Raw genomic sequence first — 72,089 nt, 5'->3', positions numbered from 1 at the left:
GGAAATAGCGTGCTCCGTTTACTTTGGTCCGCAGCGGTACGTACGTACGTACGTACGGGCAACATATGTATGTATGTATGTATGTATGTATGTATGTATGTATGTATGTATGTATGTATGTATGTATGTATGTATGTATGTATGTATGTATGTATGTATGTATGTATGTATGTATGTATGTATGTATGTATGTATGTATGTATGTATGTATGTATGTATGTATGTATGTATGTATGTATGTATGTATGTATGTGTGTGTATGTATGTATGTATGTATGTATGTATGTGTGTGTGTGTATGTATGTATGTGTGTATGTGTATGTGTGTATGTATGTATGTATGTATGTATGTATGTATGTATGTATGTATGTATGTATGTATGTATGTATGTATGTATGTATGTATGTATGTATGTATGTATGTATGTATGTATGTATGTATGTATGTATGTATGTATGTATGTATGTATGTATGTATGTATGTATTGTGGAACCCGAGACCGGGTAACCACGGTTTCGGAAAAGAACACTGCTACAAACGGGAAGAGAGGAAACCATACCTTTTAATAGTGAGTCAACACGAATGAACTAAGAATTGGACAGGACATAAAACGCCGACCCCTCCAACATAACACACGGGCCATTCGCCTGGCCAGCCGAGCGCACGGCCGGCAACAAAACCGATTGCCCAACAAACTTTTTGCTGCTGGCCATGCGATATTTCTCGAAAGAGAACCAGCCTGCCAATTAAAATTAGAGAGACGTATAAACTGCCTAACAAGAGAAACATCATAGAATATGAGCGTGCGCATTAGGAACGTTACACATGCTCAGTTAACTCTACTGCGCTTTCATTAAAGTCATTAGTCACATCTATTTTTGTAGAAAGATCTACGTAACACACATATCACTGCTACAACACATGAAGAATCAATCCACACATTATTACACTCAGTAACTACTCATGAAGTGTTGCAGTGTTGCACCCTTACTGCAGGCTTCACATCCCAGGAGTTTCATCTAGGTGGTTTATTATTGTCTTTCCCATCTTTAATCGAATCCCTGCCTCGGCGGCCACTTTTCGGTGGAGGCGAAAAGCAAGGCGCCCGTGTGCTGTGCGATGTCAGCGCACGTTAAAGAACCCCAGGTGGTCGAAATTTCCGGAGCCCTGCACTACGGCGTCTCTCAAATCCTGAGTTGCTTTGCGACGTTAAACCCCACAAATCAAACCACCTTTCCCATCTGTAAGTTTCTGAAAGTGTCACTTCTCTTTCTGACAGTTAACAGTATCCAGTTTCCTCCCCAAAGTTCCACTCACTTCTCATTCCACAAAAAATGGCTGAGGCTTAGCTTGGTTAAGCCTGGTCAGATGCGAAGCATATTGATTGCTAAACTCGGCTTTCCATGGTTACACTTGGCTAAACTTTTCTTTCCTTGGCTATACCACGTGGTCCGCACAGCGTGCAACCGCAGCCGACGGCGCGAGCCGGTCCCCGTCTCTCCTCTGTCGTGACGTAAGCGTATCGTGGTGTGACGTCACCATACCACGTGGTCCGCACGGCGTGCAACCGCAGCCGACGGCGCGAGCTGGTCCCCCGTCTCTTCTCTGTCGTGACGTCAGCGTATCACGTGGTGTGACCTAGCATTCCACATTCTTTGCACGGCGTGTAACCGTCACGAAGGGCTGTGGTTTACCTCTAGCAATATGCTTCGCATAAAATGTATTACTGCGAAAGCATAGTACTTGTTACGGTAAATGCAGTTACATTGGCCGCCTCGTACCTGTGGAATTCAATAACTTTTAATTTAAAGCAAGGACCTAGCATTCATGCTTTCAATCGTAGTTTTGGTTTTTCCTTCAGTCACGACCGATAACATGTTCATTGAAAGAGCATGCGGAGCACTCATTTGAATTGTTTGCCTTTGTTTATGCATTTATGTAACACTTACGACCGTTTCTTTAGTTTGCCCCACCTTGGATTACTTCATGAAACAGTTCCAGTTTTTTTCCGCTGTTGATTGTATTTTATCATGTGTTTTTTCACGCTTGTAACAGGTGATCCCCAGTGCAGGCGTTGGCTTTAGCACACCCTCCTCTTTTTATCATATCTGTGTATGAAGGGTTTGATTATCTATAAGAAATTTTTGTGATTGTACTATAACATTTATTCCGGCTTCTGCCCGGTCGAAACAAAAATACAATACCACGTCAAAAATACGACGAAATATTCTGTGGTTCTGACGTTTGCCACAAAATTGCTGTTGCAAACGTCAGAATTTCCTCTAGTTCTGTAATACCTGCCAATGGTACTCTTTTTCTGTAATCCTGTGGTACTTTTTTGTTGCAACTTCAGAAAATTCTGATGATACTACAGAAATTTCTGTTTTCACAACAGGTTAACTGAAAAAGCGCACAGAAATTCTGTCGTGATAACAGAAAAGTTTTGTAGCTTTTTCCGATTGTGTGGGGAAGGCTGATGATGATGAAGCAGCAATTATACTGCAGTTATCGTATGGCTCACATGATGTAAAGATTCAATACGCGCGTCATCACATATCCACCCGTAGGCTGCTGAAACCAAAACGCTGCAAAACACGTCAAGTTATACTTCATTGTTTCGGCGCAGGCAAATTACACTGGCGATTTCTGTTTAATGATATCTTCCGCAACATTCCTACAATATATTGCATGTCGAAAATAAAATTACCGCACGCTTTTAACACTCCACGTTATCCGTGGAGCTCCATATCGTGCCAAATTAAGCGCTAGCAGACTGACTGTTCGGCTCGGGAGGTGACGTTCGCCCTGATTTAACCACTAAATTTCACTAGGTGCGTCTATTACAGTGCCGATGAGGCACCATATCCAGAAATTACAGACACTCACAGATTTGTTTTTATAAGGAAGTTGTTTGTGAAAGCAACGTTTTTTCACATAATAAATTGCACAATAAGAATCTATATACCAGCAAATATTATTTAGAGACTCGTTTTCTTTCATTCATTATTAAAAATCACCCTATTGGTTTTAATGGCAGTATTAAAAAATTGCTGCGAGCTCATAAGAAAGCTTTAAAAGTAAGACGCTATGCTTCGAAGGCTAAGGCGTTCCCACCAGTAGGCTCATTATAGCATCTTACAATGCTTCCTCATTAAAAGTCATCTACAGACTGGACTTGAATTTCTGCCGTTGTAGTGGAGACAAATCTTGGATGATAGGTGCGAGATCGTGGAACAAACGGAAGTTGTTCGGATATAGTTACCAATGCTGATAAGATCTCTAAATAGGGTTTCTAAATAGGGTTTTCATATCATTTTACGCATGATGGATTTCACAATTTTAGGTGTCACAAAAAAATCATACTTTGCAATCATACTTTGCAAGACAAGCGCGTTTTTCGACTTGATTTTGTTTACGAATATAATTTTTTTTAATGTCACAAAATTTCAACATAGAAGGTTATACCTACAAGAATCCTGTCGAAAGGCTCGTAGTTCTTTGCTATTAACATTTGTTACCGTCAGAAACACTCGATTGGTTTTACATGGCAGTCTTTACTCGGAGCTAGCATTGGACAGCCTTTAGAATTCTTTTCGATACATTTGTAACAGTATTTCACATTTGCCTCTCAGTCAAAACACATATCCAGAAAACGTTTGCTTGGCTAATTTTAGAAGGCATCCTTTACAGTGTTTTGTTATCTTTGAGCACGCATCGTGTGAAGGTATATCCAAGTAATAACACATGGCATATACCCTTTTACAAGCCAGTTATGATATTCCTTTCTTTATAATTTACACCGTGCTCCAAAGAAGCTAAACACATAACGACATACACCACAAGTGGCACGCGAGGAGTTTCATTTAAATGTGGTTTTATGTGTCCACTTAAGGAGGAGGAGGAGGAAACAACTTTATTCAACGTATTACTAAGCGTCAAGAATGTCCTGGGCCATATAGATCAACATTTACGTGATTTTTATTAAAATTTTCATGGCACATATGCATGACTGTCTCAGTGTGTTTGTCTATAGTCTTTGCTTTGTAAAATTATTGTTTCAGTCAGTATGCATATATGTACAATCTTTTTGTCAAATCCAAGTAAAAAAAAACATCTACAGAATCTTGTCAAAAATACAAAAAATATCCCGCTGTTCTGTCGTAACGTTAGACTTTCAGTAGTTCTGTGGCAGTCTTTTTGCAGTTCTGTAGTTTTGTGTAGTACTTTTATGTAGTACGTAGTTTTGTTGTTCTTTTATGTTGTAACTACAGACAATTCTGGCGTTAATAAAACATTTCTATTGTCGCAATAAATTGCGATCAAAACCAGCACAGAAATTTTGTTGTCACAGCAGAAAATTTTCTGTAGTTCTATAATCTGCGATTCCACTGCTGTATATGTGCCATGGTTTGCAAATTTAATGTACCGTTCGTGTGCGACAGCATGTAGGCGTTCTTGGGGCACATTCCAGCCGCACAGACAGCATTTAACACACAGACATTCTGCAGCTCAACCTGGAAAATAAATTTACGGTCTAATGACTATTAATGAATGTTGAACATCAGCCTGATTGTCAAATAAATATACTTTAGTTGTGTCACCAAATGGTTGTCATAACAACAAGCATATCTTTGATCGCTATTCCGCCACATAAATCGGGCGACGGGCCTGAGTTGCTGATATCCGGTGCTCTCATTAAGTGCGGCTGGAAGCAGCAGCATTCATTTCACGAACTGCGGTCACAAATTTCCTGAATACTTTTCTTCCTTGCACCTTGATTACCCCGAGCGTAAGCACTCATCTATACACATTTTCACCATGCGCATAGCTGCCAAGACAATCCCCCTCCGGACTTTTGCGATCCGATTCAAAGAGACCTGGCTGCCTATCTTCCATCGCGCTCGTGAGAGATGGACACAACAGCCCAGCCTGCAATATTGCGGCGCCTAAGGCGCACTTATTGGATAGGTACGTCTTCACTATTTTATCTGCTTAACTTTGGTCCCGCACGCACGAGCACTTCAACAAGAGGGCGCTAAGATCAAAGATGAACACAGCAGAGTAGCAAAGAGCACACGATAGTGACGCGATGCATCCCATAATAATCAAAGCCATCACTCGAGGGCAGATTAAACCCACAGGTAATATGGACTGTGTGCATCTCCATCATTGGGAGCGGCATTAATCTCGGACAGTAGCCAAACGCGTGCTCGAAATTTTCGTCTGTAATAAGAAAGTAAAGCTGGAAATGCCCATGCGAGTCACTAAGCTTGGCCCCAACGAAGCCAAACTCTCAAAAAGCATGTTTGTCTAGCGTTAGTGCTCCAGCCGCTGGAGATCCTCATGCAGGAGTAAATATATTTGCAAATGTCCAATGTAAACTGTTCCGTTCGTCGTATTCTTGGAATTTGCTACCAAATGCGTTCCGGAAGCTTTAAGACACGTTTTGGAATTAGGAGGGCGTTTGAAGTCCCGTAGAAAGCAGTTTCGTGGTGCAAACAGTAGAAACGTCTACTCTGAACGCCAGTCACAGGCAAATACATTATATATGAACTGAAACGGTGTCAGGAGTATATAGAGTGCAAAAAAATCTTTTGAAATTAAAGGTAATGGAGAAATTCGCGGCAGTGCATGCGGTCTAAGCTCGGATTTATATATATAGAAAACATATCGAGTTTATAGCAGCATAACTTGAGCTCGACGCAGAGTCCGCTAAATGACTGATATAATGTGAAGGAAGGTTTTGTTCTGGCCTGCACTGCAGCTAATATAACCTGACATTATCGTACCACTAGCTGCTTCAGGGATGTAATGTGATCTCGATAATCTGAGCGATTTTGCAGTGCAGTAGCATCAAAATTTAACACTCATTAGCTTTGATCTAATGGTACTATATACGTTGTGAGGTGACAGCTATGCCGTGCTCCTTAGACCGTCATTATCCTTGCCTTCTGACGGGGAGTGGATAAAGCAATCGGTGACCCCCAAGTACGTCATAAAAAGCAGCTGTGCTTCGATTCCATTGCACTTCGTGTGTTTATGAGGTACTGCGCATTTTCAGCAGGTATATACTCTGTACTCACCCCATATCACCAATTTATTTTTCTTATTACGCTAATTCTCTCCCTTTTTCACAAGTGCAGGGTATCCATCCGGGGTAACATTCTGGTGTTGCCGTCTATGCCTCCCCTCCTACTCGTGCTCTCTTTTTCTTTGCAATGACATGTGAACATTAGGGCGGCAAATGTTGAAATTAATGAATGCATCAGCATCGCACATTGTAGAAAGAGGTGTGAGGAGCAGCAGAGACGATCATCGCATCAATACAAAGTGTATTCTAACTTAAGTGACACATGAATGCATTTCTATACTTTCGCCACCAGAATATCCAGATGTGTTGTTGGGCTTTTGCCCAGATTGAAATTATATACGTAATGGTCGTGCACCGGTTCGTCATAGTACGCCTCATGGCTGGCTGCAAAAAAGGAGCGTCTTTAGCATGGAATAGTGCGAATAGGTCAAATTTATTAGCAGTTTAAATGTGAAAAATGAAAAATGTGTAGCTTTTTTGCTCAATCGTCGTCTCGGGGCATATTGCCTGCTGAAAAAATAACCACATCATTATGTTGGTACTCTTTATGGATCCACAATTTTTATTGCGACAGTTATCCAGCCTCTTGATTGATGTACCATTTCAACAACTGGATCCCTGAACCGACGACAAGGATTCTACGCATTTGTCGAAAAATCTCAGTATGTTAATATTGCGAGAACTGGGGCTCATTGAGGTTCCTGCTAAAGGAATCGTCACCAGATTTTGGAGCAGAGTGAAATGACGCCAGAGTAATTAGATCAAAGCCCAAACGGGACGTTTGTGCATGCAGTTTGCTTCAAGAAAGGGAGAAAATATTATCACATCGTGTTAGTCATAATTCAGCGTTGAGTAAATGGCTAAGAGCCCTCAGAAAACGTAGAACAGTGCGCTATCCGACAAGCTCACGAGGAGAACTTTAAATAAACAACGATGTTTGTTAAGGGCTCTCATAAAATATATGCTCTTAGTGCAATTATTTTACAGTCCATGTTTGTTAATGTTAACTGTCACCAAGAACAAACGATAATGCAGTTACGAGAGGCAAGTAAATAAACTGAATGCGCAGTGTCGTTAGTACCAAGGCTTTTTTCATACTTTACTAGGTTCATTAACTATAGAGATCTCGTACCATATAACGGTTGTTATCTTTTGCCGCGTCAGGTTTATGATCGAGGCAATATTTTTATTGCTACCAACTATTTGTGCTTGTGCTTAACGGCATTGATAACGACAGTGTTCTGACAAAAAAGCAAGAACCAAGATCTACCACAGCACTCCCCGCGTTAGGCCAGTTAACACGCTATCGTAATTTCGTTTTTCGATAGACAAGTGTTCTTACATTTCATTAATAATTTCGTGGGATTGACATGTATAGTTCGGAAGAGGCGACTGATGTTGGGGAAACAATTGAGTTTGCGCGTAGAGTCAATGTTTTTTTGAAAGACACATTTACCTCAACAGAGCACCATACTCCTCGAAGGCAATTACGCGATTTAAAATGGCGTCACCAAGTGGAAGTCACCAAATGTTGATAATGACAAACGCAAGACAATCCTGAATGATGCGGAAAAGAATGTCCACGGTCCAGGAGTAACATCGTCGACCGAAGTGGTGCTGTGCTCCAAAACAGCCACATATTAGCGTGGCAGGCAGTCCGCAAAGCTTCTGTTCCTGCAGCACAGAACTTTCAGGGTGCTCTTATTCACATTTTAAGTATTTAATTCCGTCACTATACTATCGACATGAACTAGCGAGATACAGGTACGCAAAGGTATAGCAAAAAGGCCATTCACAGCAATTAAGTGATCGCATTTATTTGATTAATAAAATTGCTAAAGTCTTTAAGAGAAGTATTTGTCTACTTACACAGAAAAAAAAGAAGAAAAGGCCCATTTTCTCCAGTTGTATTTAACAAGCTTAACGCAACAAAATTTATCATCTTCAGTTCCTTCTGAATCGCCTTGCACACCGCCAGTCTGTAGACCATTGAAAGGATGCTTCTTCGCTGGATCAAAATTTCATTATTTTGAGCCATTTAGTAGCATATAACATGCTCCTGAGCTGACCACAGCGAAGTGAAGCTGGTATAACCGCAGCACAGGCTTTGTTAATCAACGCAAACATTTGTAAATGGAGGACAAGCTTAGAGCACATACCAGTCGTCACTATATTGGAATCCAATATTAAATATAGAAACTTTCTGGGTTAAATCCATTCAACTCTTAAAATTGACGAATAGAAAGTTGCTCAGGTCCACTCTACATTTATGCATGACGCACAATTAAGGTACGCTTTGTTTTTGCTTTTCTATATCCCATGCGGTTCTCTCTGCCTCTCCTGCTTCGTCAAAAGGAAGTGACGTAATTGTGCACATAAAAGTGAACTGTTTGCTATGTTCCGCAACATCAGCTGAGATCCTTAAAGTTTTAATTGTTGGACCTTTCTTCATGGTCACTGCGAATAGCGATGTTTCCTAATTTTTGCATCTGGACCAGAATTTTAGGAGGTGTTTCTGAGCGTCATTCATAGTCGTACAGACATGTTGGAGGAAATGTCACGTACCTGCCAAGAGCATGAATCCAAGGCGAGGAAAGACATGCCTGCCTAGGATTCTCCGCGTCGCACCGACACACTCGCAGCGGTCGTTTCTCCAAGCCGTTGCCCCGAAGACCTCTTCAGCAGGTTTGCTAGCAGAGTTGTTTTCCCCTTAGACTTTCCTGTGGTGGTCAGCGCGTCACAAACACTGAAAGACGGGACGAAACTGTCACGTCATGCCGTCCACCACGTCAGCAGTTCAGAGTCGGTGATTGTCAAGTTCCACAGTCACAGTTCGTGTCCACGAGCACGTCTCCTCGAGCCATATTTGGAGCGTACAACCAGCGAGTTCGTAAAATAACGAAACAGCACACACGAGACCACTTACAGACCTGATAGCACGATCAACATTATAGAGTGCTCTTTACCATGCCATGCTGCTAGGTATATGCAAGGGTCCATCGGGAAAAATCTCAGAGTCGCGAACGCTTAATTTCAGACCTTGCTTGATACGCAGTGTATTCTCGTGTGTGTCGAGCGAGCGCACTGACTCTTATCTTGGCGGAAGACCTGTGATTTAACGACGCAGTTAGCTCATCCGAAACAACGTGGCAAACTATGAGAGGCCAGCTGTCGAGCCGTGCAACCTTCTATTTTGGTTGTAAAATTTCAAGGAACGTAATGTCATTAATAGCATAAGCCGCTGACGCTACGCAAACTTACGAAACTCGAGTTCTGATTTCAATAATTTTTTATCGAGCATAAATGAAAGGGGGCAAAAGCTGATTTGCTAACATTTCGAGTCGTAATACATAAAATTATACGACTCAGCACTTCTATAAAATCATAAGGTCGTGATTTACACAAGATACATGTAACAGGCCCGAATACACGTTTGTGTCACTGCGTGGTTGCTTCCAGACAGTTTATCTTCCTAATCAGGTTCCTGGCGTTTTTGACCAAAATTGCCTAGTAATCGATGGTTTACTGGGAGTTCGTTACACTCACCGCAGCAACGATAACAAACTTCTGCCTCCAAGCAACATATGCACACTAGCGAAACTTAAGACATTGGACAGGTGTCGTGCAGGACCGAAGATATATGTATTTCCCTGACACTGTACTCAGAAGAGCCGTCAAACCTAGGCTCAAGCAGATGTCCGTTGTCGTGGACATGCAACACAGTAACAGTACACTAGATGGACTTCGACTCTTCCGCCAATGCACTTCAGAACATTTTCTCTGCAGCCGTGGCGGGTCACTCCCATCGTGTCGAGCGATGACTCAGCAGAGACACTGGTCGACTAGTAAGACGTCCGTGCACGTGCGCCTTCCGTAGATGTAAACAGACGCCTGGACGATGAGGACCGAAAAGTGGGGGCAGCATGTAGACGGAATGAAGGCATGATGCAGCACGATGTTGAGAGGCAAACAAGGCGACACAACTACTAGCCATGGTGCGCTTAATTGCCAACTCAAGAAGGGTCCTACACAACCGATGTGCTCGCAACTGGCTCTCACGTAAACAAGTCCAGGCCAAGGGGAAGCATGATGGCGACGTCGAACGGGACAACCAAGGGAAAACAAATTGAAACCAAGGAAAACAAGAAGAAAGAAAAAACGTGCGGCGGAGCTGGCGCGCGAAGAGAGGGCCGCCGAAAGAAATGGCGGCGGCCCCCCGAAGCAAGCCGGCTGAAACGCACTCGAGACGACGACGGGGAAGCCCAGCTCCGGGGCGCAACGACTCGGGGCGCCGGCGCCCGAAGGGGATGGTGATCACACACGGCCAAGCGTCAGACGAGCACGACTCCTCAGCCGCGGGCGGAAAGAAGGGTCGCCCCGCGCGCGCTTTTCCCCAACATGGCGCCGCCTTCGGGAAACTTCTCCTTTCCCTCCCGACGCCGACGCCGCAGGGGAGGGATCCATCTTCCCCCGGAGCTGCTCCGGTGCCGTGCCGGTCGGGATCTCTTTTTTTCTCCCCCAGGGCGCCGGAGGGCGGGGCCAGCGTCACTGGCGGGGAAGGTGTTGCCTTCAGGCGACGACGCTCCACCCGCCGCCATGTTGTTGTGTCGACTGCGCCCTCTGGCTGAGGAGGCGGCAGCGTCTGTCTCGCCGCGCCGCTCGCTGGCCCGCTTAGGCCGCTTGATCGCAGCGCTGGCGCGAACGCTTCTCTTCTTTCCTTTCGTTCCCTTCCTTTCATTGCAGGGGCCGAGCTCCCTTTGTGCTCGTCCAGCCACCAGATTCGGGCTGCTGCTAGTTCGGTATTACGCCGCATCGGAGCGCCATCGTCCCTCTTTCCTGCTAGTCTTCCAACATTTTTCGTTTATTCATTTTGCAGTGTTAATTCTTTGTAAAGGCATTTCCCCCACTCGGTTCTATTTTTTTTTTGGCATGCTTATGTGGTTTGAGAAGCATGCAGAATATTACACTTCGAAGATGACAGGGTCGTGTCACAGTAGAGAGGTACATCTGTATGGGTAGAGCATGAAGGGATCATAATCATAATTATCGACATTCATTAATGATGACAACTTTTTCGTACACAGTGACCTGGCACCAACCATCATATAAAAACCGAAAACGGCACTGCCCAAAGGGTCGCTTCCCATCAGCCACATTGCTATAGTGTCGGTCAACACATACCAAATATGTGGCGATGATTATACTTTGACGATACACTCATGAAGACACGATGTACGATGAGTAAGTACTGCTGAGGCTTAGGTTCAGCCTGCTGATAATGTACAAGTGGAACAAATATGTGGAGTTAATAATAATATCAGTTTCCTAGCAACGCTCTTTATTCATTTACGAAAAAGAATAGCCGTTAAAGTATGTTTTGTGGAAACGGTTCGTACGAGAACAGTGTAAACTGCATACTGAGGACGTACACCACCGTTTAGATTTATAATCATGCACATATAAAGGTTTCTCATTGCTCTCTCAGGATATTTGTTTACTTCGGTCGATCATCGTTGCGCTTTTGAAAAAACTTGGACAAGGAACTTCATTGAAACATTACAACAATATAGGATTTTCGTTTCAGTTCAACGTTATTTCGATGTTCTTAATGTCTTTTTTTTTTTTAATGTTCTAGCAATGTTACACCTTAGAGTATGTTTCAATAACATTTAAACCTAAATATAACATGTATAAACATTCTTGAAGATTATAAGGCAACCCTGTACGAGCAAGAAGGCCCACCAGTCGTGATGGTACATAACTTGACGCATTGAAAAGACAAACATAAGAGCGAATTTGGTTTTGGTCTATGGGGTTTAAGGTCCCAACGCAACTCAGGCTATGAGAGACTGCGTATAGTGGAGGACTTCGGAAATTTCAACTACCTGGGCTTCTTTAACGTGTACTGACATCGCACAGCACACTTGCGTCTAGCTTAAGCGGCCGCTGAGGCCGGGATCCTTGAGTACAGTAGTCGAGCGCCATAACCACTGCGCCACCGGGGTGGCGCAGTGGTTGGCGTATTGCACATGAGAGCGGTACTTGAGCTCCGCATACAGCACAACTCCTATACTCAACTCTGAACAAATAGCACAGTGGCAAGCTTTTATATTCAGAGCTCAGAGAAGTCTCATGAGTGATAGTGGCGAATGTATAATAAGCAAAGCTTTTAACAAAATAATATGGCGTTCATGCACTCTACGGCCGGTGTAGTCTCAAACATTTAGTTGCAAAGAAGTGTTATTAAAAACATGTTTAATTAAAATAAAAAGGGCAAACATGATGTGACCGACGCAGTGCTTGAAATATATTTTGCTATGTTGTTTTAAAGTCAAGATTCACCATTGTTTTAATGTGAAGAGGATTATATTATAACAACGTTCCTTTGTGGCATTAAAATAACGTTAATAATACAACATATATCAATATATAACATTTCTTTACGTTTCTTATTATAGTAACATTCAAAAGTCAACATTAGTATAATGTTTCTTTTGAATATTCTAGTAATGTTATTTTGTTGTAACTCCGACGTTAGGCAATATTAAAGCACTGTTATAAGAGTGTTATTATATAACACTCTTATAACGTTATTCTCGTGTTCAGTGCGACATTAAACACTGGTGAGAACATGTGTTTCGTGTCGTTTGCTGTTCATTGTCAAAGGTTTTTCAAAAGCGCTACGATGAATGACCATGTGAAACATCAACTAGCCCAATTTTAAATCCTTCTTATGTTCTTTTGTATGCTTTGAACGGTGTTTTAAATTAGGGGTTCGGCAAGCTATCAGACCCAAATCCCACCGCTATGGCAGCATTTCGGTGGGGGCAAACCATATGGGACGCCGGTTAGCAGCTGAATATAAACGTACTTTAAAGAACGGTAAGTGTTGTTGTAGTGGTTATTTATTGTATATACAAAAGGAAGAAAAAGTTGTTTGCCAGCCCCGGTATCTGATATCTGAAGTACCTGAACTGAGGCGGCGGAAATAAAGGGATAGCGAGGAAGAGGTAGAGGAAGTCAAATAGGTGAGCAATAGGGAGAAAGAAAAGGGTAGATAAAAATAAAAGAAATATATACACTATGATACAGTATACAGTAGTTTGCTTGAGGCCCACCCGCAAATGTCTTAGGTCACACAGCCCTCGGCACACCGGGCGGGCCTCCGCAATAGCTCTGCGTCCATGCAGCTGTTCACGACGGACGCACGTGCACACTGTACAAAACACTGACTGCCGTCGTGGGGCGACCGGCGGTTATTGTCCCGAAATAGTACACGCGGAGCGTTCGGTCACAGCGCGTACTATCTGGTGAGGTGAAATAGGCGAGTCATCAAGCCCGCCTGCTTCATATATTCACACAGGCTCACGTGTGTTCGTTCGCGGACGGTAAATGGTAAGAATTAATCTGGGGTTCTCCCCTTCAGGTGACCAGCAGCCCAGCAGGAGGCTTGGGATCTTAACCCACACATAACAAACGCCACCTTACCATACCATAGCGTGCAATACCATATTATACCGTGCTACCGTACCATAACCTGCCGTACCGTACCATACTGTATCGTGTCATATCCGGTGGTCATATCCTACTTTACAATGTCATTCATATTGTATTGCGTCTTTCATAGTCAGAATTGCTTTGGGACGTTAAAACTATCATATTGTATTGGGCGTGGTATGGTCATATCCTACCATACCATACCATACCATACCATACCATACCATACCATACCATGCCACACCATACCATACCATACCATACCATACCATACCATACCATACCATACCATACCATACCATACCATACCATACCATACCACGCCGTACCATACCGTATGTACGGCGCCATACTACATCACATGCTGACAATGGAGGTTCAGGGGCTGGGGTGCTCGACTACTCGTCTTGGTGACACGCGTTCGATATCGGCTGCCGTGTTTCGGAGGAGACGAAACGGAAAGCGCCTGCTTACTGCGGTCGAAATTCTTAAGTGCTCTTTACGGCGTCCCTCATAGCTGATGTTGGTTCCGGGTATAAAACACTACAAATCAAATCATTCGATACCAAACGATACCATATCGTACCGTCCCATACCATAGTACACCATAACGCATCATACTACTTTGTTATAATATCTAAATTTATGTGCCTTCTTTATTTCCAACTTAAGAGTAGATAACCCTGAGTATTGTGTAGTCAAATTGCTAACAATAAAAAGAATTTCAAACAGAGCTTGGTGGGACTTTCAAAATATGTGCTATCTTCTGATCATCGGGACGGAGAATGGAAGTTGGTGCTAGGTGTGGGAGGCAACCATCGAAATTAAAACTCACCTTACACACAAAGAAAGTAAGGAGTATGTCTCTAGGGAATCTTCCCTAGCAGCTTATCCCCAGAATCCCTACGTCTCGTTCCACCTCGCTTCCCTCTTCCCTGATTGGTCCAAAAGCATCGCCTCGGGGGCAGAGCGATGCCAAAAGACAGTCGAAGCGCCAAGAAAATGGGCCGCCTGGTAAGAGCAAAGAAACACGCGCCGAGCAGCAGCCGAACACCGGCAAAAGGCAACAGCAGTACGAAGGGAAACTAGCGGGAAACCAGCGGAGGAGCGCACGACACGGCGAAGAGAACAGAAGTGGTCGGCTGCGTGCATCGAGCGAGCTGCGCTGCTAACGGCAGGAGGCAGCAACGCGAGCGGAATGAAAGAGGCAGTTTCGGGAGGCACAGTAAAATAAAAGAAAAAAAGGAAAGGCAGGGAAATAATGAAGAACTGCGAGGGGCGGTGCCTCAGGGCACACCAAGGAGGAAAGGGAAGCGGTTGACGTTGAGAGAGCTCGGGAAGAGCGGGAACAGCGAGAGGAAAAAGGGGAGAAAAGAGAAAAAGCCAGCACAGGACACGACGAACAGAGCAGGCGCGCGAAAGATTGCGTCTAGGAACGAAGAGCCGGGAGACAGCAGGATGGCTAGTTTTATGTCTCTTTCGCTTCGTCTGTCGGGGCGAGGAAGAACGACAACGAGACAGAAAGAGGGAACTGCACGGAAGAAGCGCTGCAGAGAAAAAAAAGTATTCGCTGTCGATCTTTAATGCTTCCCCTTTCCCCTCTCGGTTTCTGCGGCAGCCTATTTTTGTTATCTCTTCTAACCCGCGGCCATTTTCTGGACTGTTTCACCTTTCCCGGTGCAAAAGCCCTTTCTTTTCCATCCCCCCTTCCCCCCTCCTCTTCTTTGCGCCGCTCGCTAACGGGAGCAGCATCCTCAATTTTTCGTGTATTACACGCGTCCCCAGGAGGAGAGAAAAGGCGAAAAACCGTCGCGACACAAACAGTGCCGCACAAACACGCAGCCGGTGCACGTAAACACACGGCAATAGAGGGTTGGAGACTCGTGTAAAGAAGCGAAGGAAACAAAAAGGAACGGGTGTTGGGGAAAAAGAAGAAAAGGTGAAAACGAGGAGCGCGGGCATCTCGCGGGAGATGCGTTCGTTTTCGGCAGTGAGCCTCGTTCCCTCTCGGTTGCATGGGGCCGTTCCCGGTTGGTTTGGGGAATTTGAGCTCCTCCGGAGCGCTCGTCCGCACGCCTGCCTCCCTTTTTTTCTAGCCTCGGGTGACAACGTCGCCTTGTCCATCTTAATGCCGATAACAATCGCGCCGAAAGGCACTGGCTATAGGAAGAACTGCAAGGGGGAAACGCGTGCAGCGCGGCCCGAAAGCCATATTAGCTTTGGCAACAGGAAAGGAACAAACGAGGTTAAGATACCAGGCGATGATGAGGGAACTTCGGCAAAAAGCATCGCGGTACACGCGAAGATAAAGAGGAATTTTGCCGAACTAGTTTAGTTGTCTTGTTTTGATTACGCCGTGTTCGTTTGCGTTTTGTTTGGGTGAATTGAGGGCGGATGCGGCGCAAAATGGGCCGCTCGGGCGTCGACTAATGAAGTGCGTATACAGGGCTGGAGCTGAGATTAACTTCTGACGACAAATTCATGGTGTCGTGGAATACGTTATCGCCTCGACAGCTACATAGTAGAGCCAGTGCACTATGGCATCGGACAGATATCCAACGTGTTCCATGATTCAGCTAAATTGTACTGGCAACATTATTTTCTTGGTCATGCTGCCTTGGTCAGCGACAAACGACGCTTCTAGCACGCTGAAAGCTGCGATATTTCTAAGTCGAGGACCACGTTTTTGCTAAGGCGCGTAGTCCTGTTCACATTATTTATGTTTTTGCCTTTACTTACAGCTACAAAAGAACCCCAATCTCTGCGGGAATTTCCCGTCTCTGTGCATTTGTAAATTCTTCGTGTTCGTGGCTACTGTTTCTGTTGCCGCCCTGCACTGTCACTCCAGTTGGCTCAAGCCTCTGCTGCGTGCGCCCGAATTGCTCTTTCTTATTTTAGTTTCGCGCAATCACGGCAGATGTCACTGCCGGTACAGTCGGCTTGGTATCTGAATCCTTGAAAGGCTCTCAGCCGGCGTAAGGGCAATTCCATCAACACAGAATATGAAAGTTTCAGCGCTGAATAACAGACAATGATTTGAGCCAGCCGACGCCGAGAAAAGTTCCTCAAAAAAGGAAGAGAAAGACAGACAGAAAGCATATTTTTCTGCGCAATATTTGCTTAATAGATAGTTTTAGCAGACTAGTTTTTGCGGGCCCCGAGGCTTAGCGGAGTGTGCTCTTTCTGTTGCTGGCGCTGCAGCTAAACGGAATGTATCCGACGAAACGATTACTTCAAGATCGTCATCATGATCATTATGAGCTGGACTATACCCACTGTAGGGCGGAGGCCTCTCCCATGTACTTCCATTTTAACCGGTCCTGTGCTAGCTGCATCTACTTGACCCCTGCCAAATTCTTAACCTCATCCGCTAACCTAACTTTCTGCCATCCCCGGCTACGCTTTCCTTCCCTTGGAACCCAGTTACTTCAAGCTACCTCCAAACCGACTGCGGTGTCTGAGAGCGCTATCAAGACTCGTTTCTCCCACTACAGAAATGCACGATCTACAGGAATCCGTATTTGAGTTCCGGGACAATTGCGATAGATCCTTTAAAGTATCTTTGCGCATATGTGCCCGTCTGTGCCAGGAAAAGTTGTGGTCGTGGTGTTGCACGACCTGACACTGCACATCATGATCAACCGCGTACACCTTGTTACCGGCTATATCAACGGAAAGCAAAGCAAACTTGAGAAGGTAGGTCACTGATTTCACGCCTGTGTCGATTTAATGTTTATAGTGAGCAGTTATTCGTTCAGTCATGTGCAAAGGGGCTCACCCCGACGTACTGCAGATGTTTCCAACTAACGAATCTTCGCGTTATCGCCAGCTTAGTCAGACAGATGGAACGAACTGTGCAGGTCTTTTAAAGTTCTTTTTGCACACAGCCTAGGAAGCAGGAGAAACACTGGCAACGGCTACTCACACGACCAACACAGTATGACATCTGTCATCATTAATCAGACAACGTCCAATGAAAGCCTTGACTTGTTTAATTCAGATGGATGTATTACAAGGTATCTTGTAACTAAACGAGCTCACTTAACACCAGTGAAGAGTCAGAAAAGCAATCGTAAACATATTAAATTTTAAAGAGCTACTAATTTCAAATATTGTTAAAACGGTTTAATTCTTCACCGCTTGGTTGTGCCACAAGAACATCGGCTCCATTTAGCCATATCAATTGACAGGTACGTCTCCGGTGCACCTCCGTTCCGCCTATGCTAAGCGTTTCAGAAGCACAGTGCAAAACCAAACCGGGCAACTAAGACTGTCAGTTAACTGCTGAAAGGGAGTGCTTCCGTACGCGCTCATGTCCTTTGTAAAACAAAATACCCTCCTTTATTAAAAGAACGCCGCCAACGACTTCCCTCAATGCTCATCTTTCTAGTAAAAAAACCGTGCTATTGCTCTCTTTGAGTATGTCAGTGTTCGTTCGGCAGCAATGTTATCGGAAAAATTGCATTTAAGAATTTTCCCGACGCCACACTCAAACCATCAAACAAATTTCGAATCCTCAAAGTTTCAGTCGCCATCATTTGATGACGCGAGTAAATAGATCAAGAAATAAAAGCTGGCCGGGTTTTGACATTGTTACTCTCCCGCTTCCACAAATCACACGCGACTGCACTTGTCTTTTTGCGTGCTCAGAAAAACAACAACAACAACGCATGAACAGAAACGAAGAGATTCTACCAGCATGAGTTTCCGACCGGAATTGTAAACTTGCATGCACCCGGCGATGACTAAGGAGCGTCTAATCGGTCGTGATCACGTATCGGGAGTCTTCGACGATAATGCTCGACGCTAAGATATATGAGCGCTAGATATATAAAAAAAGAACCTTTCAAAAATGACCGCTTTTAGCAGAAATATGTGTACAAGGTAACAAAATCCTGGCTGTATAAACCAAAATTTGGAAATTGATTTTGGAGCTAGATCTAATGTGAACAGCAGATTAACGACAATAAATTAGGTCAATACAGCGTGTTCCAAAGGAAGAAAAGTACAGTGTCAGAAGTGGGAGAACGGAGGAAGATTGAATTGGGAAATTGCTGAGGTAACATGGCCGCCGATTCAAAGTGCGACACAGGACTAATTTTACATCAGTGGGAGTAGCGTTTTCTTGCACTGAGTATAACCTAGATTATATATAATGATAAAAACATATTTTTCAAGCTGTCACGTGACTTGAACGTGTGCTGGCTCAAATATCCCAAAGCCGTAGAGGAGGCCGTTACTGTCTTTGGATTGCGCAGGCCGAGGTAGGTCACCCAAAAATTACATAACAGCGCCGTTACATATCTTGTTCACGACAGTTTCGAGTCATAACGTCTGACTTATTGTGAAAAGATAACCCCTATAGATAAAAAGCATTTTGTATTGAACTGATTTCAAGGGAAGGGCCCATGCACCTATGGCCACTCGCACTGTTGTCGCCATGATTGACGTTAACATTTCAGTGGAGGGCTGGCATGGTGCAATACATGCATGCAATATGTGACTGAAGCAGATCGGCGTTTGAATACAACTCGTCCATTTATGATCCCATCAAGCTTTCAAGCAGTTGCTGGAGAGTCGTACAGAGCGCATTATACTCTGTCTCAAGCATCATTCTATGGCTCTACAATTTAGTCAAAATTTATCGAAAGTGCATTTGTGAGAGCGTGTGCGCTCTACTTTTTCACCATCCAATTGTTTCCATTGTAGTGTCACCTTGCTGATGCTTGCCGCTCTGTTATCCGAACAGCAAAAGCAGTCCTCAGTGTAGCAATACTCTTTATTTGCCTCTTCTCGGACCTCACGGTGTGCCAAACATTCGTCCTAAAGCAAGCTAAGCATATAATCAAACTTCGATAGAGAACCAGTCCACACAGCCAAGCAAGGACTGTACCGTATTTTTGAATCTACAGAAGTAGCTATATCTATAGCTGTATCTAAATTACGTAAAGAACAAACAGAGAGGAAGTAAGTGAACAGGAAGCGAAGAAAGAAACAATGAATGAAATAAGGAAGGAAGTGAGGAAGGAAGGAAGGAAGCAAAGAAAGAGGAAAGAAAATACAGGCCGACAGAGACTGGAACGAAGGAAGGAAGAAAAAAATAAGAAATAAATAAAAGAGCAATGCTGATGCAACTCATAAAAGGGAAGCGAAATGTTCAGATAAACGAAAGCTGATTCACAGAGTTTCATGAGTGTGATCAGTGGCTCTGTAAGCATAGTAATAGCCTCGGGTAGAGTAGATAAACGCTCGCCTGATTAATACTACCGAGGGTTACGACTTAGCCTTTCGTTCAACTCTGCCGTTACCTCCGGCGAGTTTCACCGTTATCGGGAAAAAATTCTTTTCACGTCTAGCAAATGTCTTGAACTAGCGGTTCATAACTGTTATCTCTTTTACTTTCCTTCCACTCTTCTCCTTGGACTTTGGTTAACATTTTACAGAGGGTGTGCGAAAAATAATGCCTCATAACTTCCCCTTTCTTTATTTTTCTCACACATCCACCCAGGTGCAAAGTCGGGCCCGGCCGGAGAGGAAGTATAAAGCTCAGCGGACTTGGAGTTCACAACAAGTGCTCTGCAGTGCGATAAACTCTGGCGTGACACCAGCCGTCCCTTCTTCGACGACTTCCCGACCAGACCGGCGGCACTTGCTTTGTATTCCGGCGGTTGCCGTTTTTCGATAACCCGGAGGCAACCATCATCCTTGTGACGCTGCTGTAGCGAGCGCTGGTAGTATTGACACTAAAGACTTCAGTGTAAACTCACTGCTACGGGCGACATCTGCGGTATATTTTTGGTATGACGGTTTTCTTTTCTAATAATTTTAAGGGATATCAAACGAACCAATCTTTTGTAGTTCAGCGAACGTTCGAATGATACTAAAAACGATGCGTTGCAGCAAGCTTTATTTCCAGGGAGGGGAATGAGGCTTTGGAAGTTTCGTGGTTACAATACTCGCTTGTTGTATACACACGTACGACTCGTCAATTCTCGTTTTTGTACAGATTTTGCAAAAAAGACTACGAAGATGATAAGTTCACCAACCTTGATCTCAGTTTTCTTTACTCTATGCAACGAATGCTTTGGTCACATTTCCCTTATATGGTTGCTACGAAAATGTCGTATTTTAGAGGGGAACAAATGATACAAAAAACTTTGCGGAAAATAAAGTCACTTTGAAGTTAAGAACATATCAATCGTGACATCCGCAAAACAACTCTGAAATATTTCTCAGGCATCGCATGCAGAGAAAAAAATGAAACGAAAACCTGTGTAAAATTCAATAGTCATCAGAATTAGCTTGACTGCACCCATGACAAGGCAGGTGTCTATCCCATATTCGTCCAGTTAACGTGGTCCTATGCGAGCTGCGTCAACATAATTTCAGCAAATTTCCTCATCTCATCTACTCATCCAATTTTCTGCCGCCACCTGCTACGCTTGACTCCCTTGAAATCCATTCAGATAACCTTAGGGACCACCGGTTATCGCGCCTTTCCATATAGGCTACATGCGCTACCCATGCCCATATCTTCTTCATTTCCAATAGAATAATTAACTCCCCTCTTGTTTTTGGCCCACTGTTCTTTCTTGCTGTCATGTAACAATACAGTTGTCACTTTCGTTTCCACAGCTGCCCGCGTCGTCTTCAATTAAAATTGGATCCTCTTATTTGACATCTGAGCTTCTGCTCCATAGGAGAGTCCCGGTAACAGCTGTTAGATATGCGTTTATTCGGAGGGAGGGATGTGGTGGTGGTGAAGCGCCATTCATGATGGGAGAGTGCAGGCATGACAGTTAGGGATTAATGTCCCTAAAATGCATATGGTGCTATTAGAGTACCTAAAGGATACCTTCGCCGTAATTTAGACAATTCAGGGGTTCTCGTACAAGTACCGACACTACGCTGAGCGCGTGCGTCTTTTCGTTCGCATCCATCAAAATTCCACTACCGCTACCGTGATTCGAAACGTGGAGCTTGGGCTAAGCAGCTAAACGTGATATCCCTTAAACCGCCACGAATGCTGCGAGCGTAGAAAGGAGTTCACCGCCGGCTGTAAATGACCTGTTAAACTGATAAGATTAGCTCACCGCCGTGATAGCTCTTCATGGATAAGCCTTCGCAACAGACTTGAAGCCTGTTTATTACTATTTCCGTGTGTCATTATGATTTCCGAGTTGAAGCATAAAGTCGGAGTGAGAGAAAAATTGCGAGCATGCATGTGGCACGCGGATGTTGGCAGCTAGGTCACATGGCCGGGAAGTGATTGTTCGGTGGTTTGTGTTGCCTCTCGAAACTGCAGCCATGCTGAATTGGTGGGGGCTGCCATATCGGGTAGCTCCCGTGAGATAGTATAGGTCAAATAAGAATCGAACCCGAGCCCTTTAGATCCCGAATCGGACACGCTACACCTAGTCCATGCACGCACGTTAGTTCCGCTTAGTTCGTAAAAGCAGGGTTCTGTAACTGTCTTGGAAGGTCTATACCACATAATACAGAAAATTAGACTTTGTGATAATAATGAGTATGAGAAAAACCTCGCAAAGTGAGGTATCATTTATCAAGTGAGTAGCAAAGTGAATGGACGCGAATGAGGATCCAGAAGGAATTAAAGACCTCACGTTATGCCGTCAGAGGCCGAGCATAAGTGTCTCCCTTTTCTTTGTTATATTTTTCTTTGAAAGTAATACAGAAGGTACGCACTGTGGCACAAGGAACTCAAATTTTATAGGACGCACTTGCGTTATATAAAATACTGGATGAACGACCCTACCAGGTTAGGGCATGCCACTTCGCAGAAATACTTACAGTGAGTGATTTAGCGAATCCCTAGTTCAGACTTATTAACAACGAATCGCTGCTGAGAGAAATGTACAGCTCTCGTAACCGTGTGTTAAGCATAAAAACGATTCACTGAAGCCGCCGACAAGGCCAAAAACAATGAAATTGTGAACATGGAACCCGTATAGCTTGCGAAACTCCAATCTCACTGTCTCTGATGTAGTCGGCGACTCAAAGTTTTTTGTTTTCATTGTGACGTCTGACCAGACAATTATTCGGCGCATTCTTGGGCCAGTCTTAAACAAAGTAAAACTCTTTGAAATAAGGTGTGCACAATAACTTGTATCAATAAAAATGATTCAGTTTATGAATAATCAATTTTACATGCGAAGAAAAAGTAACTTGTTCTCATCCACAAATTCGACATAATGAATACTTACTGAGAGTCAATGACTTAACATGGGAATAAGGACTAATTCTGGCTCTGATTCATCGACTTCATATGTTGCTATTGAGTCACTGTAGAGGTTCAACATTCAACAAAGGATACAGGCGGTAAAATTCCAGTTTCTATTCAACAATTGTATGCAAGAGTAAATACTCATTCTGGTTCGTTTTGAGGCCAGTCTGCTTGAGAGCAAAATGTAGTCTAGCGCAAATGTTGACGAAATAATTTCGTTGTTGCATTTGTGCCGGCTGTTGAAATACTGATGAGTATATTATGCGAAGCATATTAACGTAGGTTTCGGGCCTTCGAGCGACGCCCGGCGGTGGCCACCATTTACCCTGAAGTGGGGTCACGTGACATGACGTCACGTGATGACGTCGCACCGACTGCAGATGAGGCCTCATATCGCGCCGTCGGTCGCCTCCCGGCGGTGGCCACCATTGACCTTGAAGTGAGATCACATGATGTGACGTCACGTGATGACGCCACACCGGCTGCAGATGGGGCCTCATATCGCGCCGTCGGACGTCGCCCGACGGAGGCCTCCACGCTTCGGTTCGCGCGTCGCGTGCGACACGGCGGCGGCGCCACCATCGCTGCATCACATGATATGTGACGTCACGCCAGAGATGAAGCGGCGCGAGCCAGCCGTCGCGTCAGTCTCTGTGCCCGCAACCGCGCCAGCGTCTTTGCGCCGGGCGTGTATGCGGTCAAGATGCCTACGACGATTAACCTAAAACCACGTCTCCGTTACTTAGCCCCATCCACACTGAGGCAGCTGCTTAACATGCTTCGCATCCACTGGGCTTAACCTTGATAAGCCTCCAATTTTTATCCTTGCAGTTATCTTTCAATGCAAAACCAGTGAGCGGCTGATATTGTTACGGCTTATCAGGAACCGTACTCCTTATGCAGAGACTGAGAACTTGTGAACTATAGGGGAGCACGCAGTGATTTAACACAACAAGATAAGGTAAGATAACAATATTGATCATAATGCATTCATCTCATAGCCTAATAATTTTTAACAGAGAGACAAGTAACGACCTATCCTATGTCACAACGGTGAAATGAGTGTGCACGCAGAGTGCGTCATGAGATAACGCTTATTGCTTGTGTATTTTGGATATGTTGCTTGCACTCAGCAATGAAAGACCACTGCACAAGGGTAGAGGGGCAGCCTCATTTCGCCAGTCGAAACTTTGGCTCGACTTGTGAAGTGAGGCTCGCCCTCTACCCTTTTTCGGTGCTCTTTCATAGTGTGTAGCCATCTTCCTTCTCTCGTTCTACCCGTGTACTCGCAAGACATGTATAGAGCTCACACAGTGAGTTCTAATACTTATGTTTACACAAATGCACTGCAGCCGTCTTTCTTGTCCTAGCGCTTGGGCATCTTGCATGTTTTCCAGGGATTTATTACACTGCCACACCATGAAGAATATGAACTGAAGATAACGAGCTCTACCTCTGAAAGAATCGCTGATATGAACCACACAATCGCATCAACAACAAACACGATGCAAAAGTCAGCCATAACAGTGCGTGTCTCGAAAGCTCATTGTTTTCTGATGTCAGTGGAATGGGCTACTGTCTTAAGAAGTGTTGGAATTACGCAAAAAAAAAAGAAAGAAAAGAAAAATGAAGAAAATTTGTGAAGGAAATGTAGTCCTCTAGTCGTGTAGGAAGTTCGCAGGAGAGATCGAAGTCAGAGTTCTCCGCGGGAAGCTGAGGTGGTGGCATATATCGACGACAAGGACGAAATTTCTATAGCTTTACGTTGCTATAACAGTGAACCTATATGAACGCATCAGCTTTGTTGCTTTATGCGACGTGTGGGCGCCATAGGAAGAATAATAAAACTCCGATATATATGCTGGAGCTGAAGTCACACAGAAGCAAGAGAAACATAATGATAAAAGATGGGTGGATATATATATAAAGAAGAATAATGCAGTTATTCGCTGCACAAACAGAACAGAAGTAGACGGCAATGTGGCAGCGTGGTATAGCGTCTTGAAAAATAAGGAAATATAAATTAAGTCTGTATTTCACTGCATAATCACAGAAAATGTGGTGGAAATGTGAAGAAGGTATCTTCTATAGCGATAAATAAAAGAATAACTAAAGCAGAAAACAACAACTTCATAGGAAGTAGGGGTAGTCTCGACATCTTTATAGCTAGGTTTCCCCGGTCATTTCCGAAACTACACAAAACTTGCCGTCACAGCTGACGACGCAAAAATATGTTTTTCTAGTGCGAATACAGCGTTGTGCGTAGTACATACACAACTAAATGAAGCTGTAAAAATGAAAAAAAAAAAGAACAAACAAATAAAAAGCAACCAGAGATTGTATGCAACCGACGACCGGGGTTGTCTCGGGCGCTCACCGCGCGAGTCGGCTTCGTTCGGCGTTCCGTGCTTTGTTGTTTCCTCGGGTTACGAACCCGGGCTCGTCGTTATGCTTATCGCGACCGCAAACTGCTGCGAGCCGTTAAATTTCTTGCGGCAAAAAAAAAAAAAAAAAAAAAAAGAGAGGAGCGTTTTCGTCGCTCCCTAACGACGCCGGGTGGCGGGTGCAGCGGAAGGCAGATATGCGAACGGTGCGCGCGGATGTATATAAAAAAGGCACATGAAAACACGGTGTCTTAGCGATAGGAATTCGGGGCAAGGCAACAAAGACAGAAAAGGTAAAACCAAACAACTATGTGAAAATGTGTCTCCTAGCATGCGGCTGACATCTTTATTTCTCGATGTTTGGGCCCCCATATACGTAGACGCACTGCATTGCGGGGGGAGGGGGGGGGGGGTTCCTACATGAACATACATGCGTTCTGATGCCTGAGCTCATTTCGTCTTTTGTTTTTTTTTTTTTTTTTTTTTTTTCACCGAGCCAAGCTAACAGGTACACTGGTTTCTGGAAAAGAAGCGATAAGGGGTGAAGTAAACAGTGCCGCGCTTCAGGAAATATGTGCACTGATTACGTGTGTGATTTCCTTTCGATTGCAGCTGATGCTCTATACCCGATAAAAGAAATGCGAACAGACCTATGCATGATTTGGAGAATCAGACAAGACATCAGAAATTCTTGTTTACTGGAATCTAGAAGCGAAATATTCACTAGGGGATGCGAACTGCAGCGGTATAAGTCACTACTCATTCTGACAGTAAGGCTCACAAATAGTTATTTGTCATGTTTATATAAATTTTTCGTGGTTTTGCATTGCCTAATATATAGGCATGCTAAACGATCTCCATTGATTTTAGTATTACACTGATATCCTTAAATAACGCGGTGGAACTAGGAGGTATATTTTTATATCCTCCTAGGATAGGTGCTAAACTGACAGGCATTCTTTCGCATTCTATTTTTTTTTTTTTCACACTGCTGCCTGTTGTTTTATATACGTGGCCTCAAGATGGGCGAATATGTAATCTCACCTCGAGTGTTTAACCATTCGAGGTGATCCTGGTTATCCGAACGTACTTAAAAGAGTCCGCTGGCACGTATTCACTGGTCTCTGCGTTCACACTACTCTTTGTACCTATTCCGTCTGCATGTATTCGCCTAAGGATGGACCCCCTCAAAGAGCTGTGACGCAACGTCACAGATCAATCACTGTGAGTGCCACGAACCATATGAATCGATACACCCCTACCAGGCTGGTGCTCGCCCTTCATGCTGGCGAGCTGTCACTTGTTTCCGGGTCCACTTGCTGGCACGTCGTTTGAAATAGAGTGGGTCAGCCCGGCCACAACGCAAATATATCCAGGCAGCTCAAGAGGAACGGGCACGCGTTCTAACTGCCCGAAGAGTGTTGTGAGTGCACGGTGGTTGCTAGAGGGCAGGGCGGGGGGATATAAGAGCAGGCTTAGCCTGAGCCCAGGAAGGAGGGAAGCCTACAGGCTGATTTAGGTGTTGTAGGGCGTAAACAGCGGGAGTGGGGTCTGCCACGTGGCAGAACGAAGTGCGAAAGCAAGCGCCCGTGGACATTTATTGGGGCGGCCTTTCAGCGTAGGGCGATGAGAACGTTCTTGCATATATCTGGGACAGTGTACAACGACGAGGGAAGCGACTGTAAGGGGCGCACAGTAACACAAGTGCAATGTTTGGAGGCTACTACCGAAAAACAAAATCATAATCGCACCTTTTCCTCCGTTTTTTTGTTCGCATTGACATAGGTCAGATTCCCTTTATTTTGTCTTAGCTCTAAGCGTGTAGTTTGAGAAGTGCAAGAGACATATTCCTGTCCCTCCCTGGTTTCTCAGTGAACTCATCTTCCTACCTTTAAAGAGGTCATCGCGAATGCAAAACATTCATTAGAAGGTCCCAGAACGGCTAAGAGGCGGAAGTAGCTTCGTAACTCTGCAACATGGCGTCTCTTCTGCACGGAAACAATATAGAGCAAGATTTGCAAGCGTCCCCCACATAGAAAATGATGCGCTCGAATCGGGTAGGTATTAACGGGCTTTCATGCATACGTGTAAAACAAGATTTATAAAACAGGACACCGATTCGCAGTACATATAGACAGAGCAGCTAATCTTCTGAAAAAAAAGAAAAAAAAAAAAGATGACGCTCACCATTGAGAAGAGTATGAGACCTTGTCGAGGCTTGAAGATTTTGATCGCATCTATAACGTTCAGGTTTACTAGTACCCCTTGCGTCAGAAGATTACGAAAGTGCCGAAATGTTTAAAGAACACACACTTTATCTACTGCAGAGGTATGTTTTAAAGCGCAAATAGTAAAACATGCTCAGTGACTTCGGCGTTCTCAGCTAGACATCATTGGGGACAGATATGCTGGAAAATGACTATATGATACGAATATATTACCAACACATGAATTTCATGCTTTCTTTTTGAACATAATATTGAGAATAAGAAAATAAATCACCTGAGCAGTATTAAAAAAAAATATTCTTTGTTTTTATCGGCGCAGAAGGTTGGTAGTGACGCATTAGGTAAACAAAACAGTCCTGAAGTATGGGCAGAAAAGTATTTCTGTGATGCCTTCGCACAGTTTTGTGTGCAGAAATTTAGCTGGTTTGTTTCTAACTTGGACCGGAATGTACATATGCCTTGTCTATTTGAAATTAACAGAAAGTAGGCGGCTGGATATTTCAGCCAATTCGGCCGTTTAACGAACCTAAGCTTTTTACTATCCCTATGAGAGGATTCGGCTCATCCACTTCTTGCACAGTATACGCGCATCATGCACCTGACATCTATTCAAAAACATCACATAAATATATCCTTGGCGCACTGTTGGGCTTAAATGCGATATGCCTTCTCGCTTTGTTAGCGCTTCTGAAAAGAATTCCTCTATTTACTTTCTTTCATCAATAATTGACAACCATACGCTTTATCATTGGATATTTTTTGTTCAAATTTTTCTACTTGCAATATTTAGTGGCACAAACTACGACTGTCGTTGGAACTCTTGCTTCGGAAAGCAAAGGGTTTCACTCCCTGCCTTAGCGATTTTCCAGCCTGTCTGTCATTTGCGCTGCGGCCACACCCAAGAGCGCAGTGGTCCATGATGTCTCGACTCCCTGCGGTTCCCTTTCCCTGACCCACGTGCCAGCACTCGACTTCATCACGTGCCGAAACCTCTTGGCCACCGAAAGCAGCGTCGTCGCTTAGAGCACGCGACGCGGCTGTGAAAACCACCATCCCGCAGTTCCCACCGAGAGAAAGCGCTGCACTTGTTTAGACTGGGGAGCGAGTCGCGGGGAACGTGGAGTGTGCTCGAAGTATCTAAGCCCCTCTCCGGTAGCCTTATTCCGCACTTTAGCTGCTCGTAGCCGGCAGCGATTTCATTCATAAGCGGGCTTTCGTGGAGCTCTTGGACTTGACGAACCTGGCAGCGAATGCCGTGCAGGCGCTGTTTAATGCCCCCGTAAAGCACGACGGTATAGCTTACAGAGAGCCCATTCGAGGAGGTGACCGCGTGTCAGAACGATACGATACCAACCTTGAAAATAAACCTCTAACTGCCAACGGTAGAGTCATCGGCAAAGCAGTGGGTCACGTGCAAAAACACGGGATTAGAAGACGAAGTTTGCGAGCATGAAGCCGCGTTTCTCACTCTGTTGTTCTGACAGAACTGAATTGAACGTTCTGTTTACTACAATTTCTCAGCGCTGAGACTTGAAATGCCCTGCTATAAACCGGCCCGTTTCTTTCCAACGTCAGTCGTGCCACTCCTGTCATGGTTGCGATGTCATTACTGCAGCTTCGTAAGTGGACAGAAGAGCGTCCTATAGCGAAGCGCTGTAAAATTTAGCTCACTTGTGTTTCATGAACTCACCGTGAGTGAGACGTGTTTCGATGCATCGGCGAAAATGATCTGAGTCCATTCAAGATGGGAAGTCTATTCTAAAATCATAAGTGCAAATGATGTTTGCGTACGTTTACCTGCAAACCGGGCGGGCCGGCGGGTGGGTACACAGACGGACGAAAAGAATGGTACCAGTGATGCCTATTTGAAAATGAAAATTGGCGCAGCAAGGGCACGTACTATGAAATCAAAATAACCGATGGTGGTTTGGTTTGATTTATAAGTCCCAAAGCGACTCAGGCTATGAGAGGTGCCGCAGTGGGGCTCCAAACATTTCTGCCATCTGTGGTTCTTTAACTTGCTCTGACATCGCACAGTACACGGGCGCCTTGCTTTTGGCCTCAATCGACAAGCAACCGCCACGGCCGGGGTTCGATTTCGCATCCTTGGGCACAGCAGCCGAGTACCCTAACCCCTGCAACACATCGGGAGGGCTAAAAAACGGTGGGCACTTATAACAAAGTGCATGGCAAGAGACGAGAAGCTTAGAACGAGTCTCAGGCAGACAATTGGCAACTGAGATTCGCAAGTTAGCAGAGATCGGGGGCCTCTGGTAGAACGGGTTAGTAAGCACTTTGACCCTGCAGGGTACGTATTTGAGATGCTGCTGGCGATAATCATTATTAGTAGTAGATAGATGCGTGCGTGCGTGCGTGTGCGCGCGCGCGCGCACACGCACACACACACACACACACACACACACACACACACACACACACACACACACACACACACACACACACACACACACACACACGCACACACGCACACACGCACACGCACCGCACACACACACACACACACACACACACACACACACACACACACACACACACACACACACACACACACACACACACACACACACACACACACACACACACACACACACACGCACGCACGCACGCACGCGCACACACACGCACACACACACACACACACACACACACACACACACACACACACACACACACACACACACACACACACACACACACACACACACACACACACACACACACACACACACACACACACACACACACACACACACACACACACACACACACACACACACACACACACACACACACACACACACACACACACACACACACACACACACACACACACACACACACACACACACACACACACACACACACACACACGTGAAAGGGCGCAATAAACTACCAGACTCACATCTACCAGATTTTATAAGGCTTACGCATGTCGCTATTCTCCACTGACTGCGTTGGATGACCCAAAAGGTGAAATATAAATATATATATATATATATATATATTAGCGATATCAAACGTTTTCAAGGCAACTGATTAAAAGTAGTATGTTCAAAGAGTCCCATCGAAAAACTGAAAATATATTTATTTCGACGGTTCAGTCGTAGCACGACCTTTCTCAAGAATGTTTTAAGTTTTTCAATATAACGCTTTGAACATACTATATATATATATATATATATATATATATATATATATATATATATATACACATACGCTGAACAGAGGGTGAGGGGTTCATGAAGCGTAACTGCATGGAGCAGCGGGCGCCGCCTTGCCGGATACGATAAAATGAAAAAGTTTGAAGCGAATCTGCCTGTTTCTTTTGTACTGGGATTGGTCACGCGGACTTAGCCATAGTGTAAAGATTTTAAATACTGAAAAGTGCAACGAGGCGTACACTGACAGGAATGCTGGAACGTTTGCTACGATGTTTATAACGTGTTCAGAGCTTATGGCCTTAAGGCCGTTTTCAAAGGAACGAAAAATTACGAAAATAACAAATAAAGAAACGCGTATATATAGAGAACGTTTACATCTCTGCGCAGAGCATGGCCAGAAAAAAAAAACAACAAAAAAAAAACGTTCCCTGTTTTGTATGGAACAACCTTATAGCGCAATACTTGGTGGCGCCCTTGAAGGGCCAGTCAGGCAAAACTGGTCAAAAATACATAAAATGGGATGAATTACTTATTACTTTTTATAAAGGATGGGTCGAAAGGGGCAGAACTGACATTATGCAAATACTGAATATAATGCAGTCATCTGAGGACGCGGAATAAATTGCATAATTCCTAATCTTGGAAGGTGTGCAATTCCATGCGTGTCTAGGAATAACCCTTTAGAATACTAAAATCCCTAGGCAATTTCTCATTACAGTAATTCCTGAATGAAGGTAGCAAAGCCTGTGAACTTAACGTCGATTTATGTAGCGAATGGGAAGAAATGAACTCTGAGATTGCAGCTGTCACCTGTTCAAAGATATGTCAGCAGGAGGATGAAAAAAGCTTTATTAAGGCAAAGAATCATCCATATTGTCAGGAGACTACTTGAAACTGTTCTATAGAAATAATGTTTGCCCGGAAAGAGGTGCTAACAGTAAAAAAACGACTTACATGGCATTTAACGCCGTATACTTCACAGCGGAGCATGCCGCTTCTGATAAATAACAAATACACACTTTGTTTAGAACATGTCATTAGTGAATAACAAGCAAGGTGCATTTATTTGAAGCAAGAATAACACTGAGCATGCTTTGAAAAGGGGCCATTGTACATCTGAAAAATTAAAAGCTCCGATGTTACAACACTTTTATTTTCTGCTTAAAGAAAGGGTCTACCGTGAAACAACCCTCCCCCGCGCCACAAAAAAAAAAAAAAAAAAAAAAAAAAGAAAAAGAAAGGAACAAACGCAAGAGGAGTAGACTTCTTCCCCAAGAGTGAACTCTTCTTTTTCCATTTTTTTTCAGGAAAGGTACTTCTCCAGTAGAATTATTGGTAACAGCACGGTATCCAGGTTTGTGCCCGGCTTCACAGGCGTTAGTCACATGGCTTGTCAAACTGTAGTCCAAAAAAAAAACACATTAAGAATCTAATTTTTAGTGGCTCGGTAATACGCACGAGCCAAAGGGCACGTTTGCACGGACTTCTTCAGACCAACACCCATGGCTGCCTTGTCTGGGATCGTTCCAAAACTCCCCCAATTTCGCACCACAAGTAAATCATATCAGCACTATCCGACTGCAAGGCGATATTGCAGTTCACGGATTAGATATAAGAGTTGTAGTAACACAGAGATTTGAGCTAGTTGGTTCATCTTCGATATTTTACCGGCGCTGCGAGAATATATTGCATGTGAGAATATATTTCCTTGTATGTTTCATTAAACCTTCAGTTGTTAGTCCGAGCGCTTGTCTTGTCGTCTCTTCATGTTCCTCGTCCCCTGTCGCAGCGCCGGTAAAACATCGATGATATAAGAGAAGTTTTGAGGAAGTGGTCTCGTAGACTCAACATCCAAACCGTCCTTCAATGTGCGCCGATTACCACATTAGCCTCGAAGGATGTCACGAGAACTTGCGTTAGTAATTATGGATTTCTTCCATGCGATTTTCTACGTATATCTCGATCCCGTGCTGACCAACTGCCTTTATTTCTTCAAGGCAGAGCGTGGATACCGAATACGTTTTTTTTTCTTCCATCATTTACGTTTTTTTTTTTTTTTTTTTTTTTTTTTTTTTTTTTTTTTTTTTTTTACCGTGTGTGTTTGAAATTTCTGTCAGGCCTCTCGAGTAGACAAGGCAGCTTTTCAGAGTAAGATATTTTCAAATAAAACTAACAACTCCAAATCCCTTCAAAGCGAGAGGGGCGTTCTTTTGGCAGTCGACAACATCTGTTTTCACGAACCGACCCGTAGCTTTAAAAGAGGGGATCAAGTAAGGGCTCGGGAGTTCGAGGCGTCTGCGGTGGCTCAGTTTCGAGTTCCCTCTTTTTCAGTTCTTTTTTTAGGAAGAGGGCTTTACAATACCCACGCGCCTGCTCTTCCATTCACCGCTGGGAAGGGATTCTCTAAACTAATAACAGTTAAAAAAGTTCCCACAAGTTTTTGAACATTCTTAAGCCGCATTAACGCCTTCGGTTCTTTGACAGGGCTTAGTTAGTTGTGAAAAGATATAAAATACAGAAACGTAAGGGCGCTTATACCGAAGCTACAGCGCTTTCCCTACTGGTGTGATGCTGCTGTGTGCTAGCGGTACTATGTTGCCGACCGAACCCGCGTGCTCGCAGCAATCTCTTTCTGAAGTTTTGCTTTTTCGTAGTTGAGACACAAAGCATGCATTGAGAATGAGGCGAAGTGTCGCGATTGCTTTCCGGCTTGTCTGAGGAGTGTAGTTTATTGACTTATTTGTACAACCAATGACTAAGTAACGGCTTTACGGTATGCAAGGAAAGTGAGCTCCCCAGGTGAAGACACGGGTGATGGGGCTAGTGCTGGTTTGCAACAATAAAGGTTGTTTTCTGCTTTAAAACTATTCACAACTAACAAATTACTTTTTTTTCGGACGGACTTTGTGCTAGTGCCAGAGTTGTAGCAAAGAATGCAAGCTCGGGCAGCGCAGCCATCTTTGCAACGGAACATCATTTCGGGAAAGCTATCCTACAGTGCTGTACAGTACTTGTCTTCTTAGTCGTTTGATGCTGCCGGCCCTTTTTGTTAGCCAAGGCGGCAGTGGTTAAACGTTTGCTACAACAAAAATGAAAACAATGAGGGTAGCAAGTAGCAGGCGCACAAAATTCGCACAAGAGGATAAGCATGTTTTATTCGTATTTTTACACAATTTCACATACAAAAAAGTACCGAATAAGAATTTCTGCAAGAATCATGAGAGCAAGACAAACTTGCTAAACTCATTGGAAAACAAATGAGAGCAGTCAGAAAGGATGCCGTTTACGATAAATTGCCTCCCCCTACTCAATATAGCGTGTTCCAGTTGGATATCACTATGAAAAAATATGACTGCCTGTTTATAGCTTCTTCAAGTTACTTTTTTTTTTGCGTAGTTTGAAATGTTCTGTTATATTACATACTGACATGAAATGCCATTTTGGTGTGATCCTTCATAGCGCCATAATAACATTTCAAACTGGGCGCGTTTTTTTTTTTTTTTTGGTTTTGCCAGTAGAAGTTTAGAATTTGGTACCTGTGTCCCGTAAGCGTGAAAGATAAACATTATTGTCTTTTTAAACTCACTCTGTAATCATTAGTTTGTTTTCTGTATGCCAGTCCCAAACCGCGTTGACGTACTCGAGCAAGGGGGCTATGCGGTATATGGACACTACAAGTTTCGCTTTACCTGAGGCATGTTTTAGGTGGTGTCTTAATAAGCCTGGTTTGTTGGGTGCCACTGACACTGTGTACATGTGGGCTCCAAATGGGATGAAAGTGTATCGTTATGTAAAAGTAATTAAATTGGAATACTAGTTCAAGAGTGACGCCGTTTATTTAATTAAGTACAAGTTCGTTCTCAGCTTTCTGTTTTTTGATTAAATTGATAGCGCTTATAGCGACATCTTCTAGGCGCATGTCAATTACTAACTGCACGTAAGTAACTATTTATAATGAGATATCGGCCCAGACTGGGTAGTAAGCGATGCAGACATTTGCAAAAAAGGGAGAGAGAGAGAGAGTAAACGAATTGTTTAACGGAATAGCGTGAGTGGTTTCCTCAGTCCAGGATACCATTGGCCTGGGCTGTCTCCCGGGCCCTGGTGAGCAGGCTGCGCTGCTCAGAGAGACCCGTGTGGGCTAGCTATTCCTCCCACTCTGCAAAACAAAAAAAAAAAAAAAAGAAGGGGGGGGGGGGGGGTGTCAAACAGGAGGGTTACACCGAAATGACCCGAAGAATGAGCCTTCGGGCACTCTCGAGAATAGCGGTGCTACAGCTGAACTTAAACTGGTGATTTACAAATGCTGATGCCGAAGCGCTAGGCGGGCCACGCAACAAGCCGCTACTTTTTTTTGTAAGATGTGTTTCAGCTTTAGTAGAAAACTACAGAGTAGTCGTTGGTGGTCGAACGCCTTTTAAAATATGGAGCACTGGCAGTTACTCAGCCTACTTTGTCAAGAGCCGAGAGTACGTCTTTGGTGGGTATTAACTGCATTGCGATAGATAGGCCTCGACGATATCCATATTAGAGTTCAGAACTAAAGTTATATTTCTAAATACTTGGGGTGAAGTGCTTGAAAATGAATGGTTTTATTAATTTATCGGAAGTATCCTACAAGCTCACTAATGAGTGTTTAATAATGCGGAAAACGTATTCAGACTTTTCAGAATGTATATCCTGAGCCATTTTCCTATCGTTCATGCAAAAGAACAACTGAAAACTATTAAGAGATATTTTCGCACCGTTCCGCACCCGTAAAGGAGACGTATTCGGTATACCATCTGGCATGGAAGCTTTCTTCATGTTCAGGTTAAAGACAACCGAAAAAGCAGCGTTATTTGCAGGTAGTAAGATTAAAGACTCTTTGTTCTGAAATTAGTAAAAACAGAGGAGGAAACTAGGTATCAAATGTCGCTATTCTTTGGCTGCCATTAATACTGACATTATTTCTTTTCAATTTACTTGCTGGATTCGGTTTTACAATTAGACTAGTGCAGAAGGTTTGTGGGCATTGATGCTAAAGTTTTATACCTTTACATTAAAGATCTGACGGTTTGATAATTTTATTTTTGCTTGTTGGTCTGCACGAAGTAGAAGGCAGATCCTCGTGTTCAACCTTCATGTCCAATACACGTGTTTTTGTCCATGATATACTAAGCAAGGACAACATAAAAACCATAGATTTCCTCGAATAAAAGCACATCGAGCAATTGCTAAATTATGACATGGCTCACATGTGAAGGTGCATTGTAAGAGTAGCGGCTGAATGTGTTTATTTTTGTTTTGCTCATGTATAAGCAAGGGGCATAGTAACACCATTTCCTATCCGGAAAAGAACATCTCGTTGAGTTAACTGGATTTCCCGGGCGGTGGCATTCCACAATGCACGTGTGAGGGAGGCTGTGTGCACGTCTGATTGCGCAGGAGCCCCAAACACTTGTCCCATGCACGCACAAAACTGTGGCGGGAAAAAGAGGCCCATGGTTCGAAAACCCAAGTGCGCAACCGGCTTGCGCCCAGTCAAACCCTGCGCCCTCGCGCCGCGCCCCTGCGATATTCGATAGAGGGCGCTGTGGCATGCCCACCAACTACACGCTGGCACAAGACCGCTTTCAGCGAATGCAGGGGCGGAACCTTGGGCGTTAAGCTCTCCGGCTTAAGCCTGTTAGCACCGCTCTCGTGTGCGGTGGCCGATCGCATTCTCAATTTCGCGCTGCGCTGTATGAAAAGTGTCAACGCCAGGGAACAAGGAGAACGTTGCCTGCGCAAGGCAGGCGCGAGGGTGATTCACGCGCTGTACACGCCCAACGATTTCACACAGAAGCGTTGCACACATGGTGGCTGCTAGTAAATTCTTGCTGGAGAAAAAAGAGCTCTCTGCTTCGCCATGGTTAGCTAACCTCAGCATGGTATCTCCCGATGTTGTTTCTGACCACAGTCAGAAAAAAACACTTTTTCCTTATATTTTTCTATCCCATATGATCAGAAAACGAGCTTCTATGGCAGCTTCAGAGGCTGCAACATTTAGGCCCATGCCTTCAACCGCAACGATCTCGGAAACAAGAGTTCAGTATTTAATCTCCTGACTTCCATAGAACCAGGGCTCAGCTGATAATTTTTTTCTGAAATATGTTTTAACCGTCCGTTCACATTTAGCTGTCAGGTGTTAACGGGAAAGCTAACAGGGTAAAGAAGAGGATCACGGATAAATGCAGCTAAGATTTAGGTCTGAAACATATCACGTATTCTAGTTGAGGATTTGGAGAACATTTAGTGGCTCTTCGACTGATCGCCTTGCCATGCCTGGCGCATCCTGGGGAGTTTCTTTTATTCTGGTAGCAGGCTAGTATATCCGGAACCTTCGCGGATTCAAAGCAACGCTTTGTGTCACCAACTGAGATCGTTTCATTGAGTTACTGTGCCTGCAAAGAAACTCATAATGCCAGTGCAAGAACAGACTATCATGTGCGAATAACTATTCCGCCCCAAAACAACAGAATAGACAACAGTAGATGATTTATAGCTTTAAATATATTTCACATCAAAGTACACCTCTCAGTCATCCTGTATTACAAGGCGCCAACATGAAGGCGAGGCTGCGGGTTGCACTAGCAATTTAGAAACCTCTATTCACGCCTCTCCCCGCGTTAGAACCATACAATGATTGGTTGCCGCTTTAACTTTTTTAAAATAAGCCGTCACTAGTCTACCCAAGTCAGTGGCCAACGAGTTTATAAGCTGTTCGCAGGCTGCGAATGAAATTTCCGCATATCGCCTCTGACACGCTGGTGCACACAGCTATATATTCTAATTTAGTCCCTTGTTTTCTAGTAAAATTATGGTTGCATCATGGAGCACGTGAAAACGGAATAGACCGCGGCTTTTGCCGTTGGAAATGAGAAGGCGTCGACTCGCTTACAACTCAAAATATTCATTTTATTTTCCGTTTTTTTTTCTCTTCTCTTTTTTGCTAATTGCCCAACTAGCATTTTATCTATAATACACTATGCCTTCTTTCCCTTGCGGAAACGGTTATTTTCCTCGTTTCCCACTTTGTATACAGTTCTTCATTTCTTGCGCTTTTCCGTAGATGATAGTTTGGTTTGGTTTATGATTTAATGTCCCAAAGCGACTCAGGCGATGAGAGACGCCGTATAGGAAATCTCCAGAAATTTCTGCCACCTGGGGTTCCTTAACGTGCACTGAGATCGCACAGCACACGGGGGCTTTGCTTTCGCCTCCATCGAAAAGCGGCCGCTGCGGCCGGGATTCAATCCTGCATCCTTGGGCGCGCCCTAACCACTGCATCACCACGGTGGGGCAGCTGCATATGTGAGTACTGGTACCTACGGTTGCGTGATATAAGGTCGAGGAATATCAATATGCCGACGTTTATAACTTTCTAGACAAGGGTCAAATGTACAGCAAGCTGATCTTTTTGACTTGAAGTATAGGTAGCCTTGAATGAACTAACGAATTAATGCGATCATCCGTCAATTGTCTGAAACTGACCCTGATTTTAATTTTAAAGATCCATCGTCACCTTAAGGTGCTTATTCAGTACTTTTAGTCGTCGAAAGTGACCAATAGAGCGCCGGTCAAGATTGTTATACTCATTTTCGCTACCGCAGCATCGGCCAACCAAAGCAGAGAACGAGACTCAAGTTGTTTCAATGCTCAAGCATTGCATGGCTATGTCGACATTTTCGTGTCACCAGATTTTGTCCTCACGTTCGAAAGAAACGAGTTATAAGAAAAAGAGGGGTTGCATTAGATTGAAGACCTCGCCTTCTAGAAGACAGGTCCACGAGCCATGGTCTCGCCCGACGAGCGACAAATCCAGTTTCTGAAAAAATTAGCTGCATTTTAGCTTGTGGTTAAACCTGGAGTTACGCGAGAGCTATCTGCATGGCTACGCTTAGGTGCGGCTTGAAAGTAAAGACACGGCTTTTCAAAATAGTAGTTTACTCTATGGTTTCAGCTTTATTTATGTCACAGGGGGCACTTTTGACCGCTAAATTACGATGAGATGATAGCCTCTATCACTCAGTGGTCTGAAGCCCTCCACTACGGCACTTCTTTCTCTCTGTTATCACTCCCACCTTCGCGATAACGCGATAGCATAAGCTCCCAGCAACCATATAAAGCCCCGCTTTAACCGAGCCGTGTGAACGTGCCTGCGTGGCCTAGGGATAACGTGAATTCAAGGGCCTTGTCAGTCTAATTCTGAAATCATCCTCCCATATGAAAGGAGAGGCCCGAGTTGGCAGCTCGTGTCAAACGTAATGTCAGGAAGCCCTACGTCCAGTTAGTGCTCGGCCATGTTGACTGCCAGCTGCCGCCTCCCACGACTTCCTCTGCTTCTTTCGAACAGGCAGGGACAGGCATGGCAAAACGGCAAGAATGTGGCCAATGTAGCTCTCGCTATAAAATTCCGAGAGCACTGCACAATCTGCAGTGCAGAAATGCGAAATCCTGAACGTTGCTCCTGCGCACGGTACACCCCTTGTCGAACACAACCAGCGTTCTATTGAACGCATCAAAGTTCACCGGCGTTTTATAATTGGTACACAGAAAAGAAAAGGTGCTGTATCTTGTCACTCGCGGAATCCCGCTGACACAAACACGGCGACGCTCAGGCTTACGCATTTCTCCAGTGCAGATTCTGCAGTGTTCTCAGAAACTTTATTACTGCGGAATACTGCCGCAATCTCAGCTAACTGCTGTTTCTTAGGCCCCGCCGCGTTGGAGCCGCAGTGGTTGTAATGGACCTCGACTGCTGTACCCAAGGATGCAGGATCGAACGCTGAACGCGGCGGCCGCTTTTCGATGGAGGCGAAAAGCAAGCCACCCGTGTGCTGTGCGATGGCAGCGCCCGTTAAAGAATTCCGGAGTCCTCCACTAAGGCGTCTCTCGTAGCTTGAGTCGCATTTAGACGTTAAACCGCATAAACCAAACCAAACCATGCCCTTTCTAAGTTCTCTCTCTTTTTTATTTATACTTCACAGTTAACAACCGAAAGGAATTCTCTGCAAACTATACAACACGCAGTCCTCAAAGGTTTTCTCGCTTGATGCAGCTCGCAAGAGCATGATAACGAGGCCCTGTAGGGACAAGGGCGAAGAACACAGCAGCTTCTTTTCTTGTCTGTGAAAAGAAAGACGGGTGGAGATTCACTTCTCGTCTTTTTCGCTGTTGACTGACCACAGCTCTTCCAGCTTCCTAGCCCATGTTCAGTAAAGGCAAGAAGGCTAACGAAGTTTTCGCGCCAGGGGACTACACCAAGTGCTCGAAGGCACATCGAGAGCCAGCACATCAAGAGCATGCAAGAAGAAGAACAACGGTGGGAATCAAAACAAAAGAAGGTACAGCACACGTTCTAATCAAGGTGTTAGGGCTGCCAGAGGCACGTCCTATCAGACGGCTCTGTTCGGTCCGCGGAAGGAATCGCTCTCGCTTCGGCGGTCACGTGGGGCTGCCTCGATTTACGACGTCTTCGTACGTGAGGCGAGCAAGGAAGAACGAAGGAAGCGAGACACGAGAAAAGTCGGGAAGAGGCTTTTGGGCGGCGATTTGCCCGCTGGACAACGTCCCAACACAAAAGAGCGCAAATTCCAACAGGGTCCATCCTTTCGTTTGGGCTCGGGCAACGAGAATCCACTGCCTCGTCCCCGCCCGCGGGCTCCGGGCGGATCACCCTCTGCCGTTTTAGTTGTGTGCATTGTGAGTGAAAACTGTGACTCCTACCTATCCAATCAGGAGAACGAGGCAGTGCGGAGGGATACCTTATCATGCTGATCCCCAGGACTCCTGTCGCCTTGTAGACATGCTGAAGCGCTGTCCTTGATCTGAAAGTCAGATAGCGCAGACATACTTTGAATCCTGTCCATATGACTTTGTATTTTACAAGAGCTCTCACCTAAACTAAATGTGAAATATGCTTGCACTACGTTCTGCAGCGGCGGGCAGCAGCCGTGCTACGCCCTTGCTCTGCCAGAGGTGTTCGAGACAGCGCTGCCCGGAACTGAGGACACCGAAAGTTCAGCACCGGGCCTCATTGGGCAACTGCCGTCCGCTGCAACCGTGGGTGGAAAAGAAGAACGTCCCGGCTAAGAACATCCTCTCCCTTCACCATCGGCGCCGGTCCAAAGACACGCCAGAACGAACATAGGAGAGCTGCAGCTCCTGTTCCTGACAGAAGGAGCGAACACCAAAGCGAAGGAGGAGGAAAAGGGCCAGGATAAAGCTCCGAAACAAAGGCTTCGCCCAGATCCTGCATGGAGAACCTCGGGCTCCTTCTTTTGTCTCTCGTAAGGCGCTCTTTTGTTTGCGGCTCATAGCTGCCGATTTCATTTCCACCTGCTCGATAATATACGGCACAGCTGCGGGAAGCATCGGCAGAACTGGAGGAAATGATAAAAAATCAGGCGTGTTAAGAAAAAAAATATTTCTGCGAAAGCTATGCACGACCCTTGTGCATCATGTTGCCGACGTGTATTGCCTTAAGTTGTTCGGCTCTGATCGCTTTTTTTTTTTCACCAACTAAAAATATTATGGATCCTTTCTTCCACTGCATAAAATTAAAATGAAAACAGAACAAAAGAGGAGCAAAAACTCATTGAGTGGCAATAATGTCAGGACACATACAAAATGGAGTGTAATCTGTACTATTTGTACGTTCGTATTTAACTGGCGGTTTGCTTTTAAGCAATATATTTAGTTTGAAAATATATTTAGTTTGAAATATATTTAGTCTGAAAATGATGTAAAATATATAGGAAATGGTCAGATGGCACTTGTACCTTTTGCCCCGCCGGGGTGGCGTAGTGGTTACGGCGCTCGACTACTGTGCTCAAGGAAGCGGGATCGAATCCCGGCCTCGGCGGCTGCGTTTCGATGAAGGCGAAACGGAGTGGCGTTCGTGTGCTGTGCGATGTCAGTGCACGTTAAAGAATCCCAGGTGGTCGAAATTTCCGGAGCCCTCCACTAAAGCGTCTCTCATAGCCCAAGTCGCTTTGGGACGTTAAACCCCACAAACCAAACCAACTTGTACCTGAGTTTAATGCAGAAAGGACACGCGCCAAGGCTGCACAATGAAAGATTCATCTCAGTGTAAAAACTCAGTACAAAGATCACAGTACATTCAGGTCAGTATGTGCTGCGAACTATAAAGTAGCGTACGGGCAATATTCGGTTGCAATAACCTTGACTTAATAATTAAGGCTTCATTTAAAGTTTGGTTGAAACAACTAAATTTATTTTGAAACGATTTCCTTTTACAAAACATTGCGACAAAGGGTATTCAGGAAAAGGAAAAGCCCTGGAAAACAATGCGAAGCGGATATTCAGGCAATGCCAGAAATGCCTGTATTACATCTGTGGCATTGTTTTCCGTGGTGGAAACAGATTTAAGATAGATTTAGTTGTCCAGACAGAACGGCCGCCTGAAGTGTTGTCAACACTCTTAAACCATGTGTTCAGGGACAGCTGGCTTTGCGGCTAGACAAAACAGTGGTCGCATTGTAGACGACAAACTGCACCCCCCCCCCCCCCCCCTACCATCGGGCATACATACATCAATTCATTCATTTGTACAATTGAGGTGGCGCTTCACACGCTTCAGCAGGAACATTTTTCCTGAAAATGTTTCGTTACCGGAACATCAAAGTGCACGAACATTTGTACCAGGAAAAGATTGAATGAAGAGCAAGCAGTTAACATGCCTCCTTATATTGGTCTCAAATCACTTAATTTCCCGCAGAGTTAACGTACAGAATTGAACGTCATCGGCTTTGTAGACGTTTATCTAGGCTACTAAAATTTAAACTTTGAGTTCTTCACACTGGAGAGAAAGCTTTTCGGGTTCTCTTCTGTCTCATTTCAAGTTCTGCAGAATTTAATCCATTGAATAACATTTAAGTTGTTTTACGTTCCACTTCTACAAATGGCATATGAACAAAAATTCTCAGCCACAGAACACCACAAATGTATTTATTGAATTTCAAAAGTCGTAGCTTCCGAAAACACAGAATCTTGTCTGCAATTTAAAAAACGAAAGAAAGGAATAAATAAACAAAGGAAGCGAAAATTAAGATGACAGTGTTGTTACGCGCGTGCGCCCTTATCATCGTGGCATGTTCTTCTCACGAGTCATGACATCATGGTCCGCCGTAGGACCTGTACATGCAACACCGCTTTTCCTTGTATTCTGTCCCTTCCTTATCGTCCGTTGTTCCAAGTGATGTCGTTCGTACAGTACTGTGCTTATCGGTTAAGGAAACACCGTGCAGTTAGTCTAATTTCCCGACCACTCGAAGGCCTCAGAGTTTAGCTTCTGCTCTTTTCACCTCACGCCCCCTTGCCATCTCAGTTTCGTTCTTACCGTCTCGCTTCTCAGCACGCTTCGTGATGCGCGACTGCATTCGCACTCTTTTCATTTCGCAATGCCTCCGCAGCCACACAGCATAACTGCACGGCCATGGCGTCACTCGTAGCGCTTGCAGCACTGTCGCCGCTTTTCTTTCTTTCTTTCCGCCTCGCCTCTGTCGCTTTTTCGCAACGAGCTGATAATTAAATTGTCCTCCAAGGAGGCGTGAAAAGCGTTTGGCTCCGGGGTGCGAACAGCCAGCGAACGGTGGTGCAGAAACATCGCTCGCGCGCGCGCTTTGCCTCCCCAATACTCTCACCATACCCTCCTTCCCATCCAACTGATGCGCGCCGCCGCTACAGTCGGCGCACACCCGCCGTTTAGGCGCACCCCCTACACACGGGGTCACAATAGTTCTTCGCAGCACTGCGCGAGGCTATAGTCGTCGTCGAAGAATGCGAAGAGAGGATGCTGCTTCAAATGAGCCCACCCGCACCTTGTAGTCAACGCGTCGTCTGTCTGCTATACAGCGACTAGGTATAATCTACAGTCTGTCTCAAGAATTGCTAGTACTCAAGTAAAGATGCAGTACTCTATAGCGAATCAGGTTCCTTAGTAATGCTTTGATCACGAGTTCACGCGTAGCCATGGCAGCCACGATAACTAGGCGTACACAAATTAGTTGTGTAACAGTGTTTATATATGTATATATGTATATATATATATATATATATATATATATATATATATATATATATATATATATATAAACTTGAAGTAGGTGACAAACGGTGGAAAAAACAACACTTTAATCCGACGTTTCGGCCGGGGTCCGGCCGTTGTCAAGGAATGTAGAAAGAAGCTGTTGGTTCCCATTTCTTATATACATGCACAATCTTATATACATGATTGTGCATGTATATAAGAAATGGGAACCAACAGCTTCTTTCTACATTCCTTGACAAAGGCCGGACCCCGGCCGAAACGTCGGATTAAAGTGTTGTTTTTTCCACCGTTTGTCACCTACTTCAAGTTTATGACCTACCGGACCCATTCCAGCTTCAACCCCCTCTCTCTCTCTCTCTCTCTCTCTCTCTCTCTCTCTCTCTCTCTCTCTATATATATATATATATATATATATATATATATATATATATATATATATATATATATATATATATGTATGACTGGCTATGGAGATGCCTTTGTCCTGTAGTGGGCGTAGTGATGGTGATACCAAAGGGCAGAGTGTGTGCAGGAGAAGTGTGGGCTCAGAGAGTTAGTAGCTGTCATTTGCTCACAAAGAAGTAATAAATAAGGAAGTTACCTTGCCAGTAATCAGGAAGTGGTTATATAAACGCGTTCATAACTAAGCCGAAGGACGCTGCAGCATTGGAGACTGGTAAACAGGAGACATTTGCCAAAAACCTACTCGTGGCAACAGTTGTGCTACGATGACCCTGCACGCTCTTGGCACTGCCGTAAGCGCAGCTGTGTCGAAGGCAGCGAAAGCAAAAGCATCCACACTGTCACCGACTGTACCTTTTATTTATCCTCTCATACGCACTAAAAAGTAAAAAAAAAAAAAAGGAAAGTGAGCACGGCTAGCAAAGCTTTACCGGGGTGAACTATATCCGTACAGGACCTTCCGAGCACTTTACTTGCTTAATCGAACACAACACTTGAAGAAACCCATTCTAATTGTTCAAGTCGGGATTCACGCCTTTTGGCTCCATACTTCGCTGCGCAATACTTGGTGTAAGCCTATCCCGAATGCCTCAAACCTTTGACAACACTGCAGGGAAGTAGTGAGACGGAGACGTATATACGAGCGCTCGCAAATTTTGGCTTGGGCTGGTTTTGTCGCTCACTTCAGCTTTCTCTGCTCTATGTTCTGTTCTTCTTTCTGTATTTACATTTCCTAGACTGTAACAACATTTATACGCCGGGCTTCCCGTTTTATTTTTCTTAATTTTGTTTGCTTTTATCTCCTTTGCTGGCTAACAGCCTTTCTTACTCGGTCTTAGTCAAAGAGTGGCTAACGAGATACATACAGAAGACCTTATAAGCGAATAGAAAGAAGGAAAATATTGTAACAGAATGTTGCATTCTCTTTTATTCGCAACCACCAGCATTGATTCTTTATCCGGCTTTGCTTCGACACTACTTCTAGTAGAAAAGTAGCGCCACCGTGATTGGAACCAAGTTGGAAAACACGGTCGCCATGTTGTTGTGGACTAGAGAGCAGCTATAGTTTGAGCGTTCGTGGCTGGCGCGTGGAGTAAAGGATTCTTCATTCTTTCTGTACCTAGCCAGGCGACGGAAAAAGAGAAAGTGCTATGAGGTTATGAAAAAAAAGTCTAATGGAATGACTTTTTAGTAACCTTTATTAGCAGTTGATAAAGAAAAGAGAAACGCTACCCTACCATGCAAGAAAAAGCAAAAGGAATTGAGCTTGTAGGCTGTGGTGAGACCGTCAATGTTACACTGCTTCAGGGCAAGGACGATGCTAAATTCATAAGTCCAGCACCATGTACGTCCCATAGGAGTAACATTCTAGCTAGGCGCAATGCCAAATCTTCAAATCGAGCCATAGCAGCACAAGTGTTATATCGTTGGATAGCTAATGTCGAGTGTAATTGCACTGTATCAATTGTATTTGCAAATTAGCTACATTTAGTAGTTTTTTTTCCATTTTTTTTTCGTTTCATAGAGTTTGGGAAGCAGGAAACGGGAATGATAACCCGTATTAGAGCTTTGCGAACGCGCACAGCATGGAGAAAAGTAATGAAAGGCGGGGAGGTGTGATGTGATGCTTTTTTTTTTTTTAAATCAAGTCTGATTGTAAGAATGTCGCAAGAAAAGTACGCCTTTTACGGAAAGTCGCTCATGAATAATGAAAGGATTAGATATACGAACCTAGGACCTCAAAACACTAATTCAGTCATAGAAAGCACATATGTAATAAGTCATATTAGTGATGAGAGCACACACATCTCTTTCACTCAACGTGCCATCAAAAACATGGGAATGCTGGGATACGGTGAAATGTTGAGCGAGGAGGACTCTGATTTGTTATTTTGGCAGCGTTTGCATGGAGTTTGTTTCGTGGGTTGCGAGATATATGCCGCCGGCGCCCATTATGAATTAAGGCACCAGTATTTATTCCTGCACGCCCTGTTGCATGCTGATGGCTATAAATAATTTCACATCTTTCGTCATTCGATCCTCCGCTGAGTCAGTCGGATAGCACCAAAATTGTGTGTGCACTCTACGTAGCCATTTTATTCACCGAAACCAGGCGTAGTCAAAAACCCTCTGTACAGAATTCCAGCTGTGAATATTTCCATTATCACTCCTTTCCATTCAAGCCATCTTCTCCTTCCTTCCTCGATCGCATGACTTCACACCAGAGAATCACCCCAAAAAGCTCACCTCTCTGTCTGCATTGTATGAATAACTTCCCGCTGCTTACCTCTGAAGTCTAAACGATTAGGAAACGAACGGCTAACGTCCTCGACTCGACGTGTGATCTAACAGGCTCATTGAAAAAAAACAGAAACGAGCGAAACTCTGCGTGGCCACGGTCAAAACGGCGCTTTTAGAAGCCCAACGCAGCGTAAGCTCCGGAACACTGGCTGGTTGAAACCAGTCTTCACAGCCGCTGTTTGAGGCAGCGCCATTCACTGCTGCAAGAAGAAGAAGGAAAAAAAAAAAAGAGCTACCAAAAGTAAAATGTGCGTCGCAACTTGTACTTTTACCCTGGGGCGCGCAGCGATCAATGCAGGCGTCAACGCAGACATGGGAGACAACTCCGTCGGCGTGAGACGAGAGGGAAAAGGCAACGCCCCTAAAATAGCCTGGCCGCATCGCAGCGCAGGCAGCCACCACACAATAGCAACAGGCCTCCCTTGCTTTTTAGCGCCGCGGTTGTTCACTCAGTGCCCACCAGGGGGCCGCGGATCGGTCCACGTTAGTGACAGGCCATCAGGCCGACATAATGGGACGCTCCCGTATAACTCGCGCGTCGCGCCATCTGATGGTGTGACACCGAAACCGTAGGTCGTCCCGTCATGGCGCCGCAGTGTTCGCTCACGTACAGGAATAAAGGCCTCTCTATTTGAACCCACCCCTCACGCCTTGACCTGAATGAAAGCTTCTTATGTTAGCATTGTTGAGTTTTCCAGTTATTATACAAATTCAGAACTGAGTCATATTTGGCTGCCGCATTTACGGTAGAAGGGCTGTTCATGGCAATGTGTGTAGGAAAGACAATGGTGAAAATGAAACGATGACCATGCGAGCGTATGAATATCAACCGCATGGTCACTCCATCGCCGCTTACTGTCTTGTTAGCTAGGTGTACTTTTTTTTGTTGGATCACAGATGTTATTTGTTTTTGTTTTCCAACGCATCATGATTACTTAAGAAATGATTTTAGTATTGAAAGAATGATTTTCATTGATTTGTTCTCTCCCTTTGGAAAAAAGTGCATGCTGAAAGCTATCATAGTGATAGGGCGTAACCTGCACACGTGGCTATCACTAAATGTCGCTGCCTCTGAGGCGACGATGAGAGTTTTCACCTACATACTCTGAAAAGTCCATCTTGGTCTCGGGAAATTTTCAGTCACAAATGTTCTGAGGACACTTGTGTATCTTTCCTTCGTCGCACTTTTTCTGCATTCAGGTGCGTGCTAATAAATAAAACTTTCGTGATTAAAGCGCACTTTATATCCAGATATTGCCCTAAACGCACTGAACCGTTTATGTCTCAATCTTCTCCCTCCTCCTCACTTGCACGCACTCTTAGATAAACAAACACCCTGGAGCCGACAAGGAAAACAGGGATGTGTGTAGCCAGGACTATTACCGTACTGATAACACGAAAAGAGATTAATATTCGAGTACTTGATAAGCGTAGAGCGTACCGACCCACTGGACCACTTCAAAGCAGCGTGGTCCTCCGAGTCACGGCATTTATTTATCTTGAGAGGACGCAGAAGGCCAGGAGGGTGGCGAAGAAATCCGTACTACGCACGGCACGAGGAAATGCACTTGCCCAAGCGGAACGGCCTTAAACACGCCGTGAATGCGCGTCTGGCAAGCGAACACGTCCCCTCCGCAAACATGGCGTGCCAGGTTGTTCGCGAACACACATGGACCACCCGCGGTTGCAAGCAAATAAAGTTTAGTGTAAAAAAAAAATTAAAAACCGGGTACATGAAGAAATAAACCGCGGCTCCACCGCAAAGTAGGCGGAGAGTTCGCGCGGTCTTTACGGCCTGTGAAGGGAACTTCGAAACCGCGAAATTTGTCGCGTTTGCAGTCGCCTAGCCAGATCCCTCCGCCGAAGCGTCATGTATGTACACCTCTTGAAACCGTGCCACAAAACGTACACCCCGTAAGCCCGCGACGCGACCGACCAGCGCGGCAGGGGGTGGCGGGGTGGGTCTGTCAGCGCTCACATCATACCTTTCATGGCTCGCACAATGGTGGTCTCTCTGCACGAAAAGGAGCATGAAGAGGAGGAAGAAGGGAATGGGGAAGAGACCTGGTTTACAAGCGGGGTTTTTCATGATGCGAGGAGATGTAGGAGCACAGACGCTTGATCGATCCCTTCATTTTTTTTTTTTTTTTTTACGGGGTTTTGTTCATTGTTGGAACACCAGTGTTAAAGTCTGCAACAAGATCGTGCGTCGAACGCGGGCTTGTATAGGTCGGCTTGAAATACCCAGCGTAAGGAGCAGGACTGAGGCCAGAAAAGTAGAGCTCTACGCTGTCTTAACCACATTCACGTCATGCTGGGGCGCTGGAATTTTAAATACATTTGTATGTGTATCTAGACGTGCGAAAGACGATTACGCTTCCTCCGCTTTGGCTATTTGGTTTCAAACATCCTGCTTCTCACATTGTTTTCAGTCTTTCTTTTTTTTGTTTTTAGATAAATTTGCCAAACTTGCTGGGGGTCATATTGTTGGTTTAGGTGGCTACTACCCGAGTAAGATCTTGTCTTGCTTATGGAACAGCTGTGATCGGTCGATAGCTGCACAGAAACGCATTGCCGACACAACGGTGAATTCCGCAGTGTGGCGTTCCGGTCACGCAGCCAATCAGCAAAAGCAGATATTTAATTGGTGACAAAAATATATCATGTAATATCTTTCTTAGTTATGAAACCCTTCCGAGATTAGCCGGATACACAACCCACGTCGAAATAGGATACAAAAGATACATAACAATTCAAAAACTGGCAAAATATGGGAGGTGTCGGCTGAACGCGGAACGTAATAGACCGGGCAGGGCGTTTCAAGGGGCACGGAGCATAGCGGACATGTGGGGCGTAAAGCGAGAGGAGTAGCGGATACACAAGGCGACCCTGCCAAAGCAGCTGCGTTTCGACAACTTTGTCATGCAACAATGGGCATCCCACAAGCGCGTCTCCTGGCGACAGGATTAGGTGGTCGGAATCACAGAACAAGCAAAATGGCGTCGAAAAAAAAAAAATTACAGCTCAAAATAACAACACGAGAACGAGACGCAAAGACAGAAAGAACGGGGGAGGGCTTTCTCGCTGCCCGCCTGTCGGTGGGTAACAGAGCGTCTCGACAGCTATGTACACAGAGACCCCGCTGCGCTTTCTTCTTGGGTTAATAGCCTGCCTGGTTATCGCGAACAAAGATCAAATAAAAGAAAGCGGGCGGAATTGGAAGTGCGGGCTTACATTAGAAAGCAAATTACTTCGCACCTACCGTCGCGTTTCCTGTGACAGCGAAAGGTGAAATTTTATTTTCTTCCGGCTTATTTTGCTTGACGGGATTCGAGAACAGAGCATTCACTCGACACCGTAGCGCTAACGAGTAAGATACTACGCGAAAACCGGTGTAAGGGCAGCTGACGAATTGGCAGAGTGTTCCCCTTGCACATTTTTTTTTTTTTTTTGGTGCTGTAGTGCGACTATTATATTGGACGCATGTACACTCATTGTTACCGTTACTTACATGTCTTCCGGGTAAAGTGTAACACAAGCGGTTTTAAGATTGGAACTAGATGACTAAGTATACGTTCGGAATGAACTTCAAGTCTCTCAGTGAAAAGGCTCTTCTGACACTGCCTGAACATTGAAAGAACGTAACGGCATACTCAAAGGGGCCAAGATTAACAAGATGTGGAAGGCGGCAGAAAAGCTACCTTCTTCGGCGCACGCAGTTACCCGAAATGAGAAGGAGCTCTTGTATTTTATTCTTCGAAGTTGACTGGTTTCCTTTTTCGTTGGTTTACGTCCCTTCAGGAGCCAGTCACTCCATTATTCGGCAAATTAAGCAGAGCAGAAGAAAACGTAGCAGCCGAAAGTAAAATAATAGTGTGACAGCCGAGCTTTGCACGACGAATAGTCCCCGGGGCCCATCTCTGGGGCACGATTGGAAATTTCAGTGAACAATCATGGTCGCGATAGGAACAATTTCCCCTCCACCCGGGCCGCTACAATAACTTGAAAGGAGAAGAGCAGAGGTTGAAAGCGAAGGCGCAGAGAACGGTAAAGAGAGAGAGAGGAAAAGGAAGAGGATTCATTCCAGGAAAATGATGAACGGGGCCAGCTAGCCCAAAAAATTTAAAGGCCACGGATTCGAAATGACGCGGAAGCTAAAGTAACTGGCAAAGCAAAGAGAACCCCTTTGCTGGCCAGTCATTATCTCCCATTTCCTTTTTTGTTTTATTTTACGTCCCTATTTTGTCTTGCGGATTAGAATTTCCAAAGTTCATCAGAATGGAAGCCGAATGCGCATTTGAATATCCATGAACCACAATAATGAGAAATCCGGAAAACAACGTGTTTTTTTTTTTTTTTTTAAAGCGAGTTCAATCAGCTTTACGATTATTTTTTTCGTCCTTAAAATTTTGGGACGACCAAACTGTCGTCTGGAATACGCATCGATTGACAAAGGTTACGAATGTACTTTACAGCGAACACAAAATATAACGAAAAAAAATTGTCATGGTGGCCACTACTGTAACGATAACAGGAACGAGAAAGGATCAAAACTTGGATATTAAAACAAAATTCGATCGAAAGCACCTCAAAGGCAAGCATGATTGCAAGATGAAGATAACAATCACAGAGGGGAGGGGGGGGGGGGATGCTTTTTTTTTTTCGATCCCGTCAGTCGGCTTGCGCTTTCCCGGTGGCGTTTTGATCAATTCTGCGTATCAGCTATGTCCATCCTGTGAAATAAGCGCTTGGCTCAGCGTATTACGCGGCCTGACAGAAACGTCCAACGCGGCCTCTTGACAATTCATTCGCCCTCCAGTCTTCTACCAACGTCGCCATTTTCTTATTTCGTTTTTTCCCCCGAAACGTTTTCCTTTCCCGGTCTGGCCGGAAAAGCAAAAGACACCTGCGAATGTTACCGTTAGATTTTTTATATCGCAGCGCCGCACTGGCGAATGAAACGTTACACTCTGATTTAAAAGCAGCCATTTCCTTTTTAAGACCCGCACAGCCCTTTACCCGTTAACATAAACATAAGCACTTACACATACGCAATTGCAGGTTGGTCCTCGGAGGCCTTTACAAAACTGTCCCGCCACCATCGCATACATTTTCCATGGGCGCAGTTTTTCCAGTGACAAAGCTTCTTTCTATAGGACTTTTCTTTCAGCTCTAGTCCTGGCACCAGAAAAGAGAAAAGAGCTGAGAAATAAGAGAACAGGAAGAATAAAGGAAAGGTGAAAACAACGAAGTGAAATAAGAAATGAGAGAAGAGCGGTAACCGATAATCGCGAGAAGCTATGACGGTTCGGGAGAAAGGCCAGTACCGGCGAAAATCGACTGGCCTGGGGGCAGAAAGTCAGAATGAAATTGTTATCCAGCTGCGGAGGTCATCCCGTAGCTGCCCTTCTGAGAATAAGGAGGAATCGAAGAAGGAAGAGGATGAACTAGAACGCGATTGGTGGGAAGAAGTAAAGGTGAGGTTCAAGGGAAAAGACAACTTAGAGAAAAGAGACGAGGACATAGAAAAGCAAATGGCAGAAAAAATCAGGCTCCTGTGAGACCGGACAATTTGAATTCTCGTGCCGCGGCTGAAATTGAAGAGTGAGGACCGATTAGAAAAAGACAGGACGGGTGAACGACTGGTCGACAGCCGCGCGTGGAAGCGGCTGTCGACTTTTAACAGAACAATAAGAGCTCTTTTTCACCAATTGTTTTCAATTTTTTTTTCCATCTGTGTTTAGTTTTTTTTTTTCTTTGAATGTTATCTCTTGCAAAGGCAAATCTTGGCAACATTCGAGGTTTCATTCAGTACGTATATTCGTTGCGGAGTTCTGACAAGGAATAATTTAGGTCACGCCGAGTAGCACACCTATTCAAAGCGAGCAATTCGAGCACAGGTGAGCAGGTTTCATCGGAAGCGAACCGTATGAAGAAAATAAAAAATTGACGGTGCGCATGCTCCTGTGGTAACGAGAACTTCAGCGGCATCTGGGCTGATGCAAACGCGGATGCTAGGTAGAACGCTTATTAACTTTTGTTGTCGGCCTTTTTGATGCGAAACTTTTCTTGCCTCACAAGTGACGTGTAATACAAGGTCTGTCACCAGGAGCTGTGGACGGAGCATGCCACCACAGCGTGTCATCGTATGAACTCAATTGATAAAAGAAAGTATGTCCACGCCAGGAATCGAACCACCATCCTTCCGTGTCCCAGCCGATCGAGCGCGCTAACCACTACTCTAAATATAAAATAAATATAAAAAGAGAGAATTAAGAAAATAAAAAATATAAAATATTGACGCATATAGTGCCGCAATAGTAGCAACAACGCTGAGACTTAAGCATTACTTCAGTAAAGTCCTGCAGTGCTCTAAAATTTTTGTTCAGACCAGTCAGTCCTTGGCGTTGTGACCAATCAGCATACCGAGGTATTATAACGTCATTCATGGCGTCATTCACTTTTGAATAATCTGCACAACATGTTATCCAGTTTCTTTCGCGACGCCACGAAATTGGCTAATCAGCGCAGCATGCTGTGAGGATGTCAAGAATCATTTCAGACTCTTACAACCAATCAGCCTCGAATGTTGCGCCATGCTTTAAGAATGCAACGACATAAACTGCAAATGTGGCCTTTACTGCTGGCGCTGTCAAATATAATCGTACACCAACAAGTGTGAATTTTAACAGATCTCAAATGCATAACTACGAAGGCAGCGTGCGTGACGTCACGGGCGCTAAGGCGGCCTTTCGACTTAGAGCTTCCGCAGAGTACAGAAGCGCAGGATCTGATGAGTGGATTCAAAAAACGCCCAACTCTACTACATCTGGTCCAGGTCTTCAACTTGGCGGCCGCCGTGGCGTCACTGCTACTCATTTCTAAAATGAAGAAGAACTGAAGAAGGGTAAATGGGGTACGCTTCAGTTCGCAGATTAGCCAAGGTTTCGACAATCCACTTGTCGAAACGTTGGCTCATCTGCGAACTGAGGCGTACGCCATTCCCTTCTTCAGTTTTTCTTCATACCGAGCAAACCATCTTCTTCCTTTCATTCTACCTCATTTCTAAAATGTTACTTATTTTGCTAATCATCCTGTCGATTTTAGCCAAATTAATTATATTTTCAAATAATAGATGTATATGATCCTTATCAAAGCTAGAGTTGGCTCACCTTTTTTTCCCTTGGTTTTTCATTAGTCCTATGCGACGCACACTGAATTTGCTTAGAGACAAAAATGGCGGTAATAAATGTTATCCTGAAATACCCCGAAACCTTAGGCCTTACCAGACCAAAATGCGACACTCATTAGAGGGACTGTGGGTAATCGTAAAAGGAATCCCGTAACTTTGTCCACCGTAATGATGAGGTTTGTGACAAAGCTGTATGTACAATGAAGTCATAAGGGAACGAAAAACGCTGGTACAAGACACCGTGAAAATGTCTTTCGAGTCCTGCAATTCTTTTTTAAGGCGAAAGGCTCAAGGAGCGCCAGCAGAAAGTGACCGCCGCACGTGACCAACGGTCGTGACCGCCGGAGGCGTCATCAGGAAATGTCCGCCGTATGAAGACAGTATAAAGAAGGAAAAATGATTTATACTGATAGATAGTGATTAATATAATAGAGATTGGTAGAGATTATAATGAATAATAATGACTACTAATGACTTGAAATGATTCATATGTCTAACGACAGCAATTGATTAGAAATGACTAAACATGCTTAGTAAGACTAAATGACTTATTAATGACTTGTAATGATCAATATGTCTGACGACTACAATTGATTACAAATCCCTAAAATGCTTAGTAATGAGTAGTAATGACTAAATGACTTACCCGTAACTTGTAATAACCAATATGTCTAACGATGACCTTTAACTACTACAATTGATTAGAAATGACTAAAAATCATAGTAATAAATTGCAACGATAAAATGTCTACTAAGGACTTATGACCAATATGTTAGAGACAACTTGTAACGACTACAACTGATTAGGAATGACTAAATATGCTTAGTAAAAGAAGTAATGAATAAAATTGAACACCTGTACTTCATAAAAACCCACCCCTTATGTAACACCCCGCAAGGGGTCTTTAAGGAAAATAAAGTGATGTGATGTGATGTGATGACTACTAATGACTGCTTTAGAACCATTTAGAAGGTCGGTGCGGTAAAATGAAGAGCGCACGACTAGAGAAGAAGAATGTATAACCGACGGGCGTGGTTATCAACGAAGCAGTCCAAAAGATGGTTAAAGTACGGTAGAGATTTCAGGGAAGGCATAAAGACATAAAAATGAAAAATAAATAGCGAAAGGAAAAAGAAAGACACAAAGAAGAAAGAGGGGAAGAAGGGAATTAAAAGGAGACAGAAAGGAGCAAAGTGTTGCTTTCAACAGGCAGAGAGTATCGAAAACATTCCTCCACCGTGAAATGCTCCATCGCTTGGCAATCGGCCGATCTGTTACGCGCGAACAGAGTGTTTCGCCGCAGGGCAGGCATATAGGCTGGCCACTGCACAGAGATCCCACAGCGGGCAAGAAAGGCGACGAAGCTAACCTCAGGGCAGGATCGGCGTAATCCTACTCCGCCTGATGACGCGATATCTGGCCTACGCGCCATAATCCAGGCTAGTAATCCGTCCGCCCGCGCCTCTGTGCGCGCTGAATAAATGACGAAGGGGGATCACGACCGCCGCACGTCAAGGCAAGAATGGAAGCGAGCTTTTTGTCCGTCTACTCCGAGAGCGCAAATAATTAACGCTAACACGCGGGTCCTTATCGCGAATGCACGCGCGTTAAACCCGTCTATAGGATTTTGGTGTCGCTGTCCCACGGCTCTTTAATTTCTGAGAGCTAAACCGAAAAAGGCCATCTTTCATAAGTTTAGAGCAACGCGCCGGAGATCTGATCTGAATAATAACAAGGGGAACCTTGATCAAAAATTCTGTGCATCTAATTTTTATAAAAAGAGAAAAAAAAATGGGTTGGACACATTAAATATAAGCAACGATTAGGATGACACAACTGGTTCGCGAGGAACTCACCCGTGTTTTCAGTCTTCAGCTGTATGTGAAATCTGGTTCTTCGAATTGAAATGAAATACGAATAGGTAATTCTTCTCTTTTCAACATTCGTGCCATAACTTATTCGCTAGAGCATCGGACGCGAAATTCGGAGGTCGTATGTGCGAATCCAATCGGTGGCATGCAGCTATGCGACTGTGTTTAAGCGATAGCGTTTAAGGTTCAGTTCTCCAGAAAAACGAGAAATCCGGCTTTTGTTTAAGGAATAACAGCGCGGAGACGAAGGACAAGGAAGAAGACAACACCTGCGCTAACTATCAACTGCAGTTCATTAGAAAGAAACACGCAAAATATACTCCTTTCACAACCAAGAGCGCATGTGCAGCTCAAACCGCCAAACAGATAACTCAGTCTTTTGAATCAAGATATATTAATTCACAATCATGAACAGATACAGGAGGGGTGCTTACACACGAGTCATGATTCTTATGGATGTGAAACGCTTCACTGATTTCTCTTGTCAGTTTATCTTTGTGTTTGTGCAGAATTTTGGTTTCATTAAAAAGGGGAACACATGACTTTTCAGAACAATTCAGTTGGTTGTTAAGCGGACAGTCCCTGTAATGCAGAGTTGAAGGGGTGCTTACACACGAGTCATAATTTTTATGAATGTGAAACGCTTCTTGTGTTGGCGTTGAGGGCGTCGCGCTGGCAGGTGGTAGTTGCTGGCCGAGCTCAGATTTATCGCAGGGTTGTCTGACGTCATGCAGCCGCGTGACTAAACTGATTTGGCAAGAGCTGCCAACTCAGGTCTCTGCTTTCAGATGAGAGATAGTGAGGCAAAAATCAGCATTCCAAGAGCCTCGCATTCTGAGTCGCTCTGCCCAACACCACACAGGCACGTTGGTACGGTGCGGTTAAGTGAGGCTCTGTATTTATATCGGGTGGCCCTTCACATAATACTGCATGCAAAATAGTGTATGGGAGGTACTAGTTGAAAAAATTAAGGACGGTAGTAAGAATATGAAAGGAAAGTTGGAAAACCGTATAGCCATTCAACGCTGTCTCATCATAGATTTAAAAATGAAGGTTAAGTGCCCCCCCCCCTCCCTTCCCCCTCGCCTTATCTCCCTCTTTTTTATTCTACTTTATAACCAGCAATCTTATTGCATGCATTATTATTTCACCTTGATCAAACAAAATTATACGTCATGGTTTTCTTAGCGTCAGTTGTGTTCTTTTTCTTTATATATACGGTGCAAGAATCATGCCGACAGGTGGACGGGTCAGACTACTGTCTTGCTTGCTTTGTTGCTGTCGATGAAGCTCCGTCGAAAACGACAAAGCAAAGTGCAGCATGAACACCCACACATTCAATTTTCCTGGATTATACGTTTCTTTTTCTATCCAAAATACACCGCAAAGTGAACGTCTCAATCGATAACGAATAGTGAATATATGAAATTCTACACCATTACTGTGTTTACGGATATACTTGCACCTATTGCTCCCAGCTGTTAAGCCACAGTAAGCCTACGTTGGCTCAAATAAACAAATGGAGTCTTCAGTGCAAGCAAAGCAACAACTTATTCAGGCCTAGATGCAAGACAGCGCAAATAAAAGCAAGCAAAGCCTGCACGAATGTCTAAGTGCGGAGCTCTCACAAATGTGCGACCAAAGCCTTACGGCTTTAAAGTATGTTCTCCAAGCACTGAATGGATAATTGAAGTGCGCGGCATTGCAAGGGAGCGCGCTGCATTTTAAACGCATTTGAAACAAAACATCAAGGCAGACCTAATCGGATAGTAATGTCGGCGCAATTCCTTTTAGAATACTCCCAGCACTGGATGAATTATATAGAGCAGTTGGGAGAAAAGAAAAAAAGTTAAAAACGAATTGCTCCTTGTTCAGCATGCGTAATTTTGAACAGTCAGTACTGAGCATGCGCGAGGCACGGTGGAAACACTTGCAGTTCAGAATGACTTATGCAGGATCCTCTAAGTTTCCGGGAGATAACTTCCCAACTTATCAGCTGTTAATCTTTAATGGTGGGCTCTTTATTGAATATGAGTGGAAATCTGGAAATCTCGCTTCTTTTTTCTATGTTATCGCCATAAACAGCCATCTGTATTGATTTATTGACTTTTTCAAGATGATCAACGGTCATGAAAAAAAAAAAAATCAAAGAAAGAACGAGCGCACCAGACTGCGATCAGCGTGTGCATGAGAACGGCCATGACGATGGATGGATGGAATATAGGAACGTCCCCTTTGATACGGGGTGGTAGCAGTTGCTATCATGCTCGCTTTTTTCCTTATATATGTTAATTATTGTCTTAGATTAGTTAACTATACCATCATTCTATTTATTGAATTCACGTATCATCGAACCCAGCGCCACCAATGACTAAAAACTCGGGCGCTCAGTGGCTATTGACACATGGGGATTGGTGGCCTCAGAGGTCAGTAACCAAGACGTCATTTTTTTTTTCTGCTTTAGGCAGGCATTTAGCATTTTTAATTGATTCAGTAGTAAACCATTACTTCTTTGCACTGCAGATTTGTGAGTATTGAAATCGATACTGCTGTGATTTGGTTTCTCTTTTCCTTGTACGCGTTTTATTAGGGATCAGTGTGCGTATGCCTATAGCGAGTATACGTATTGATACGTTTGTCGGTCTTCAACTTCGTGAACACGCTCACGATGTTGGCTGGAGTGGGGCACTCGGTCTTATTCGCGCGCTGCGCCGAAGAGCGTCTAGGGCACTGCTGTCATATTTTGCACTGCTATTGCTTTTTTTTTTTTTGGAAGGGGGGGGGGGGGATGTTGAAGAAATCTCTCGGCCAAAGATGAATAATATTATGGCTCTTCTGAGTGCACGCCATAGTTAAACTACAGCCCCCTAATCGACATTAAGAAGACACAATAAGCGCAAAATCGCAGGTCAGAAACACTGTACAGAACGAAGTGTTTCCGATATGAGTAACATTGTCGGAGCAATAATGCGTTGAGAAATCATGCGTAGGGCTTGCAGACGTTGTCGATTAAAAAACAGTCGCATCTGACGAAAGTCTCTTCTCATCAAAGGCTTCCCTAAAGAAGCGAAATGGGGTTTGCAGTATTGGAACGCGTTGTAAAGGATTTCTACTCTATTTCTCTTGTAATAAACATCTACTAAAATAAAGCGCGCCCAACTCATAGGAGTCACTGTTCCGGTGTTGATTTTTTGTTAACTGTGAAAGCTCTCTTTAATAACCAAAACAGAATTGCACAACGCTCACAAACTGGAGGATTTGAAGTCATTGAGAGTAAAGTTGCAGGTGGATTTCTCCCCCATAACTGAACTAGAACGCAAGAAGTTGCATGTATTAGGAGAATAACCGGAATAAAAAAAAAAAACATATTTTTCAGCAAACCCTTTAAGAAGCTGCATCTGCAGGTACACAAGTAAGATGTAGCTGCTATATGGCAGTCAAGTCGAAATCGACCGAATAATCCAGCCGAATGCATTCGCTTTCTTCACCTATTAAATCTTCATCAATTAACCTTCACTGTTCATGAACCACCACGTGGCGATTATATCTTAGGCTTACTTTTCATCAAATATCCTTACCCCGCGTGTACTCTTTTGCTAGAAAAAATCAGCACCACTAGATTACTTAATGCTGCTACAGTATAGAGCTTGCCTCTAGTTCCTTCATGATGCTAAAGTCAGCAAACAGATGTCCGACCACGTGAGCACAGATGCATCTAAAATTAATAAAATTTTGGCAAACCTTGCAGCTGGTTCCCGCAGTGACTTCACAGACCGCTCTACAAATGAAAGTTGGTGTTTATTTCGTGATTAAATAAAACAAATTGAGGACGCGTGGGTTGCGATACTCACAACGTTGAAAAAAAAAAAAATTCCTGGTTCACTAACGAGTGCGAAATGGGTTTAAGCAGAAAACAGAGGTCGCACAAAAGAGCTTCGAGAATTAACGCTAATCTAGTAGGTAAATGCCGTTACATTTTTTGCTGATGCCTTTTTCATTTGTTTTTATTCCTTGTGCTGTATACGATGAACAATGCCTGGGCTGGCTTTGTGTACCAGCGCTTTTACACATGCAGTTTTTGACTGTTGTTTTGCGCAGATAGTGTAACCCAATTTTGCCTACTCTACCTTTTCATCATTTGTTGCTGGATTTTTTAAACAACCCCTCTTCCCTCCTTTCCTGTGTAGAGGCCCATTTTGTGTCTCTAGGGTAAGAAATAAATAAAATAAATGTTTGATAAACATTCGCAACACATAGAAGCGACAAAGAGACAAAGTTACATCTCGTCCAGCTGCTACGAGGATGACTGTACCTAAGTTTACCTAGCTCGCATGATAGCAGATGAAACATTCTAGGATGCCTCCACTTCACGGACGCCGCAACTCTAAAGGCTTGCAGGCCCATTTCAATAGCCCATATAGCAGTTGTAGCCTGCTCTTCAGGTTATACTATTATTGCGAAAGCAATACTATTCTAGGTTTCGACCCTTCAGCGTAACGCGGCGGTAGCCATGTACTTCTTACCCACGTGACGCTGTGACGTCACACCCCACGTGACACAAAAGCGAGAGATGGGCTCCCAACTCCAGCGGTCGGCGTGGCGCGGTCGGAGCCGCGGCTCAGTTGGCAGGAGCTGCCAACTTGGATCTCTCGTTTCACATGCGACGGTTATGTCAGAATCAGCCTGCTAGGACCCTGGCATTCACGTTACCCCTACAGGCCACTAAGGCACGTTCATACGGCTTGGTTAAAGCGGGGCTTTATATGTGGGCTGAGGAAGAAGAAAAAGAGAAGAAGAAGAACGCTCGGTCACCCGCAGCTAATGCTTTCGCTCAATATTTGGTTCAGCAGCGTTGAACTCTTGTAATGTTTTATTTGTCAAATCTCATTGGCTGCCAGGCACCGAGAGAATTTTCACGACATACCCCAAGAAAACACATTTTACCGCGTTGAAGCTCGCATACACAACTAAATCACTGAGAAATCTTGAATAGTTGGCTGGATTCAGTAGCACACCTAGGAAGGTTTTTAGTGCAGCCATAGTGCACCATGAGCTGGAAAGAACTGCAAGTATTGCAGCCACAAATATTTTCCCCAAGAGCTAGCCGTTCGATTTGTCAGTGGAAGCTTGTGAGGGATGCAAGAAGTCTCGTTTCGCAGAAAAGGCGTGAAAATTCTTAGAAGCAGGTATATTAGCTTGTTTTATTCTGGACTGCAATTCCCCGAAATGGGCTAAAAGATCTTTGAACCCAGCATTAGGCCATTCAACTGAACACTTAAACTGAGCGCCTGAATGCAGTCAGCGCTGGCCGCAGCCAAGATGGACAGGAGGCCGTATAAACGTTCCCTCGAGGGAGACCGGACCGCATTCGCACACCGAAACGGCGCACAGTGTGCCCAGCGCAAGAGAGAAGGTGGCGGAAGCTATGGGCGAGGAAGGGGGAGCTGGGGGAGGGGGCGAGGTTTGCAGTCGTTCTCTAATCAAATCAGTGCTGATTAATCAGATTGCAGGGACCTGGGACCGGTCAGCATCTGCGTACGGGGATTCGACTCTGGGGGAAAAAGGGGTGTGCGAAAGGCCGCCGAAGAATGTGGGTTAGAGAATAAAGGAAAAAAAAAGGAGCGAGCAACGGGGCATGTCGGAGGCTATGTGCGATGCTCGGCAAACGGTGGCCACTGTGGAACTGCGGTGGAACGGTAGAGGCGGGCTGGGAAAAGAGCGTCGGAAAAGGAGGGATCTGCTGAGAGTCTGCGGAGTCTGCAGCGTGCAGCACCCCTTGCGGGCCCTAACCCTTTTTGGAGGCCGGCGGCTTGTTGACCCTTGGGCCAAGCCGTGTTGCATCTGAGAATTTACCGCGCTGCTACACATGGGTCGCCGGAACTGGAAGCCGGGAGATGGACCGGGCCGATTCGATTAGGCCCAGATGACCACACCTTAACGGATATCGAATCAATTCTCGCGCGCTGTCAGACAGAGGGAAGAAACGAAGGGTGAGCTCGCATAAAAGGAGGCGATGAACTAGCGGGGCGCAGTTCAGCGAGTCTGGATAGTTTGCTCTTTACTTGCACACAAAACGAGACGTATTTTAACGATGGTTGGGTGCAGGGTAGTTGATGAGAGGCACAAGAAAATTAACGAATTTGAACAACATCTGACAGCACTCAGTTCACGCTTGGCGAATAAAGGAGTAAATGAAGCGCAACGTAAAAGAGAAAAACAAAACACATATGTAATAATTCTGAACCGTTCAGCGCTTACAGTTTGTTCCGGTTTTGTTCAAGTTTTACGAGGGTGACTCGAAAAGTAATGCCCTCAAGCCCACTACTTTGCCAATATGTACAGCGAACATTTCGAACTTTTCATCGTTTATGCTTTCATGTTTAAGCTACACAACATCACTTCCAGCAGACTCTTATCTCTTCTCATTCTTTAATAATAGGGCAATCCATGGCATCCAGTGGTGAAGTCTGATTGAAACAATGGATTGTAATTGAATTTTTAACTGTGGTGGGTTATGTGGCCGTGATCACATTTATCGTCTCCTGACTTCAGTTTACGGGGATTCCTGTATCGACGTCAGCACTGTGCTGAGTCACGTAAGAATTGTAAAGGGCCAAGATCCAGCTGCATCAAATCTCCAGGGTCTGCACCGAAGTGGACGGCCCGCAACGACCTTGGATGAGGATCATAAAAATGGGGTCTACGAGTTGATTCTGGGAAATATCTCAGGATCAAGCAACGCGAGATCGCAACAGCACTCGCCATTTTCATTGGTTAAGTGAACCACATCATTAAATACCTCCTGCGTTATAAGAAGATTCACGCTGGTTGGGTGCCGAGTCAACTGAAGACTGACGTCAAAGAGTCGAGGAAGAGAATCCGTCAGCAGTGACGACATTCATCACAGAAGCGTAACTGACGAAGAGTCGCGCACACACCATTACTATCCGGAAATGAAGCTTCAATCGCTAGAGTACCGCCACATGTCCTGTCGTGTGCCAAAGGTATTCACTTGTTCCATCTGCTGGTAATGACTTTCTTTTTGAATAGGGATATTTCTTGCATATTGAATTTCTGCGACATGGTGCGACAATAAACTCAGACCACTACTTTGACACCTTAAAGCGGCTGCGGGATAGACTGCAACGCACTCGCAAATATATGCGTAAATGGGCAATTCTGCAACCCAGCAAGAGAGAGAGAGAGAGAGAACTCTTATTTGTCCAACAGAGTGACTATCCCGCTCTTCGGTGGTTATACCCGGAAGATGGGACAGTCGCCTTAGTTGCAGGCCGGTAGTTCTTGGACCCCGGCGGCATCTTCGGCCAGTGGAACAATTTCTATTTGGGCTCTTGGGTCTGAACTTCGTTGAAGGGTCTCCCAGGTGCTTTTAGTAATATTTTTATTCCTGTCTGGTGACTTCGCGCATTCCCATATTTTGTGATCTAGTGATTTCCTTTCCTTACATGATGAACATAGGTCTGATCGTATTTCCTGCCATATATGGTTGACTAGAACTGGGTTCGGGTATGTATTCTTCTGTAGCTTTCTCCATGCTATTGCTTCCTCTTTGCTTAACGTGGAGATTAGTGGTGGTAGGATCCTCCTGCTCAGTCTGGGCTCTGTAGTGCGTGGTTATTTCGCTATAGTTAATCAGGTCCTCTTGTTTGCCTTGCTCCGATGGCACTCCTCCAGCCCGGTGTGTGAGATCTCGGGCTAGTTTGTGTGCCGCCTCGTGTCCGGGCACGCCTGCGTGGGCTGGCGTCCAAACAAGGGTGACATCTTTTTTTATTGGCATTTGTTCGAGGATTCTAGCTGTGGTCGTCGCTATGACTCCTGCGGTGTAGTTCCTGATTGCGCTTTTGCTGTCACTGACTATGTATTTTGCCTCGGTCTGCGCAAGAGCCAGTGCTATTGCATCGTCTTCCGCTTTCTGTATCGATCTTGTTTTTATAGAGACTGCTGTAACTATTTCTCGCTTGCATTGATTACGACTGCATTCATTTTTCCTTTGCCGCAGTATGCAGCGTCTACATATGCAATTCTACCTGGATTTTCTGCCTCGAATCTCCGTGTCTGTGTTTCAGCCCTTTTCTCTTCTCTTTGCTTATTATATTCAGGGTGTATGTTCTTTGTAATGGGGAGATATGGATCCGTTTCCGGTCCTCCCCTCTCATTTCCTCTGTCTTGTACCTGTATTCGTTCGGTTGTTTACATGTTCCCTCCATATGTTCCTTCCACCCTTAGTTTTCCCTAGCCTTCTTTGTTACGTAGCTACTGTTGCCTCAATTATTTCATCTAATGTGTTGTGTATTCCCAGCATCATTAGCCTGTTCGTGAAGGTATTTGCTTGGAGGTGTAGTGCTACTTTATTGCATTTTCTGATGATGCTATCGATCCTATCCTTTTCGACCTTCTTCAGGTCTAAGTATGGCATCGCATATCCGACCCTGCTTATTACGAAAGCTTGTATCAGCCTTAATAGGCTACTTTCCTTAAGGCCTCCTTTTTTATTGGCTAAGGCTCCTTACAAGGTTTGTTGTTTGTATGACCTGTCCTTCCAGTTTCTTTGTCGTTTCTCCGTTGTATCCGTTTGTTTGGAGGACCATTCCTAGCACCCTCATTTGTTCGACTTTCGGGACCGCTTGTTCCTCCACTTCTATATTTACGTCCACTTGTTTTGTTTTGTTTTGTTTTGTTTTTCCCTGAGATGTTTTGGATTGTATACAAACAACTCCGATTTTTCTGAAGAACATTTCATGCCCCTCTCTTTTGCATATTGTACAGTGTTGTTTGCCGCCTCTTGCAATTCACGCTCGATTTCACAATCGCTACCTTTGTTTGTCCATATATTTATGTCATCCGCATATAGGCTGAATTTTATGTCATTACTTAGTTTTTCTGGGAGTCCATGCACGGCTATGTTGAAAAGTGTGGGCGATAGCACCGCTCCTTGTGGTATGACCCTGCTCCACAGTTCGAATAGCTGAGATTCTATTCTCTGGTATCTTATTTTTGCTTTTCTGTTCGTTAGAAAGTTTCTTATATATTCATACATCCTTTCCCCTATGTTTAGTTCCGTGAGGCCCTGTAGAATACCATCGTGTTTTACACTGTCAAATGCCTTCCTCAGGTCCAATCCTAAGATAACGTTACCATCTTGTTATCTTGATTTTTCTATATCGTGGTATCATCATCATCATCATCATCAGCCTGATTATACCCACTGCAGGGCGAAGGCCTCTCCCATATTTCTCCACTTAACCCGGTTCTGTACTAGCTGCATCCACTTGACCCCTGCGAACTTCTTAATCTCATCCGCCTACCTAACTTTCTGCCGCCCCCTGCTACGCTTTCCTTCCCTTGGAATCCAGTCTGTTACCCTCAGCGACCATCGGTTATCCTCTCTTTGCACTACATGTCCTGCCCATGTCCATTTTTTCTTCTTAATTTCTACTAGAATGTCGGTAACTTGAGTTATTTCACTGATCCACTCTGCACGCTTTCTATCTCTTAACGTTACCCCTACCATTTTTCGTTCCATAGCCCTCTGGGTTGTCCTCAACTTAAGTAGAACTCTCTTGGTTAGCCTCCATGTTTCAGCCCCATAGGTGAGTACAGGCAAGATGCAACTGTTGTATACTTTCCTCTTGAGCGATACCGGTAAGCTGCTAGTCATAATCTGCGAGTACTTGCCAAATGCGCTCCATCCCAATCTTATTCTTCTTGTTATTTCCTTTTCATGGTCCGGATCTGCGGTTACTACCTGTCCTAAGTATACATATTCGCCTACTATTTCCAGTATTTCGCTACCTAATGTAAACTGCTGTTCCTTCCCGAGGCTGTTGAACATTACCTTAGTCTTCTGCATATTGATTTTCAAGCCTACCTTTCTACTTTTCCTGTCTAGGTCATCAATCATTATTTGCAGTTCACCCCCGAATTGCTTAGCAAGGCAATGTCATCGGCAAATCGCAGATTTGCCGATGACATTGCCTTGCTAAGCGATATGACATTGACATATCGTGGTATAGCCTGAGCATAATATCTTGCGCACTATAGATGTTGCCTGAACCCTATGACCTCCCGGGGCCATAGCTCATTCTCCTCCATATATCTGGTCAGTCTTCTCTGAATCACATGTTCGAATAGCTTGCCTACACTTGATGTTAGTGATATTGGTCTCAAATTATCGACCGTAGGAGGTTTTCCGGCTTTGGGTATTAGCACTAACTCGGCAAATTTCCATTGCTCTAGGATTTCCTCTGTTTCCCAGCATCTCTGCAGGAAATTAGTTAGCTCCACTACCGAGTCGTTATCCAAGTTCCTTAGCATCTCGATTGTTATCCCATCCGGCCCTGGGGCCGATTTCGTTTTTAGTCTACGGATTTCTGCCACCCCTTCAGCTACCGTTATGGCGGAATCTAGTTGCTGGTTTGGGTGTCCTATGTAGTTTTTTAATTTATCTTTCCTTACATCTCCGATATATTTGTCTTTAAATTCTTTAAGATAGTCATCATCGCTGCCTTCATGATAGTGCCTAGCCTTTATCAACTTAATGGAAGCTTGGGTTTTAGTTTTCTCTGGGTCTAGCAGATGTCGCATTATGATCTATGTCTTAGCCATACCCTTTTCGTTTTCCATTAGATTGCATCTGCCTCCCTAGTTTTGCCTGTATAGGTTTGTGCGTGGTCTTCTATTTCTTTCTTAAGCTTCGCTATCCTTCTTCTAAAACACCGGTTCCATTTTTGTTTCTTAAGCCTTTTTTCGAGACTGGATTCGCACATGTGCAATAGCCGGCTGTCTACCACCTGTGGAGCATCCTTCCCCTGTACAATTTTGGTGTGCTTCTGGACGTCTCTTTTAAGTCTGTTACAACATTCCTAGATGATATTTATGGGTGGAATTTCCTCGGCGGTTCTCCAGTCTTTAAACTTGTCTCATTCAGTGGCTTTGCTTTTCTTGATTTTTCGCACTTTCAGCCATCCTTCTATATTGTTTACTATGATACAATGGTCGCTTGCTAGATTTACTTCCAGGTTGTACCACTCTAGATCTTCTATGTTTTTTAAAAGTATGAGGTCCGGAGACGTGTCCTTGCTGACACTATTTCCTACCTTCGTCGGGCTGTCTGGGTTGTTATTCAGTGTGAAGCCTTGCTCTTGAATATATTCCCATAGTTGCCTTCCTTTGGGGCATTGTTTGCTGTAACTCCATGCTTTATGTTATGCATTGAAGTCACCAACTATTAGTAGCTGCTGCCCTCCGCATATATTTTTGGCCTTTTTTATTATTGCTCGGAATCTGATCTTTTTCTGCTTTGGCGAGCTGTAGACGTTAAGTATGAAAATATTCGGCTCTGTGATGCTCCCGGCTAATACCTCCACGAACACGTGGTGTTCTATGTCCCTGAATCCTATCTCGTGCTCCAGAGCTGCCATATTCCTATTTAGTAGCGTTGTCACCCTCGTTTTGTCTCCTTTGTTACTATGGAAAGCTTGGTATCTTGCCAATTTCGGAGGACCCCCTGTGTCCTGCAGCGCTATTACGAGAGGCTGGTTTTCTAATTGTTTAAGATGCTGCTGTAGCCCTGGCCTCTTTCTCCTAAAACCTCTGCAATTCCGCTGCCAGATTTGATTGCTAATATTCTTCGTTCTGTCCATCTTGAAGCTGAAGTATCGCTTCCTTTGCTTTTTGCTGCCACCCTTTGTTGGCTGGCAAGGGGCACATCCCAGGGGACAGCTAATGCAAATCCGTCTACCGTACGCCATGCATCGTCAAGAAGCGGCGCTGGGAGAAAATCATGGAGATGGAAGAACGATGGAGGCAAGAACGAGGATGGAGCTAAGAGCCGATCCACAAAAAATAGTTGTCGTTTAACTCTGGTTAACCTTAGTTGAATTGCGATAGCAACGGCGGAAGCTTCTTTTGCCTGCTACATTATTCCCCTATCACGCCCTATCAGTGTAAGGTGCTACATTATTGGGGACACTTAATCTCACCCTTTAAGAGCATGACGCGAGAGCGCAAGCTACCAGCACAGATATAAATGAGAAGTGTTCAATGCTGCTGAACCGAATGTGGAGCGAAAGCATTAGCTGCGGGTGACTGAGTGTTCTTAGTCTTCGTCTTCTTCTTATCCGCCTTTTTCGTCTAAATTTGTCCCCTTCTTCGTCTTAGTATCCTTTGACAAATTTTTCTTCTTCTTCTTCGTCTTCTTCGCCTTCTTCATATTCGTTTTCGTCTTCTTCGTCTTCTTTTTCATCTTTTTAGTCTTCTTCGTCTTCATTTTTTCGTCTTCTTGGTCTTCCTCTTCTTCTTCTTGCGGCTGTCAGACTTGAAAAACAGCAGAATCCAACGCAGGCGCAAATACAGACGCAGCAACGCACAGCAGTAGCAGGAACAGTAGCAGGAAACGAGGCGGGAACTAATAGTGAATAGGACATGAGACCTATACAACTGCCTCCAGCAAAACGCAAAAACAATGACACGGTGTCTTCGCAAGATCTGGAAACCAGGGTCACAAGATCGGAAAATGGCTTCACAGAGCTAGAGAGTGTGATCACAAACTTCGCAGATTTTATGAAACAAATGAATGCACAAATAAATGCACAAATTCAGAAGCTAAATGAAGGGATGCAAAAACAGGCAGATAATATTAGCATAATACAGGTGGAGTTGGCAGCCAACAAAGGGTTGCCCCCGGCAATGCTCGTCCGCACACAAGCGACAAAACTAAGATAGCGTAAAGCGACTCACGGGTTGTTTTACTTCATCTTGCCTATGGTCCGGATATAGCAACCCTGTGACATTTGGCTTTTCTTCAAACTTAAAAATCACCTTAAGGACCAACGCTACACTTGTGACGTGAAGGTGGAAGCAGCAGCTCGCCAGTGGTATCACCAGCAGTCACCAGAATTCTTCGCCGAAAGGAAGAAAAATGTTGTTTTGCGTCAGCGGAAGTGTAAGGCCCGTAATGGAGGCTATGTTTAAAAATGATGCCGCTATTTGTAGCCGACATTACAAGCTTGCCACTTATATCTTCATCGGTGCTCTCTGTAAAACACAAATAAAGGTATCACTTGAAAGCGTTACTTTCTGAATCGCCCTCCCACGTTTAGTGGCCCTAGAGCACATGCCTTCTGTATTGAAGGAGACAACACAAGATCACCGAACATCGAAGAAAGGAAGTTCATCTTTTCTGGATGAAGGGATAACGCAGGAGTGCCCAGCCCTGGTTACACATCCTGAAGCTACGAAGAAAAGTTTGCTATTCGGGATAGCACCGCGTAAGCATAATCCAGCTTTCCTCGACACTACATTTAGTTGCGAGCCAACTGTGGAATATTGGGAAACACTGCTGTGTACACGTTGATGGAAATGGGGTAGCTTTCTAAGGCACAGCAAAATCTTGCTTTGAATTTTTGTCCTGTGCTTGCGATGGCCATAAAAAAGCAATGGAGTGATTCTTTGGCAGTGAATGGCAGTAAGTGGCAAAAGAAGTTGAGCATGGCTTACCTTGGGCTAAAATAAGTTATCCGTGCACGGAGATAGCCGTGATGAGGACTTGCCGGGTGACTATCCATGCACAAAGTGTCGCTCCATCGCCCACGTTCACTGCATCCCGCACCTGCGCCGGTGCATGTATAGTAGCCCTGTCAATGTCCCTTGCCTCCTACTTTGGATTCGCTCCCGCTGAGCCGATAGTCTAGTTTCTCTCTTTTCTGGCATTTCGGCAACCAAAGTTCATTGACGCTTATTCCCCAAGAGGCATTGCACTCGCACTAACACTCTTTAGCATAATGTCTTAGCTGCCGTATTATAGGAAAGACAACTTGACATAGATGTATAAGGCCCGCTTTAACCAAGCCGTGCGACTGTGCCTGCGTGGCCTAAGGGCAGCGGGTCTGACTTAAAAGGGCCCTGGAAGGCTGCATTCCGACGTCAACCTCTCATCTGAAGTGAGAAGCCTGAGTGTACAGCTCCTGCCAAACCGATCATGTCACGTGGTCACGTGACGTAGCACAATTTTACAGTTAATCATGGACAGCTAGGTCAGCTGTCATCTACCGACTATCAGAGTCATACCCGTGATTTTCGGGTGAGTGCTTTCGCACTGAAATATAAGCGGCCAGAGGATGTGTGTGTGTGTGTGTGTGCGTGTGTGTGTGTGTGTGTGTGTGTGTGTGTGTGTGTGTGTGTGTGTGTGTGTGTGTGTGTGTGTGTGTGTGTGTGTGTGTGTGTGTGTGTGTGTGTGTGTGTTTGCGTGCGTGCGTGCGCGCGCGCGGATATATTGCTTGTTATGGCGCAACCTTACGACATGTGAAAAAAAAATACGTTCGTAGAGAACTTCCCATTGAAAAGAACTTGCTTGTTTAGAAGTTCTAGCTATACCACGCCCTCAACAATCTGGATGAGGCCTGTGTAGAGATCGGCTAAGATGGCCTCAGTACGCTTTTGCGGTTGAAATAGCACGAGGTGCACTGTGTGAACTTCCCAGTGGCGCCGGCAGCGTGTCAGTAGCACTGTGCTTTTAGTAAAAAAGCAAGTGCACCTGACGCCCCACTCCAGGATCACGTGTTAAGCTCTTTGCTTTGAGGAGGGGACCTTTTCGTGCTCCCTCCCCCCTTTCCTGCCAATCGCGATGCACTGTCGGAATAGACATGTGATACAGGCAAGCCTTGACCACGTGTAGGGAGTACGCAGTAATATACTTGTCTTGGGAAACGCGATGCACAAATTACTTTGACTATCCTACCACCGAGTCGAGTGTAAATATTAGAGGTTTTTCTATAGTTGCAGTATTTACGGCAGCAAGGGGATCAGACATTTGGGCGTGGCCATCTCTGTAGAAGGGCAAATGAGCAGGCTGTTTGTTTGGAGCAGCCTGGTATGAACCTGAGTGCTCCGCCGAGTGACTATGGCTGTTTAGAGCCAGGATGCATGCACTGGATAGCTCGCAGCATCAGGTTTCCTACTCACGTTCATAAGCCCATATTTCGTTTCCTGAAGTGCGTGCTACTAAAATTACATGCAGCCTGCTGGTAGAACAGTCAAGTTTTCATAGCAGCACTCAATGCGCTCCAACGCCATTAGTCGAAGGCCTATTAAAACTGTGCTTGATTTAATGAAAACTGTTAATTCCAGAGTTCAGCAGCCATTGTTTTTGCATGCAGAAACTTCTCCATCTTCAGAAAGCCTATCCTAACTTGTGTGGTATTTCTTTTTATAAAATTTAGAGCGGATACATTATACCCAGAAAAAGAAATGTTCAGGTGCTACTTACCTTACAATGCTCACTCATCAGACTTTCTTCCGAAGCATACATAGCACCCATGTTTAACCTTTATATTATGCAAGTTAAGTCAAGCTCTCCAGAACGAGATAAAAGAAAATGTAATTGTGTAATCTTACCCCGAACACTCATTCTGACGTTGCAATATGCGTGGAACAGTGTGAGGTGGTCACTTTAACAATAATGGCAACAGATGATCTCCTCCGTAGCCTAGAAGCGTGATTACGGTGTACCCACGCCAGGGCACGCTGCATGTACCGATGTGCTGGCCGTCAGCACTCCAGCAGCCCACCGCCCACCACAGGTGCGGCGATCCGCTAGGCGCTTTCCCGCGCTCCGAGCGTCTTACCTTGCTCTATTGGCACCCGAAAGAGGAGTGTACTGCGTGCACATCCATGTTGTGCGTCAGGGACGCGACCTAGAAATATTTGGCAGGGACAGATCGGAGCGTAGCACATGTAGTGCGAAGAGAGGATAACCGATGGTCGCTGAGGGTAACAAACTGGATTCCAAGGGAAGGAAAGCGTAGCAGGGGGCGCCAGAAAGTTAGGTGGGCGGATGAGATTAAAAAGTGCGCAGTGGTCAAGTGGATGCAGCTAGCACAGAACCGGGTTAAGTGGAGAAATATGGGAGAGGCCTTCGCCCTGCAGTGGGTATATTCAGGCTGATGATGATGATGATGATGATGATGATCGGAGCGTAGGAGATCGCGCTGCTTGTAACCCGCGCCGCGCCGCTAAACTGCCGTTGGATTTGGGGTTCGCCAAAGCTGCAGCGAACGGTCCTTGCGGGAAAGCCGCCACTCGTCATGGGGTCTGATTCTGTAACTTATACAATATGTTCGCTCTAATAATTGAGTTGACATAGGCTGCAGCTGATTTCTCCGTTACTTCAGCAGCGATGCAGGCACCGCGAGAGTCGCGGTAAACCACTATTCAGTAGCTTCACCGCACGACACCAGTGCACCGAACTCCGGCTTTTTCGCATGACAGGAGTGTCGCGTTGGACACAAGTACGATAGCCCTGAGGCCACTTTCAAGCGGAGCCTACCGGGCTCAAAGAGCAAAAAATAAAAAAAAAATATCTTGGGATGTCGTTAGGAGAAGCTCTCCTTACAGGTGCACGGCACGCAGTTCGATATATCGAATACATCGCTGGGCGGGAATACGATATACGCGATTGCCACTCCTATACTTTTTGTATAGAGTTTTCAAGAGGATTTTATTTCAGTTCGATATGTCCAAT

This window comes from Amblyomma maculatum, chromosome 9 (assembly GCF_055883805.1).
Source record: "Amblyomma maculatum isolate TAMU_Amacu chromosome 9, ASM5588380v1, whole genome shotgun sequence".
Taxonomy (NCBI): Eukaryota; Metazoa; Arthropoda; class Arachnida; order Ixodida; family Ixodidae; genus Amblyomma; species Amblyomma maculatum.
The sequence above is the reverse complement of the archived record's forward strand: the minus strand, read 5'-3'. Positions refer to the sequence as shown.